Raw genomic sequence first — 72,089 nt, forward strand, 5'->3', positions numbered from 1 at the left:
AAACGTAAATATAAAGTGACTGATTGTGAAGGGAGCTTAGTGAAACTTAACAAACGAAGCTTAATTAATCATGTGAAGTTGTCATTAAAAACTCCTCAACAGAAAGAACTATATTACATGGCTTTTACAACTTTTCAAACCATGGAGAAAAGAGGAAGACATACTAAATAATTATGAGTGCTATGAAGATGCTTTCAAAGCAAATGGAAGCATTATCACCTATGTTACACAATGAGCAGCAACAAAAAGAAGAAATTCAGGCCCAACTAGATAAAGACTCTTCCGACAGTAGTCAACCTTCTGTAACAGGAAGTCAAGAGCCATTAGGACAACCACAGATAGCAAATGAGGCTGAAATTGTTCTGGCAGAAGTAGAGAACACCATGTATCAGTATCAAGAAGATACAGAAGACTTAACTGTGCAACAAGGAAAACTTAACCATGATCAGCGCACCATTTTTGAAGAGTTAATAAAACAAATTGTGCATGGCGCACAGCATGAAAATGAAGAATGTACCTGCCAAAATTACAAACTTATACTGCTGTACGTCAGTGGGGACGCTGGATCATGGAAAACATTCTTAATCAAAATTATTGGCAAGTTCCTGCAGCAATTGACAAACAACAAACTGTCAGCTGTTCTAACAGCCCCCACAGGTTTAGCGGCCTACAACAGAGGCGGTGTGACTTTTCACTGATTACTACTGCTTCCAGTAGAGCATCAAAAAAAGTTAGACTACTACAAACTTTCTGCAGAAGCTGCAATGGAATTACGGAGAGTATTGAAGCAAATGAAAATGCTACTAATAGATGAGGTGAGCATGGTCTCCAATCTCATGTTGGCTTTGAGTCATCTCAGATTGCAAGAAGTCCTTAAAAGTAATAAGGAAGAACTCTTTGCTGAGAAACACATTATCGTTTTGGAGATCTTCTACAATTGACACCAGTAAAAGGTGAACCGATTTTTAAAACCTTAGCCACAAGCTCTGCCAGAAAACTGTTGGTAGCATAGGTAATGTTAACCTTTGGTAACATTTCCAATACAGAGAATTAACTGAGAACATGCAGCAATCTGCAGATCTCACGATGCCAACATCTTAAAAAGTATTAGAGTTGGTGTATTATCGCAAGAAGCACAAGCTGTATTGAAAAAGCGGCATATACTTGAACTTTATGGCGATAATGCATGTGCAACTGATGTTATGGAACAAATAGCGCACAAAAAATGTCAATTGTATGGCCTTAATGCCAACTCTTACAAGCTGTTTCAAATTCAATTAAACAATGCTAAAGAAAGAAATTCAAGCAATAATAGAAATTAGCGCCACAGACAAACTAGACATACATGGTTTGACAGTACCCATGTGTGAGCAAGCCACAACAAGACTAAATAGTTTAGAACATTCAATCTCCAACACAGCTGGGTTGGAAAAAGTATTGAAATTATCATTAAATTGTAGAGTAATGCTTAAACATAACCTTGAGGTAGAGCAAGGGCTAGTTAATGGAGCACTGGGCACAGTTGTTGGCTTGCAATCATACCCAAGTGATAACAGCATTCAGTTGGTAAATATTCACTTTGAAAATGTTTCAGAAGTAAAAAGAATAGGGTGCTCAATGGCTTGATTCCTTCTATTCAAAGACATGTATGTACGTAGAGAGCAATTCTCTCTAACTCTTGCATATGCAGTTACCATTCATAAATCCCAAGGTCTTACCCTAGATATGTATGAGCTGCGTAGCATTATCACGCTTACGTACACTTGACGGTCTTTTGTTATTTAACTTGGATTCAAGTAAAGTCAAAGCTGATATGCATTGCATTCTAGAATACAATAGATTGCATTCACTGTACACCCCTCATCTGAAACAATACCCTGTTCCAGATAAAGTGAAACATGGTAAAAGAAAAGTAAACGAAACAGAAAAGAAACAGAATGCAACAGGAAATTCTGCAAAATAAAGAAAAGAAGCTAAAGTTTCATCAATTGCCCAAAACATAGAAGAACCTATTAGGGAATGTGGACCAGGCACGTCGGCAAAGAAGCAACAGAACAACCGAAAAATGCACTCAGGTGCAGAACTTGCTGGCCCATTCAAATTTACAAATGAAGTGGGTATGTTGCTATGCAAATGTTGCAATGAATATTCTATTTCAATTGCCACCAATTGTTAACAATATTTACCTGCACAGCACAGACCAAATGTTAGTACTGCGTAGAAATGCAACAAGCAATCCTGACAACACATACAGTGTCAATGGAGTAAGGCAACAATTGGATGACTGTGCTAGAATGGTAAGATTCACTATGAACTCACAAGAAGATCCACAAGAATTTCGAATGTACATACTATTAGTATTGGAAAACAAAACTATACCTGTAAATTAAATCTTCCAAATTTCGTACATGTGGAAACATACATGCACTCTCTGTAACAAAGTGATACAGGAAGAAATCCCAAATTAGCGATTTGTGTATATTTCCATACCAAATCCCTTTTCACCAACATGTACAAAATGAAAACCATGGCAGATTATGTAGTATTTGCAATTCAGACAATCGGTCTACCTAACTGATGTAATCACATAGTGCCTACATAATACTTATGCTTCTACGTTATAATGCAGATTGCACCAAAAACAACTGCAAACTAACTGGATTTACACACGGTCAAGTGTCACTTGGAAAGAACACCTTTACAACAGTAGGAATAATCTACCATGCAGTAGCTACAACCAATGCAGGTCACTACACTGCCTACATTAAAAAGAATTGTGGATGGTTTGAATGTAATGATAGCACCATTACTCTAAAGCAGAAGTTGCCAGCTAACCTAACAAATGCATATTTAATGTTCTTGAAGCCAAAATTTACGAAATAATGTGCACTTTAAAATTGTGAACAAAGTAAGTGAAAGACTACAAACAGTTAGAATACGCCCACAGATATCTAACTACCCAACAGGATGGAAGAATGACACAAATAAATGATTATCACAGATTGTTGGAAACCAATGTACAGGCAGAATACAGCTATACGTATCCAACTGTAGTTGAAAATGGACAGGAAGGCAACAAAGAAAACATTAATGGGAAAGATACAGGAAACAGGATATGTCAACGACACAAATGAATGAGTATCACAAATCTGTAGGAACACATGCACAGTTAGAATACGCCTACAGGTATCTAACTACTCAACAGGATGGAAGAATGGCACAAATACATGATTATCACAGATCGTTGGAAACAAATTCACAGGTGGAATATGCCTATATGTATCCAACTGTATTTGAAAAGGGGCAGGAAGGCAACAAAGAAAACATTAATGGGAAAGATACAGGAAACAGGATATGTCAACGACAAAAATGAATGAGTATCGATAATCTCTAGGAACAAATGCACAGTTTGAATATGCCTACAGGCATATTGATAAAATATGATAACTGTTGATAAAAATGGGCAGGAAGGCAACAAACATAACATTGATCATAAAAATGAAGAACGCACTGAAAGGAAAAAATGAAGTACTTAGTTACATAAGAAATGAAGGCTTTTTTTTTAAATCCCACAAGGATTTTTTGCCCCCGGCCCAAGGATTACAAAAGCAAACACAGAAACTGAGTGCAATGCACAGTACACTGGTTTGTAAAGTAAAAATGAGGGTCTAAAAAATGAAGAACGCACTGAAAGGAAAAAATGAAGTACTTAGTTACATAAGAAATGAAGGTTTTTTTTTTAATCCCACAAGGATTTTTTTCCCCAGGCCCAAGGATTACAAAAGCAAACACAGAAACTGAGTGCAATGCACAGTACACTGGTTTGTAAATTAAAAATGAGGGTCTAAAAAGAAATGACTGTCTATTGAGCAATGTGGGAAATGTGTAAAATCTGCAAACATTAACACACCTTTTTCTTTCATTACAGAAATGGAAAAAGTGATACTTCCGCCAAGTACGAAAACCAAACACAAAAAAATGTTTCTGGATTCTAAACAAAGTAAGAAGAAAGTATATTGGCAGGCATTTTCTTCACATGGGAATGTACTCGCCTAATGTGTGGTATTAATATGCTGCAGTGCCTGTAGGCTGGCCTTTCCTCTGTGGTGAGTAGCCTACTACCTACGCCTTACAAACAAGTTGCAAGGAGTACAGGTCCTATCCACAACCATCACTGCATATGTGAAACATGGTCCTTGTAAAGTAGCTGCTTGTAAATTTACTTTTCGGACCATCGTCTGCAGCCATGAATTGAAGAAACTAGGGCATCAAAACAACGACCAGAATCCACCACACCCATATTAAATTGGAACTCCACTGTTTATGACTTCAGTATTGCATGAATGGACTTTAGCCATGCACCCAAGACTGCAGGGTCTCCCCACAACCACCTCGGTGATGTGTGATAGTGGGGGTTATTCTATATGTGTGTTATCCTGCTGTACCTCTGCCCAGAGGCTTCCCTCCTAGGTGTATGTCTGTAGATCTTACATGGGATGGGTGTGCAGTGTCTTCCAAGTGTACTACTTACCACTTCCTTGTTGGGGGCATGGGCTTCGGCCATGGACCCAACACTGCACGCACTCCCACAACTTGCCAATGAAAATGCAACAAAAGGGGTGTATGCATGGTTGGCACATGCTATGGTGGTTGTGGCCAGGGCCTAGAGTCTTGGAAGTAAGGCCTTCGGCCTTCGGCCGACGGCCATGCATCCAAGACTCTAGGCCCTGGCCACAACCACCATAGCATGTGCCAACCATGTCAGCATACTAATGAAGATAATAATAGCCATTGGAAACAGTAATGCACGTGTCCCTAAATATCTAACAACTCCCCCGTGCACTGCGTGTGCTGAAATACTGACCCTATTGTACCCCTCCTTTTCTGTGCGTACAAGAAGGCCACAGAACATACGTCATAAAGTATGTATAAGTGTATTATTGGGTGCATGGCCTTCGGCCTTGCACACAAGAGTGCAGGATGTCATTTTTGTTTTTGGGTGCATGGCCTTTGGCCATGCAACCAACACTGCACGCACTCTCCACAACTTGCCATTGAAAATGCAACATAAGGGTGTATGCATGATTGGCACATGCTACGGTGGTTGTGGACAGGGCCTAGAGTCTTGGAAGTAAGGCATTCGGCCGACGGCCATGCATCAAAAACTCCTGGCCCTGGCCACAACCACCGTAGCATATGCCAACCATGGCAGCGTACTAATGAATATAATAATAGACATGGGAAACAGTAATGTATTCACAGCATGTAGGCATTTTCAATGTACCCCAACACCAGACGTGTCCGTACAAATGTAACAACTCCCCCGTGCAATACATGGCCTGAAATACTGCCCTTATTGGACCCCTCCTTTTCTGTGCGTACAAGGAGGCCGTAGAACATACATCAGTAAGTATGTATAAGTGTACTGTGCCTACAAGATGTCCATACACATTAGATCATGACGACCGACCCCCAGAACAAGTGCATTAATCACCCATATGTGAAGACTGTAGCCCCTGGCCACTACCACCGTAGCATGTGCCACCCATGGCGGCGTACTAATGATTTTAATAATTGGCATTATGAAAAATAATATGGTCACGGCATGTTGTCAATTTCCATGTTGCCTACCTATACCCGTGTGCTTTCAAGAGTTACAGATTTCCTATCCACTACATGCAGTCAAGTGTTACAAATTGCCTGCCCACTATATGGACTTAAGTGCTATCGTTATTATTCCCCACATTTACTGTACGTACAAGGTGTCCATAGAAATGACATCATGACGGCCAAGGAACAAATGCATAGATCACCCATTTCTTACTGTGTGAACCTTTCCCAATGCTCTGTACCAAGGCAAAATAGGGTAATTAAAAAAGCATGTGTACGCTGTTTGTTACTCCGCTTTCCACGGATCCAAGATGTCGGGCGTATCCAAACCATCTGACGCAGAAGACGTCTCGCAGCAGCCAATGGACAGAGACGTCACGTGTACGTGGTCATGACGGCAGCCCCTTAGCCAATCGGTTTCTTGTTCCTCGACCGAACAGGGAAGTGTGGTCACGGAGCGAACATAGATATCACTAATTTTTTAAGACCTACTTTTTCATATTTATAAATGAACTTGACAAAATTTACAAAAGCATGCTTTCTGGACCAAGCCCATACCTGCTGCAGATTTCGTCAAAATCCGTCCAGTGGTTTCACCTGTAGCCGTGCGCAAAGTTTTCCCCCCACTCAGTCTATGGGAAAAAAATATATTTTGGGACCCACCCCCCCGTAACTCCCCTCCCTGGACGATTTCTCACCAAACTTTAAAAAGAATTCAGAGTGCCTCATATCCTTTTTTTGCAAAGTTTGGTGAGGATTCGTCCAGGGGGAGCGGAGTTATAAGCCGCCCAAAAAGTGCTCTTCCTATGGAAACAGCAACTTAACCATAATTACATGGCCACTACCATGGCCATGTAATATTCAAGGAGAAACTTTTGTTGCAGGGGCATTAAGGTGAGCAAAACATTGTGATGAAACCTTTAAAATTCAAGGAAAAAACTTAAGTTGCTGGGCCATTAAGGTGAGAAGTTAATGCAACCTGACATTGAGCTAAATACACCTTAACTTTGTGCCCCCTTTTGCAGATCCTATGATCACAATGATAACATCATAGATCACATCACTAATGAAATCACTAATCACATGTTTTGTGAGAACACTGATAACATTACAAATCACATCACTGATGTCCTCACTGGTGACAACACTAATTACATTGTATATAACTGATTACATCAATAATGAAATTAGACATAACATCATTTATTAGTTAGCTCATGAACACTTTGATTATCTTAATAACAATTTAAAACATCACCTTGGATGTGACAAAGGCTGGGGTCACTGGTCAACACCAAAGGCCATATCTAGTGGTTGGTCAGTGTTAAAAAATATCAATATGCATGTTTAAAAGCCATGCTTACTAGACGCAATGGTGATGACATTATCATTAGGGTTCTGAATCCTTCGCTACCAAGGAAGAAGGCAACTGAAATGAAAACCACTGCAGACAGGTGGCGCTTCTTCCAAGTAAAATAAGCATTGTTCCCGAAAAGAGGAAAAGTAGGTACTTTGTACAATCTGCAATAAAACTCTACTTTGCGGGCCTTCCAAAGTTGCTTCTCTAAGCCTGGGAACATCTATTATGATACATCATCTAGTGTGAGTCCACTGGAATGATGTTGATGATGATTATCGAAAAGCACATGAACATCACAAAAGGAAAATGCATGGGTCCTGTTTCTTGCATCAACGGACATCAGCACCACCTGCAGCACCTTCATCCACCCGGGCAAAAACATCACCAATTGGAAATTAATCCTCATCTTCAACAGCGGTTCAACTGCACATACTCTTGTTTTACCAACTCATGATTTTTCCATGATGTATGTTATGTGTAAAAAATGACTGAAATTGGTAGTTGCAGGAGATGCCACAATTGGACAATGCAGGAAGAAAATAGCTGAACATCAAATTACCTGTCATGCTTATTTTTTCGATTAAAAAAATAGAAACAAACATGTGTTGCTTTTTATTTTATTCCCTTTGTTATATGTTTCATAAATATAGATAAAATCGAAGACAAACTGCAAAAATATATTATAATATGCATTGTAATTTATTTTATGCAGTTTTGTAATGAAAATCCCCCAATTATGTATTTATAGCTGTGATTATACTTTTAACAGGTAAAGCAGTTTAGCTGTGAATAAAAGCACTCCAGTCGTTGTTTGCCTTAACTGCGCAAGCAAAATATCACAATTCATTGTCTGATGATGTAGCCACGGCTACAAATAAAACTATTAAAACATAAATACAACTCTGTATATTTACATATATGCTTTACACATATCATATTAATCAAATGACTTACCAAATACCTTGAAACTTGTTCTTTTTTCTTCCATATTATCAACTCTGAAACAAAATAAAATGTACTTCATAACAAAATGGAAAAAAAACATTATATATGTTTTTTCATAACAGTTCTAAGGGAATACTGATTGTAATCTTAGTACAAATCCATTCACAGGTTGTATTCATTAATCATACCATAGAGGAAAAACACTTCTCATTGTAGAGAAAACAAAACTATATTCAGTTATATTAACTATTTAACAATAATTATATATACATATACAAATTATATAGTATCTCACTTTCTACAAGTACATATATATAATAACATGTAAAATATAAATGTAAACAATTTCATCAAATAAACATTGTATCAAAAATACCCTTAACAAAATAAAACTTTTAAAAACTAAAAGCTGCTTTAGTGCAGTGTAGGGGAAAAAGTATTATCACTTCAACTATACTAACAGTTTAGGAAACTACAAACTTGGTTTTGCATCAGCAAATTCTAAAATAAATTCCCACAACATCAACAGTTTTTACTCCAATAAAGACATTTCACTACAATGAAAATATGTTAAAATACTGTATACATATTATTTAATATTAAATGGTGACAAATTCACAGATTAACTTATGTTACCTTAACCAGGAAAGCAAGACATATAACCTAACTACGTCTTCACTGTTACAAATAAATAAATGAAGACATGCCCACAGTGCAACATTATTTTGAATATTAGTCTTTTTAAAGTACAGTCATACCTATATTTCAAATAATAAATAGACAATATATCAATACTTAGCGAAAACTACAATAATAACCTAACACATGTAAGTTCCATGCTGCTTATAAAATCTGTATGCGTCCTTTGTTTCGTCACCTACACCCATCAGAAATATGTAATGAAATGTTATAATATCCACATTATATTGAATTAAAAAACATTTAAAAAATATTATTTAAATTTACATTAGCACTGATAGTTGTACGCAGTGGGCACTACTTGTTTTAGTATATGAATATACATTCTATTTTTTTAATCTACATTGCCATTTGATAACTTCTTTCAAAATGTGGTGTGCATTCTTTTTATGGTGACCTACACAACTAAGAATCTAATATTCAAATAAACCTACCATACACAATGTAAAAACATGGGCCATTTAATGAGAGAATAGAATGGACAACTTTTCCGAAACCTTCAGACTGCATAGAGAAGATATTTATACATTTAAATAACTAACCCATTTACTAAGGTATACATTTTTATTTCAATTAGAATACTTTTTTAAAAACATTCTATGCATATTCATTTTCACTACGTATAAACATAGTACATACAGTATATCTAAATGTTTCCTTAAAACTCTTATTAGTTTTTACATCTTATTTATTTTTCAAACATTGCACTCTATGGTTTTTGAATCTACAACCTTTTGTTTACTTGTTTCATATGTAAACAGTCATGTCTTTCTGCACTCCCTCAAACTCAAAATAATGTACATGGAATAATTTCTGTAACCTAGCACGTATAGGGAACACCTGTACACATTAAAATATACAGTGTTTTACACAATAAAACAGAAGTAGAAGATTGCAGAATGTTCTTTTCTCTTTTAATGTACATACTCCTGAGAATATTACCTATACATTTATTTTGTACTGTTTTTAAAGTACCTCCTAGTAACAATCCAGTTTCTACTTTATATGAAGCACTTATTACCTGATTCTTCCATTTTACACTTTTATATTACATGTGTATAATCACAAAGAATATTGAACATATATTTTAAAACTTTGGATTTAACAACATTAAGTACACATTTTTTAAACCCTTTGTCATTCTAGCCTGGTGTAGACTATAGAGTCATTACAAACATGCCAATCTACTTCTGTACACACGCCTGTCATAAAATGTCCGCATCCAACAGATGCCACTTCATGAAAAATAATGGTACACATTTTAAATGATTTTTGACGAACAGAAACTTGACCACATTTAAAATTCATTATTGATGTGTTAATGTTCCTATCATATTTACAGTATCTTTGAAACATAATCAAAACATCCTATTAAAAACTAAACTTTGCAGCGTTGCTTGTAAATTACAACCACTGTCCCTGCATTACATGTCATGGAATGCTTTAGTTACAAGATCAGAACAATTTACACCTTTCTGATCTGAGAGAGGCACATACACAAATCTTTCACATCTGGAGTAGAATAACCTTCCTTACATTGTGGACGCATATGATACCACTTGTAACTAATTCCTACATACCTATCTACACAAACAGTTTCCTTCACTAATACATCAAAGACAGTCATTACAAATTCTTGACTGTTTATGTTGAGACAATTGTTGATTCCCACTCGCAACAATTACATTTCGGATTGACATTGCCTAATGTAAACAGAGTGATTTTTCACCTACAGATATTTTAATAAATGAAAGTTCCACACATATACACAAAGCTGCAATAAAATTGCTTTCAACTCTAATCTCATTACTAATTCTGCAATGGCAGTGTGTTATACAACTCTCAAACTTTGTTAAATTCTGGTGTTTTTTAGTCTTACAAGGACTGAGCTTTCACTGACTCCTTATGTTTCCTGGATGAGTGCTTCATAGGTATAGGTATAAGGTTCAGGTGAGGAGCATACAGGACACAAAAACTATTATATTCTTCAATGTAAGAAATGGCAGCTATCTCTTTACTTTCATCGAAGTTTATTCAAAATAAACCTTTATTTTTCACATGTGGCAAAGCTACATATTACATTCCATCTTTAAACACTGTATGTCAATATGTGCTGCTTCTAGAGTCAACCCTTGTGATTTATGAATACTTGGATAAGCACAGCACATTGGAAAATGTGCTCTTTTCACAAAGGTATCCTTAAAAAGCATGACATATGCAATGGTGCTAGAAATCAAAAGAGTTCTTTCTACACTGTCAGACTTAACTTAAACATGTTCAACATTTGTACTGTGAGGAAAAGTGTGAAATGCACTCACTCTTTCCATCGCTCCATTGACAATTCCTACATTCAAGTTCCTCTTTAACATTAATTGTACATTGATGCACAGCTTTAAAACTCCTTCCACACCTGCTATTTTAGAAATTGAATTTTCTAGTTGACCTAATCAAGCTTTAGCTCTCTTATCCAACTCAAAAGGACTAGCATGACATCTAAAACATCCAACAATTGTATCTCCACAATATTTCACTTCTCTGACAGTATAACTATAGAGTTAAACTTGTTACACTCTGCAGGTATGCACACCAAAGCAGCAACACCCACAAGAAATGTTTCTTTCCTTAAGAGTCAACATGACATCAGCTGGATTGATATTTGTATGAAACATATTAGAACTCAACCTTTCTTTTAAGACTGCTTTCACATTTTCCTCAAGAACACCTATACAAATCTTATTAAGCATTTCTGCATACTCTAAGTCTGCAGATTGCCTCATATGAATGCTATGTTCCTGGAATTCAAAACAATTTCAAAGGTTAAAATGACCAATACTTCCTTAAATTGCAGCATTTTGAAAACTGGTTGACCTTTCACAGGAGGTAATTGTAACAAGTCTCTAAAAACAAGTCTATGTTTAACTCCAAACAAAAAACATAGTAGTCAGTCTTCAAAACTCCATGCATTCACAAGTGAATTAAAGCTAGCATTAAGTTAGACACCATACTTACTTCATAAACAATTAAAAAATATTTTTAATTTTTTTAAGAACTTTACCTACTCGTGTGCTCCATTTCAGACACATTTTTGATACTTTAGTTTGTTGTCATGCTCCACTGGTAACATCAACAGACGATGTGAAGTAACACCTCCTACATTAAAAGCAGTTAATCATGTTGACGCAGTTACAATACATGACAAAGAGGAATTGATTGCATTTGGATCATAGCTCTTATTGCATTAATTAAAAAAAGATTTACCTGTTCCAGCTTGTCCACTAACATACAACAATACAGGCTTGTATTGCATACAAGAATATTCATGCTTGTCATGCAATAAACCATGGTAGAACCTATCTTTAATTTTATAATATACTTCTTTTTGATCTACATTAAGTGTCCTAACAGTTTCATCACAATTCACATCTGCAACTTTACTTTGTTACATTGAACTTTCTAGTTCCTCCATGGCAAGCTGAACATCAGTTTGAATAATTGTCTCACCAAGCACATTTTGACTTCCTACTGCAGAATTGTAGCTTCCATCAGGAGTCTCTTTTGCCAATTCAGCTGCCAAAAGTTCTTCTTGATGTAGTTCTTTCTCCAGTGACTCCAAGTACTGTTCAAATTGTGGTTATGTAAATTAAGTTTTTTTTCTAGCAAAAAATTATTCTTCCAAAGTTTGAAAACGTCCAAGCAAATCACTTTCTGCACGCCATGTAAAGAACAACTGCAAAAGACAAAACATTCAATTTTTCTTTTTTTCTACAGTTTGCCAAGACAGTTCCATGTGGTTAATGTGATCTGGCTTCTCATGTCTCACTAGACAACCATTACATCCATGTACATTAAACCATCCTCTGTCACTGTTTGCTTCAATATTTCACTATAAGTAGTGTTGGGCTACATCATATAAACAAAAATCTTCCAACATTTGAGATTGATTTGAATAATATGTATCAATCAAGTTTGTTTTAAAAATCTCTGCACTGTCAGGTACTGCTTCAGCTAACCGCTCAATTTCACTCAAAGGCTTCAGTACGAGATTTCTAGTACTAGCCTGTCCAAGACTTAACCAAACTACATTAATGCTGCATCCATATAGAGGCAAAGTAGTTAGCTGATCTGCAGCTTTGTAGCTACCACACTCTCTATGTGAAAGCATCTTCAGACTGACTAAGCTTTTTATCTAAAGAGATATCTGCCCATACTTCAGCTGCATTGCTCTTTTCAGACATTGTCATGTATGCTGTAACACAACAAGCAACAACTGTTGTACCATCAGAAATAAACTGCACTTCAGTATGTTCATTCCATAGCTGAGCAATGACAGGATTGTAATCATTAATAAATTGGCATTCTTTGCTTTTTTAAAAATCATATGTATTTCTTGGTGATTTACCTATAACATGTTGTTGAAGAGATTACATTAAACTGTTCACTCGACCAACTGGTGTCACAGGCTTTGAAAGCCAAATCTGCACTTAGTGTAATATTTGTCTTTACTTTCGTATTTCCTCTGACAGTACTTTACAAAGAGTGCTTTTGAAACCTTTCCACCTTGTTCCATAGAACAGCATTCACGTGTGGATCTGGAAAGGAACAAGTAGCATATTTGTCATTGAACTGCATGACACAGCTATTACTTTCCTTACCAAACTGAGGAGCATTTTTAATCCACAACAGCATATGTATATGTGGAGCCCCATGTGCCTGATACTCTTTCCTCCAAAATAAATGCTCCACAGTGCCTAATGGACCATTTTCTTTATTTTATATCAAGTGTAACATGGCTAAAATCTGTGATGAAAGAACCATGATACAGTAACAGGGTCCATGGAACACAATTCTGCTGGTGTCATGTGTCCTATATTTTCTTTCCATGGATTAGTTTCACAAATCCATGCTGCAAGATCATTCCAACCATACTCAGCACAACTTAAAGTCACAAACCAAGTTGGAGAGCCCAAGCCTCTGGTCATGCATCTAACCTCAGAGTGTCTCCTACAACAATATCCTTTAGTTCCTCTCATTGTCGAAAGAACATTTGTAAGTTTACCCTGTACACATTTTTTAATTCACTGTTGCAGCATCTCGTATGCAGAAAGATTTTGAAATCTAGTTCCAGTCAGAAGTGAATGAGCAACAGCATAACATAATGTTGAAAAATCACTTTCATACAATAAGTGAAAAATATATTCGACATTGGTGTGGAATCATGAATCTTCTGAATACATCCTTGTACAATGATATTCTGAAGCAGAGATTCACACCTTCTGATCATCCAATTTCCCTCCTGTACGGTTTGGAAAAACCATAGGGAAACAACAGGCTTCTAATGTCTTTTCCCAGATACTGATTGGTGCTCCTTTGATTGCTTTCATTTGATACAATTCTAAACTGTCGCCTATGACTTCATGTGAGTCCACAGGATGAATAGTGTGATGTTCATATAAACTATTCCCTTCTGCAACAGAGAGACGCTGAAACTGACCTTGACTGCTTGTGTTTGTTGACTCAACATCATGCATAGACAGGTCTGGTACAGTGAAACTGCCTTTGTATAAATCCTTGTGTTCCAATAGAAACACCAATGTGTTTTTCAATTTTTCAAACACGATAAGCTTTTGCAAATGCTATTATCTTTAGTGGCAACACCATTTACTAAATCAAAAAAAGAATCTCCAATGTCATGCTTCAGTCCCAGAGTATTCACATGTTCTAACAAATGCATGGGTAAATACATAACTTTGCCTCTCACACCTTGCACTCATGATTTTTTAGGCAGATTTGACATCTTTTTTGCAACCTAACAAAAACATGGAAAGGATGAACAGTTTGCAATGCAATCACCTCAAACATGTTCAATTTTTGAAGCACAGAAGGGATATCAGGCACTACCAGGGTATCTCTCCAGCTCTGAAATCTCTTCACTGGCTCCATGTGGCTGCAAGTATCAAGTTCAAGGTCCTCTGCATCGTCCACAAGGCTTTCTGGTGCCTGGGACCACTCTACCTCCAATTTTCTCTTCCAAAGCATCTTCCTTCTTGAGCTCTCCACTCATCCACCTCCAACTCTCTGAGGGTCAGACGTTTCTCCAAGAATAGAGTTGCAGGAAGATCTGTATCTTCGGATGGGGCCTCCTTCTGGAATAGCCTCCCTGCCTCTCTCAAACTTGAGCAGAACCACCTCTGGTTCTGGATGCAACTGAAGACCTTCCTTTTTACTTCCGCTTTCTCTCTTCCACTCCCCTGCGAATGCACCTGAATGTTCCACACACTGGTCACCTTGTCACCCTCTAAAATTGGGTAAGGCTCCTGCATGTCCAGTGGCCCTTAGATGGCTTCCGGGCTCCCCAGCACTAAAGGATATGTATCTGCAACCCTACAGTCCCTTTTCTCTGCTCTTATGAGCCACCTGCTGGCTGCACATGTGATTTAACTGCACTTTCCCCCCCCCTCTGGTACTTATTCCCTGCACTTGTGCGATCCGAATGACACAAGGCCTAATAAGATAGTTATTTTGTCCTCCTTTGTTTCCCCCTTCGTGTCTTGTTGCACCTTGAAACACTTGTGTACAGACACTTTATAAATGCCACATCATAACATATCATATATCATGTCATTCGAAACAATTTTTGGATGATTACTTCTTATGTTATAACCCCAGTTATACAATGAAAACCTACCTGTAGAGCCGATTACACGTACATTTTTCAAATGCGCTGAAAAACACATATGATAAAGGTTTCAAAATGAATCCACATTAGCCTTCAGATGAGAACATCCAAACAGAAACATATGTACAAATCTCTGCTAAAACAGCCAAAATATATTATGATCACGGTACCAAAATACAAACAGCTATAACAATGGGTACAACCTATGGTTTATATCCGCGGCTATCAAAGCCTGACACAAAATACGATGGACGATTGGACCGGTCATAGTGGCGGATCAACCAATAGATGCGTCTACCCGTAACATTTTTACAGATTTAAAAGATATAAGATATACTAACAGAGTGCAACCATTCAAACAACATAAAGGTACACATGAAGGCATGGAATCAGTTTCACGTGTGAAATTGTGTAGTGTACATGATCAACACAAAAATTGGAATTGCCATACCCACAGCTAATGTGATAGTCATAGACATGGCTACACCCGCCAAAAAAAATACACAATGTCCCATTGGCTTAAAGGTACCCGCAGCCATAATCGATCTTCCAGTTGGGTAGCCACAGCTATAATACATCTTGACAGGGCACAAAATTGTGTTGGCTACTGTTGTAACCACAGCACTTTAAAAAAAGGCATCAAATGTATTTTCCTTTTCCAATATATTTAAAATGTTCTTTGGTGGCTCCTAAAAGAGCCTTTGGGTTCTTTTACCAATGTATAACCAAATATATATATATATTTTGAATCAGAGAAATATTCTTCATCTCTATTACATAAAAAAATAAAACATATTGGAACATTTCCCTGTGTTCTTTCTTTAGATGACTAATTAATTTCCTTTTCCAGAACAGAAAAAAAAAACTGTACTCTGAGTTGAAAATATTTTTCCACAATTACAGCATGAACCTCTCATTTAAAACACTCCATCTAAAATAATATTATCCAACCAAAACAACTTTGCAGCCAATGCGTTGAGAACATATCACCTTTGTCCTCAGCATCACTATTAACCCCATTCTAAAAATCCTCTACTTCTCCAGAGTACTCTAAACAATCTTCTCCTTCTGAAATTGGCTGCATATTCACAATATCCATTCAAACAATATGAATACCTCAAAAAATACAACAATCTCCTAAATCTACTCCTCACTCTCAAGCAATACAAACGTAGAAAAAGTCTTAATGCAATCATACAATATAATATACAGTTTTATTGGCATATATAAAGTTCCATGAAAAAAATGCTCTCATAAGTTCACCAATTCAACAACATCGGAGGTACTTTACATCCTATTGGCAGCCATCCACCACACAAACAATGAACAACCAACCAGAAAGTTAATACAAACATTCCACCTTCTCTCCTCATGTACTTTTCCTCCATTGCTAATTCTAATATCTGGAGTAACAAACAGTATTGCTATCTACCACACTAAAATGGAAACCTACATGCAAAGGCTTTAAAGTGTATTATATCTTCAATTATTTAAACATATTTCAATTATTTTCAAACAGATGAAGAAGAGATTCAAGTCTCAAGAAGATTCTAGCAATAAGCACCACAACAAGTACCCATATAATCATGTATTCCTTAACAGAACTAAAATAACTATTACTTAATATTCAACAAGAAATACAATCAATGAAAACGGATGTTCAAAATTTGGAACAAATCATGGACAGTTCAAATTTGGATAATTGGGCAAGAGAAGAAGATGTATCATGTGTTCCACCTAAAATAAAACAAAAATCCAGAACCACATCCCCACCCAGATAAATTTGTTTTGGACAAGGTGTGTTAGCACAGTTATTTACCTTTTTCAAATATGTGCAGTTATGTGTATTTTTAATGTAGAAAAAGTGTTTCAAATGTTACAATAACTATTTCCAAACACCACACTGAATGCACCTCTAATAATGTTCCACTTTTTGTTGTTGAAACCTTTGTATTCCCAAAGTTACAAAAAAAAGACAATGCCGCCCCAAGTTTCGTAGCCGTGACTACAAAACTTGCATATGTTTCTCTTACTAAATGTAGTATACAATATTAATAACAAAAGAAAAAGTAAAAGATTCATAAAGAGTGAACTTTTTGCAAATCACAGCTACAAGCTTGAAAATGTGTGCAAAAAAAATGTTTTTCTTTTTGCACATACTAATCATTGGGTCATTACAAAAATAAATACTTGTATTAAAAAACATACAACAATATAAAACAATATAAGAAAATACCACTACAAGAAACAAAGAGGGACATACAAATTGGGTGAAAATAAACACTGGGTGGTTGCAGAATAAATGATGGGAAGGTTAAGTAAACTTGGAGAACAAGAACAACCAATCACACAGGTAGAAACACTAGTAGTGTATGTTTTAAAAAAAAGTGAAGATCCAAATGGTTTTGATTGCACAGAATGTGTTGGTTCAAAGTTTTTCCAAAATTGTTAAATGTGAGAAGTACAGGGCAACCGTATGTCATACTATTTCACTGTTCAAGCAATGATTTGGGAAATGTACAAGGTGTGTCCCCTACTTTAATTATCAAACAAGACATGGCAAAACTAATGCAACTATTTGCTCACAGAATCTATATATTTGCCAATCTGACTCAGAGGCGAAAATGGAGATGGACCACCAGATTTAATGGTAACATTGAGAAACTACAGATAACACAGATACATGTTAATAAATCAGTTTCAGCATTCATGGCACACCACAATCAATTATGAATTTCGTTACAACAACATATAGTACTACATGGCCAATGTCTATAGACCTGATGGAGTACACCCAACAAGATGAAAGAAATGTGGTGTTCCTTAAAAACATCAAAACAGTACTCCAAATGTGCTAAACTACTACACTCAGTTTACCCCAACACATTCCTTTTAATGACTACTTCTGACATATAAACACACAAATACAATAATATATAAAAAATGTTATTATACCCGGGTTACATTTCATTGACTTTTATCATATACATGGTAAAGAAATTTGGTTAAAAAGGGGGCTCACTTCAGGTTTTATACTACAATAAAATGTAAAATATCAATACAGTACAACACTACTTATATACTTATATAGTGTAGCTGTATATAGCGAAAGCAGAGAATAATACATTATTTATTTATGTGTATACTTGTAGAGCGCCAAAAGCCTGCAGGCATAGGGGCACGTGACATAAAACATGAATACTACGTAAAAGACATTAAACAGTCTGACTGACTCTACTGAATGTCCTGGTGCTGGATATGCTTCATTTAAAAATGTGAACTTTGAGTATCTTTCTAAAGGCCTGGTAACTTGGTTCTAGGCAGAGGGCTAGGGGTAGATTGTTCCAATCCTTTACTGCCAGCACACGGAATGCCCTGCCCAGGCCTGTTGCCCATCTGTGGGAAGGCACTTTGATTCTACCTTGTACCTCTGATTTAAATGATTGATTAGGAATGTTTTTCGAAATCTTTTTTATTTAGGTATTCAGGGGCAGTGCCATGCAGGCACCTCTGCACTAGAGTCAAAGATTTGAATTGGATCTTATCCTCTATGATCAGCCAGTGCAATGCTTCCCTGTCCGTAGAGATGTGTTTGCTTTTCTTCTTTACTTTAATTATTCGCACTACATTATTCTCCATGACCTGGCATTTCTCCAGGCAGTTCTTACTGACCCCGATCATGAGAGAATTTCCATAATATAATATAATTGGACTGGATAGGTAATCATTTCATAGCCACAAAACATAATACCATTACTAAGAACACACAACCTAAAATAGATTGCATGGAGCATCTACAAATAGAATACAATTGATCCTTTTCATATTAATTTTGTTAAACTATTGTCTTCTCTTTTTCTCCAAAGTCTCACATATACTAAATCCTGGAATCACATGGGCAAAATAAAAAAAGAGTCCCAAATAACAACCAGGTGACTGACCATGGACTCTGGCCATGGCCAGTCACTTTTCACCCCCAATGTCACTATTCCTATACAAAATAAACTTCAAAAAGAAATAAAACACTGACACTCCAAAATATATAGCCACAAACACAGAACTACTCCTACCCGTGAACATCTTTAGTTCTTCGTAGCCTCGGATATAGCCGCAAATATTGCAAATATGTCTTAAAGAAAATGTTCTTCTGTCCCCCCAGGCCGTCACAAGTGCCCCTTTTCATCTGTGCCAGCTCTCAGCACTCTGTTGATGGCCTCCTCACCTCCCTTGCCCTCTCCCTTTCCCCCAGAACACATGCTGCTTCTGTGATGCAGTTTGCTTTCTTGAGTCGGCTCTTCACTTTGTGATGTAAACTCAGTTCCTAGATGCCCTCCAACTCCCAACGTTCACTCTGTGTGCTCTAGGCAACTCCCCACCTCTAGCCTGATGGCATTTGCATGTTTTTGACCTGCAAATAGCTGCAAATAGCTGAGTTTTATTTGTTACTATTCTCATCTATAGTCAAGGATATCTCTCCTATCGAGAGATAAACAAGATGGTGGTTGTTTCATTTCTACAAAACCCCCATTTTGGGTAAATCCCATAAATATCTCTATCTATTTTTGGGAAGGGGCACTCACTTCTCCATTAAATATTTAAATAACTACAGCACGGAATAACCACAAACCATGCTTGGATTGCGAGTCAAGGCTTTGTGTCCAAATCTGTCTGCGGTTTGGGCTGCGTGCTTTGGCAAAAACTGACCTTGTTTGTCTGTGGGAGAATGAATGGAAACATTGCTGCACATTCGGAGAAAAAAATATTGTGACGCTTAATAATTTTTGAATAAATCTTTATGAAACTTTGCAGTCTGGGGGCGGTACGTTTTTAATCACTTTAGAAATGTTGGCCAAAACCGTTGCTCTAATTAAAAGTTATTACCAATAGAAAAATCAACATTTACAATATGATATCACACTATATATACAATTCATAGTCACAACCAACACTTCACACTTAAGATAGAAGCATTTCACCAACCCTTCATATTATACAATCAATTTCCAATTATAATAACATGCATACAAACATTCACAGAAAAAAAGATACTTTCTATTCAAAAGTACCTAAAACACATTTTTTCAAAAAACTCAGTCAATTCATAAATCAATCCATTAGTGTATACTTTAAGACAATTGATAAAACCCCAAACCACAAATAGAATCTTCGAGTTACCAAGTTCCACACGAATTTGCCATAGTATACCATTTTCAATTGCATTTGGGCAAAACTTTTTTCAAGTGCAACATTCTAAAAAACAAAAGTGCCCGACAGTACAATAGCAAGTGCTTCCAATTAAGATTGGGGTTGTGTGTTCAATTGTCATGTCAGACTATGAGGCAGGCCAAAGGAAATATCGGGTCAATTAAATAGTGTGACCTAATCATGACATAAACTTGAGAATATTTTACTATTGGATGAGTGATGAAGATGACCAGACCTTGTCCATAAGGGACCCAGAACCAACTTAAATTGATGCAGACCTACATTTTCTTTAAATAAAAAAGTGGGAATAAGAGGGGGCCTGATGACTGAGACGTTTCTGGTAAAACTTGAGCATGTCCGATGGCTCTGTGACTTTAAAGACTAATCCAAAGTGAGTATGATAATTCATACAAATGATACTTGTTCTCTAGCAGCTATTTTTAATATTCCTATTAAATGCCAAAAAGGGGAGGGGGGTCTCGTAAGGTGATACCATAATACATTAATTAAATGGGAAATGCACAGTGCATTCTTGGTGCATTGAAAATCAAATCATATGTCAATTTAGTCCAACAAAATTGCTGTTTAAACTCTGTGCACATTACTTTGTAAATTATAATATCATTACATTGTATACAAAGTGTTTCCACATAAATAGTTAACATTAACTGTGATATGAAAAAGTCCATACTGTAACCTATTGAAGATCTGCGTGATAATGAGTGTTCTGTGAAGGCCATAGCTATTAAATAACAAGGGGAATGAGAGACAGTTTAGTTGTGTCTGTTCTACTCCCTTAAAAGTGATGCAAATTTAAATCCATGTATACCTCTATTTTGAAATTTCAGAGTCCAACTCTAGTAGTAAGATAAGCAGTGAGGGACTCTTAAACCTGTTTAATACAATTATCAAACCGTTCTCCCATGTTGGTTGAGAGAGTCAAAATAGTCTGTGAATTCTAAATTGATAATACTAATAACCAAACATGGAAAATTTACATTAAAAGCATAATAGCCCAAATTAAAGTACAATAATAAACTAGAAAAACACAATCCTTGCACTTACAATACTGAAAACTAATTAACATTAAGTGATTAAGTACATACATATACATGTCAGTTTAGGATTGTGCCATACATAAAAATTTGAGCCACCAATTTTTTGTGGGGTTGCATGTGGTTGATGTAGTATGAGAGTGTTATGTGAGCAAAGGGTGTGTCTAAATGGGATATTGTTAATCCTGGATGAAAGATAAGAAGACATATCATCCTGAAAACACTTGAATACCATGGTCAATGCTTTAAATGAAATCCTTCACTCCACTGGTAGCCAGTGGTGTTTCCTCTGTGATTCAACCACAAAATCTTGCTCTTTAAGGCCACATACTGCCCATTCCGTACCATTTTGTGTGACCTGCAGCTTTCATATATTGGTCTGAATAGTCCCTACTAGCAGACTGTTGCAATAGTTCGACTTTGTGTTAATAATAGCGGCAGCAATCAATGCTCAATTAGCCTCAGAGAGATATAAGTGAATCTGCCACAATAGATGGGCCTAGTAGGCACAGGAAGACTTAAGGTATGTGACATGCTTCCTAAATGATAGATGAGAATCAAAAAAGATTAATTGGGCCTCATTATGAGTATGCCGGTCCAGTAACAACGGTGCCAGTAAGTTACCAGACAGGCATACTCAGAGTTCGGCGTGCAGGTGCCTTTCTGGCCACCAGGTCTGACCTGGCAGGTGGAAAGGCACCAGCTCGCAGACCTTGATGGATGCACCACCACTCTGTGCAACAGTGCCGGTGCATCCTTCCTCCCAATTCCCACTGAGTCCTATGGGACTCGAATGGGAATGGGGAGTAATTTTTTCCACCGCCTGGCTATGGGGAATTACCGGGACGGCCTGGGCTGTAATGCCCTGGTAATTCACAATTGTCAGGTGCCAGAAAAAAGGAGCACAAAGCGGGGGAGGAACAGAGAGAAGGAGGAGGTCAGCAGAGCGGAGTGGGCGAGGGGGGAGTAGAAAGTGAGGAGAGAGAAGAGGAGATGGAGTCAAAAGGAGTGAGGAAGCAGAGAGTGTGGATGGCAGAGTGGTAGAGGGATTTGAGGGGGCATAATGAGAGGATGGGAGACCAAATAGGAGAGCTGAGCGGTAAAAGAGACAGGAGAAGATAAGATAAAATTAAGAGTTTCGAGGCATGGAAGGTGAGAGAGGAAAGGATTTTATGGATCTTATGAAGATGGAAGTGGGATGCACGAGAGGTGAGAGAGATACGGTGGGTAAAGGAGAGGTTGGTATCAACATGGAGGCCAAGATTGCAGGCAGAGGCAGAGAAAGAGAGATTAGAGCGAGATAAGAGGATGGAAGGAGGGGGGTTGTTGGGAGGAAACGTGTTAGCAGGGAATCATACGATTTCAGTTTTGTCAGAGTTTAAAGTGAGAAAATGGGAAGACATCCATATTTTGATAGCGGAGAGACAGGAGGAGATTTTAAGGTCAATGTCAGGGGAGAAAGAGGAGAAAGAGAGGAAAAGTTGGGTGGCGTAGGGATAAAAGTGTTGAGAGAACCCGAAAAAAGAGATGATTGGCGTGAGAAGAGAGGTATAGAGTGAGAAGAGGAGGGGGCAAAGTATGGAAGCCTTGTGGAACACCAAAATTGAGAGAGTGAGTAGTGGAAGAGCAGCCGCCCCAGGAGACGGCAAATGAGCGATTGGAGAGGTAGGAGGAGAACCAATTTAGGACAGAGCCTTTGATACCAAAAGTAGAGAGTGTGTTGAGGAGAACCCTGAGAAACTACACACAACAAGGGGGTTCATGGTCCAAGAAAATATTTGAACCAGGAAGCAGCAGAGGAGGTACAGTTACCAACTTTAATTAGTCGGTCTGCTAGAAGAGAGTGATTGACAAAATCAAAAGCAGCAGACCGATCAACAATAAAAGAAGTGCATGTTGCCACCATCAATAATGTTTGCAATATCGGATTTTAAGTCGAAGAGCGCTGTGTTTGTCCCATGATTAGGGCAAAAAACAGACTGTTCTGAAGCATGAATATTCTGTTGCTCAATGAACTTGTGGTTTTAATTGTATACAATTTTGTCCAGTATTTTTAACTAAAAGGGAACATTAGTGATAGGTCTGTAGTTAGCCACATCCCTGGGATCAAGATTTTCCTTTTTTAGCAATGGTGTAATCCAGACCTCTTTGATGTTGTCTGGGACATGGACTTCCTGAAAACAGATATTGATAAATGTGGAGACCCATGGTAAAAGTGTTTTGGAGACATCTTTAAATATGGTTGCAGGGACGATGTCCCCCTTGCAAGACGTAGGTTTTAACTTACTTATAACCTCCATAACCTCCTCCTTGGATACCTCTGTAAAGGTGAATGATGGAGCTCCATGAGCAATGGTATGGGTAATAGGAGGAGTTACATCAGTGTTATGTAATATTTCTACCTGGTCAGCGATATGTTGTTGATGTTTTTGCTTTTTTGAATAAATACATATATTCTGACACCAATCATTATCTGCCATCATGGAGGATTTAATTGTAGTCCCTTTTAACTCCTGTAGAATACAAAACAACTCTTTGGGACGGAACTTTGCTAATTCTAATCCGGTATTCCTTTTGAGCTCTTTTGCTTTGTAAACCGTGAGCATAACACATTTAGCAGCAAGTTTATAGGCTGCATGATTGGCCTCTGAAGGGATCTTTCGCCAAGTACGGTCAGCCTTCTGTTTAGCTAATCTAGCACTCAGCACCTCCGCTGTGTACCATGGGTTAAGTACATTAGACTTGTTGTGTTTCCCAGATTTAATAGGTGCAAGTCTATCCAGTGCTTGATTGATGACAGTTCTAAAAATATGGATGAACCTATCTAGCAGAATATCATCCTTCAATGATGGAAGGAGTGGAGTAACTATGGACTCAAATGCTTCATGCATAACTTTCATAATGTTCCTAATCAGGATATAAGGTTGAGCGTTGGAGATGATACGGTGAGACAAATAAACCTTGAAGGATAAGAAAGAGTGATCTATATGATTGCCACCAATTTACAGAAAATGAAGAATACTTGCACAAATGAAGAATACTAGCACACGGCCCCCCTGTCTGTGTCCTCATTCACATTGCAAGGGCTGGAGCCCAACATCACTGAAGCTGTAGGAGCAGCTCTATCTCCTTGATGCCGCAATTGCTGCAGGAGTAGCGACTTCATTCCCAGACATTCTGTATGTGCCGTAATAAGGAATCAGCTGAGGAGCACATGTATACCCACATTTGAAAAGGTCTATCTGGCCCAAGACTGAGGCCTTGTTCTGCTTTTCTGTTGCATCCCACGTCTAGCTTCTGCTCCGTGGTCCCCTGCCCGATGAAAATGTCCCCCTAAAATGGTCGCCGCACCGATGCCTGCATCTTGTTTACATCAGGTTGGCTAGCAACCAATCCACTCGACGTGCAAATAGGGTATGAGGGCAGCCGGAAGGTGGAAGCCGGCCCCCCACGCCTAAGGCCCCCTAACACAAGGTTCCCCTATCTGTGCCCTCATTCATGCTGCAATGGATGGAGCCCACCATCGCTGAAGCTGCAGGAGCAGCTCTCCCTCCTCGACAACTGCTGCAGGAGCAGCTAGACTTCATTCCGAATCATTCCCTATGCGCCATAATAAAGAATCAGCTGACAACCACATGTATACCCACATTTGAAAAGGCCTAACTGGCCCGAGACCGAGGTAACATTCTGCCTTAATGTTGAATCCCACGTTGAGCTGCTGCTCTGTGGTCCCCGGCCCTATGCAAATATCCCCCTAAAATGGCCGCCGAACCAATGCCTGCATCTTGTTTACATCAGGTTGCCTAGCAACCAATCCACTTGACGTGCCTATAAGGTATAAGGGCAGCCGGAAGGTGAAAGCAGGCCCCCCACGCCTAAGGACCATAGCACAAGGCCCCCCTATCTGCCCTCATTCATGCTGCAATGGATGGAGCCCAACATCGCTGAAGCTGCAGGAGCAGATCTCCTTCCTCGACGTTGCAATTGATGCAGGAGTAGCTAGACTTCATTCTGAGTTATTCCCTATGTGCTTTACTGTTGCATCCCACATGGAGCTGCTGCTCCGTGATCCCTTGTCCGATGAAATTCGCCCCCTAAGATTGCCGTGTACCGATGCCTGCATCTTGTTTACATCAGGTTGCCAAGCAACCAATCCATTCAACATGCCTATAGGCTACGAGGGCAGCCGGAAGGCAGAAGCTGGCCCCTCACACCTCAGGCCCCTTAGCACAAGGACCCCCATCTGTGCATGCCTGAGTCATTAGGGCCGAGGGACATGTCACACAGCCTTTTTGCCTCAAACCTTTTAATTGCTATGCACTGCTCACTTGGCGCCTAACCTTCCCAAACATTACTTTGAACTGAGAGGACTCTTTCTACCATTTAGGATACTCTTGTATCGACCACTCCACAACTGGGGCTGGCAAACGCTAACCAGAGTTCTACACCTACATATCCAATGACTTATGTGGTGAGCTTACAACCAACATATACTGTTAACCATGCAATTGATACTATGATACCCCCAGTTTTAGAACCTCTCAAATGTACTATGTTAGAATCAGATCTTGCCAATGCCATTCGCCAGTTACTGTTACTGCCTAATGTACTATGTTAGAATCTGATCTTACCAATGCCAATCGCCAGTTAATGTTGCTTGTACATACATATATTTAATACTAAACTTAGCTCATTGCAAATTACCACATTAGTTACATCCTCCACTGATTTCAATCCCATGTTGCTGTTGCTTATATCTTAATGTTGTTGGTAACATTGCCATTGAGATCTCATAGCACTAGACTGTACTACTCACTGTCTGTCTCTGTACTCGATCGTACAATACTTTGATTGTCAACTACTAAATACTGGCTACATTCAATGCCTGTAGTTAGGCCTGCACTAAAGTCTGTGAATAACTCCTGTGCCAGACCATCCAACGTGACCGTGCATTCCTTGTTCCTTGTACATACGACCAATCCTGTGCACAGTCAATTGATTAATCCCACCTCTGAAGGGTTGGAGCAAAAAAGGGCCAATCGTTTGAATGAAGATAGTACCCACCTCAAATCATATGCACAGAGAATCGGCAAGTCCCACCTTCTATTGGTTCAACGAAAGTGAAGTGGTAGGTTATATGAAGTTCGCACACTCAGTCAATCTAGAGGCCGCACCTTCTGCACATTAGTTGATGAAAACAAGAAGAACAGCAAATAAAGCGATGAACTTTGCAACGGCAGAGCGAGTCGTGGCTAAAAGGGCAGGGGACTAACGTTGCCACCCCGCAGTCAGAATGACCCCTCGGTCAATATTAAAGGCTTAAGGGCTTTCAGATTATAACATATGCCGCACCTCAAGCATTATTCACTAAAACCTTCGTAGTTGGCAAATCGGATTGTGGCTCAAAGGGCATAGGCAAGATAAAAATGTTGCCTCCTTACAGTCACCACACACCACTCCTATGTCAGTAGAGAGAGTTTCCCAGTAAAAGCCAAAGAATGCTTTCACGCACTTACTGGAGGTTGCTTCACTATAATTCAAGAAGCACCACCGTCATCAGGTACATGTGCTGAACAAGCAAAAAGATCACCACGCCGCCACATTTTGGCTGATCAGGGAACACAGGAAACCCTCCAAAATAATCTGCACCACTCCATGGTTCTCCGCATCCAGAGTAGGTTTTTGTAGGTTAGCTCCTTTTCGCCCTCATGGACAGCAAGAACAGACTGGGCACTCTGAGAAATAGCCACACAGGAAACACTTCACAACACTCTGTGATGCTCCACATCCAGAGCAGATTTGTGTAGGTTAGCTCCTCGCCCTGGTGGACAGCAAGAACTGACTGGCCACTCTACGGAATAGCCACACAGGAAACACTCCACAACACTATACCAACCTGTTTTATCAAATTATCAAACTATTATCCCAGATTGGGTGGGTGAGTCAAACTAGTCTGTGCATTCTAAATTGATAACACTTCTTCCTTAACCCAACATTGCAAAACTTATATCCAATGTTTAAGAGCCTGCATTAATTTATATGCATACAATATAAACCCACAACCCCACACTTACAATAGAGCCAGGGTCTGCAACCTACGGCTCTCCAGAATTGTGGATTACATCTCTCTAGATCCCTCACCATTGACTTGGCAGTTTAGGTCTATAAGCAGTTTTAGTCCAAAACAAAGAGAGAGACAAAGGTTACAGAGCCTTGCTGCAGGAGCATTATATAAGTAAAGTGATTTAAATATATTTGAAGAAAAAACCAATTCCCAGATCCTGGAACGAACCGGGAAAAAAGTCAGCGGAAATGCACTCCCAAGAACAGTAGAGAATGCCTGAGTGGCTCTCTACAAAGAGGTAAAAACACACCAATGTTGATCCAGACTGACAATACTTTATTCTTTATGTCAACATGGTAGGGAAAAACAACCAGAAAACGACGCGTTTCACGGTACACAGACCGCTTGATCACGTTAGAAAGTGCAAACATAAACAAGGTGACTTTAAAAAGGGTACTTAGTCTCTATGATCTCTGTGTCAGTTAGAAAGTATCCCTTTGTATATAATGCCATTTTTCTTTTGCAACCGTTCTCTCATTCTGTAAATTACTGTTGTTATTAGGGAAAGCAAAGTTCCACGATTAATTTGTAAATGCAAATTCATGTGTAATATGAAGACTTTTAGAAATTAACCAAGTTTATATGTTTGGCCAACAAGGACCAGAATTAATTCTCTAATGCCTGATTGCTATTTATATTTATATGTACGGAGATTTGATTATGTACAAAGATGTTTGTGTTTGAGAAATAGTGAGATTCAAGTACACAGTTTATTTCATTTTGTTAAGGAGTCGCTGCCTGTGATTGTGTAATATTGTGGTTACTTACTCTTTGTAGAGCTTGGGGACCATCTTTAATTCATTTATTTAAATTAATTCAAGTTTTGATCAAATCCCAGCATTGTAAGGTGGGATTGCACACTAAAGTGTATTAGATCAGGGATGCTCTCTTAGTGAAGTAGCCATATGTTAAGCAACACATAGCTTGCAATACAGTGGATATGTGCAGGAGGAATTGTGTAGAGGTTGACTTCAAGGTGAAGGGGAAGACACCGTTTATGAAAGCAAAGAAACAGTGGTACATATGCGGATGAGCCTAGGATGCAGTGTTTCATTTGTAATCTATGGGGGTCTGTGGAAAGGATGGATGAAGGGAATAAAGCAGGACTCAGGATTTGAATGGAGAGGATAGATATATGGGTGACAGAAAGGTGCAGCTCCTGCATTCAGGAGCCACTCTTTGTCTGTTGTTCCAATGTTGTCATCTTTTTGAGAAATAACTAGTTTGAGAAACACAGAATTAAAAGAATGTCAGTGATTCAAAGAGCATTACATCACGAAACTTCAAGTAGGAAGCACTGTGGGGAAGCCATGCGAGACTCCTCCTGCAGGACACAACAATGCGCCCAAATCCCATGTAGGATTTTATGTAGATTTTTTTAGTCGTGTGAATCATAGTTTCAAATATTTCTGACACTGGCTCCAGAATCCCTCACAAGTTCATGGTGGTCTCCAAGACCCCTAAAAGAACCGGAAATGTTTGTGCTCACCTGAATATAGCAGATGTGGAGTTGGCCCACAAAAGGTTGCATGTAACCTTTGCAAACGTTCCTACAGGACTTTTCAATTTAAAACTTTCTATTTAATTGTGGCTGGCTTTTTGATGTTAAAAAAAGCAAATATAACGCGCAGGGGCTGTGCGAGAGAGTCAGGTTTCAATTAGGAACCCACAGAATCTTTTAATTACAATTATTTTTTCTGGTAAATGAAGCATGGGTAGGAACTTCACAGGAGTGCCGATTAAAGATGCAGTAACTTCAGTCGCATGCTGTGTTGATGAATGCACAATGCAGAGACTGCAACAAACACTTGCTCTAAAATAAAGGATACCAAAACTTGAACATAATTGCCCCATGTCACTGAAACCTCAGAGAAGGAAGTATGTGTCCTACTGACAGTTAGACATGAGTGAGAGCGTTAGAGAAAAACTACTGAAATTCTACCGGTTTGGCATATATGATATGTTTTTGGTTTGTTTCTGAAGCTCGAAATGTAAGTTGATCAGCACCTTGTGTTTAAAGACGCAGTAGTGGCACCTTTGAGTTATTGCCAGCTAGAGAATGGAATTTCTCGAGTTTATACCTAGTTAAAGATTTCTAAAAGTGTAGGTTAGAGAAAGATTTATTCACTTGTAGGCGAGATCACTCCGGTACTGCTAAAACTGTTACTGCACATACGAAAATACTGCATTTTGAAAAACACATGTATGAGACAATATAGATTTGGTGGGCTCGAGGTACTAATTAAAGTGAGGGAGTCCCCCCCGACATTTCTTTTTGCATAAATGCGTTGATAAAAATTCGGTATGTTCGCATTCCGAGTAAATCCTTGTAGACCAACCAGGAGGTAGCAATGCGAATTAGGGTAGAATTGTGTTTGGAATTAGTTGAGAGCTGATATGTCAGAGGAGGACTCTGAAATAATGAGTGACTAGCTGTGTTAAGCAGGCCCATTTGATTTTGTAGAGAAAGAACGGCTAAACTTTGAGAAACCATGTCTTTGCTGGCAGTGAAGAAAGCCAAAGCAGAGATATCCACACTTGCGATGTGTAAGCACGGAAGTGTAAGCACGGAAGTGTGTCAAATCAGTGAGGACACCTCATTAGCTTTCTAATGAGGGAGCATGCCCGAGCAGTGTTTGGCCCACATAGGCAGAGGAGAAGGCCAAAAGAGAGTTAGGCACATGCACTTTACAGGCAGAGGCAGGAAGGGCTAACCCCATGTTAGGCACACATCCGTTTTACAGTAGGGAGAACAGTAGGCAGAACACCAAAGCATGTTAGGCACACCAGTATAGTGTAAGTGGTGAAGAAGGCCAAATGAGTGTTAGGCAGGTCCATGTTTTATAGGTAGAGGAGAATGGTAAAGCAACATTAAGCACATGTGATTTGTTGGTGGAAGACAAAGCCCCACGTGAATATTTTAAGCAGAGATAATGCGAAAACAGCATTGGGCATGTAGGTCTTTCCTAGGCAGAAGCAAGAAGGCCAAGCAGTGTTAGGCAAATATGAGTTTCATTGGTGGAGGAGAAATCCAAAGCAGTATTGGGCACACGTGCATTTTGTAAAGCAGTGTTTTAGCCAATCATGATTTTGGTTGGCAAAGGCCAAAGCTGTGAAAACCTGAAATGTATTTTGAATGTGGAGGAAACGAATGCTAAAGCAATGCCAGCTACACACTGTTTTCCAGGAGGCGAAGGCCAATGTAATGTTGGGTCCAGATGCATGTTGTGGCTGTGAGAACACGAAAGCACGGTTAGTTATACATGTATTTTGAAAGTAGAAGAGAAGGCCAATGCACTGTTTCTACTAAGTGCATTTTATAGGCAGAAGAGAAGACCAATGCACTGAGAACCCAATGTGATTTTAGTGTTTGGGTGGAGGAGGCGAAGACCAAAGAAGGGATACATGCTTTCTTTCATTCGTGTCCCTTTCAAATTTAAACTGGTTTGATATGGTTGAAAATGTTATTTTTGGGGCTAGTATTATGAGTTTGAACTGAGGTCAACTTCACATCTTTATAAATGCAGGTGTTTTGGAATGGGGAAGACCGTGGTTAGTGTTTTTTTTTTAAAAAAAACGGCTGCAATAGAAGTGTAGGATAGGGAAGGATAGAATCGTACTGGGGATTTTGGGACATTATATATTTGGGAAAGGAGTGGGAATACCCTGAACCAATGAGAGAAAAGTTGTTTTACTCAGTCACATGTGTGTTTTGTAACTGGAGAAATGGTAAAAAACGGGGAACCCATAAGTGTTTAGTGAAAAAGGCAAAAACACTGTTAGCAGCACATATGGGGCCTCATTCTGAAGTTGGCGGTAAGGGGGTAACGGCGCAGGTAAGGGTGCCAGTGCCGTGAACCCCTTACCGGTGCATTACCAGGTCCTTTAGCGGGGCCCGTTAAGGACGGCTGGTTTTACCATTCGCCCTTAGTGGGAGCCGCTAAAGGACCAGGGAGCTAATAACGGGCCCGTTATTTTCCTTCCCCATTCCCATTGAGCCCTATGGGGGCTCGAATGGGAATGGGGATGGGCTCCCTGAATGGGGAAATACTGGGTCCTCCACGGTTGGAATGGCCTGGTATTACCCCATTCAGGGAACCCAGACCCGGTATGCAGTATGGGGGTAGCCATGGCGCTAATAGCACCATGGTTACCTCCATACTCATAATGTCCCACATGGTATGTTATGTTATTTGGCATTTATTTAGCACTCTATATATCATTGGCATGACCTCAAAGTGCTGGTAGGTTGAACGCCTTCGGGGACCGTAGTCCAGGTCAGTTGAGAGAGTAAGGTGTCATAGGGTGCTTGGGTGCACCAATTATGTGTGCAGCTGATGCAATTGTCTGATGGTAGCTGTAGCCTAGCATTAGGTGTGGTGGTACTGATATTAGTTGAATGTGTACAGTCTGGATTGTGGCTGTGTTAGGCCTGTGTAGGACGCTTATGTGTGCAGCTAGGCTGGTAGTCATGGGATGTAGCTGCGTTTTATTAGAATGATGAGGTGTTCATTGATTAATGTTCGTATGTGAGCAGCTAGGCCACAATTGATGGAGGGTTGTAGCTGCACTCTTATTGTGTGTCAGTGTAGAGTAGAGAGTAAGATAGGGAGGTGAGAGTTTGGGTGGAGTTATTATCTAAAGAGTTCCCTATTCCGGATTTCAAGCGCTAGTCTTGGGTGATATGATTAATAGAAGACGGAAAATGCCGAAGTAGTAAGAACTTCCACATACATATTGTAGGGAGAGGAGCAGGTCACCACAGTGTTAGGCAGACATGTGTTGTTTATGGAGGGAGATAACCAAAGCAGACTTAAGTGCACATGAATTGTGTAAGTGGGGGAGAAGGGCAGACCAGTGGTAGGCAGCTGTTTGTTATTGAGGTGAAGGAGAAGGCCAAAGCTGTGAAAAACACCATTTGGTTTTGTGGTCAGGGAGCAATAAAGCCAAAGCAATGTTTGGCAGACATTGTGGTTCAAAGTAGTTGAATCACAGATATGTTTTGTAGTGAGGGAGCAAGATTACCCAGTATATGTTAGTCACACACATGTTTTGTAGGTCAAGATGAAGGCCAGAGCAGTGTTAGGTGCAGGTGCATTTTGGAGCTCATGAGAATGCCAAAACAATATTAGGTACACATGCCTTTTGAAAGAGGAGGTGATGTAGGTTGAGGTGAAGGCCAAAGCCAAGGCAGTGTTATACACATAAGCATTTTGTGGGCAATTAGAATGCCAAAAATGTACGATGCATGCAGGCTGAGGAGAATGCCAAAGCACTGAGAACTCCACTTGTGTTTTGTACGCAGACAAGACAAAGCAGTGAAAATCTCCTTTTGCACGTATTAGGTGGGGAGGGAGAACACAAAACAGTATTAGGCACAGGTGTCTTTCATACAATAAGGAGTGCGCAAAACCATTGCTTGGCAAACATTTTCGTAGGTGAAAGAGATCACCAAATCGGTGAGATTTCCATGTGTGTTTTGAAGGATGGGGTGGCCAACACAAAATCATTGTCAGGCACACTGTATCCGTTTGGTCTGAACAAATGCCTACTGGTAGCTCATGATGCTAATCTACACAAATTCTGGCTTGGCACGTGATCGGTGTGGACTGCAGTTCTTGTTTAACTATCTGTGGAAACCCCAAGCTGCGTCCCAGTTATGGTGCAGTATAAAATGTTTTTTTAGTGTTGCAGAGGATAGTATGTCAGATCACAAGAACTACCTCAGAGGCACATATGACAGAGTTTTCTTTTTTTTTTTTTTTTTTTTTACAAATGGGACACTTGTTAGCATTACATAATTCCATTAAGCTATCCCAAACACAACACAAGTGTACAAAGAGCCCATATCCAAATTACGTTGGTGTTACAAGAATATTCTCCCACCTACAACATCGACTTGTAAACCCTAATTTGGATAGAAATGTATGAGTTGAGATAATCATATGGAAAGACCTTGCTATGGATGAAACCTTCACACCTACGTTGCAATTAAATATTGGGATGGTGAGAGGTTTCAAATTGTTTAATAAACAGTAGATCAATCCCGTATGAATATTATTTCCAGAAAGGGTGTCCACATCTTGTATCTATAGAATTTCAGAATATTCATAACATAAACCAAGCCAGGCAGGCATACCCACATTCATATTTCGAAAAATAGCCCACTCTAACCTGTACCAAAACTACACATTCCTTTTATCTAAATACTGTAATGATCCTTAAAATGCATATATCTGCAATTACACAAATTGAAAAAGAAACAAGGCACTGGGTATCTTAAAATATTGAACCTTGCAAAGGTCATCCATTCCTAAATTCCTAGTTTGGAGGAAAGATGCATTTTGCTTATTCGTTGACCAATAATTTTTTAAAGGCCCTTATTTCAACACTGTCCCAACTTTGCTCATTTGCTTTCATTTTCATATCAGGGGATGAGCCCTGATTGTCTGTACACATCTTATCTGCCACTAAGATGGTGACAATAAAAAATCCTGGTGTTAAATTTTGCTAAATGATGGGTGTCAATACACAAACACTTTTGTGATGACCAGATGTAACCTGTGGGATGCACTTTACAGGGAATTGGACTGCAAGCCTTTTCTCCCAACTGAACACTAAACATTCTCCACCCCCTGATGAGTGCCATACCCTGAAGCTCCAATACCCGTGGAAAGTTCAAGAGAAGACACAAGGGATGGCCATGAACAAGCACTGTAGATTGCAAAGTTAATGTAAGCATCAATCAGCAAGGAATAACTATAAAGGAACCATGTTAGAGGACTTACCTGTTAAATTGGTAGGGTGCACTACTGTCCCCCATAGTCCAATTGAATGGCAAGGAAACACCCTGTGGTCCAGAGAAAAAAATACTGTAGAACTTCAGAGCAGAGAATTCAAAGGAGGAATATAATCACCTTAGAGAGAATTTAAGGTGACCCAACAGTAGGTTAGCAACAAGGTTTGCTCTGCTAAATGAAAATTCTAGTTAAAAAAGATGGCTGAACACTTGGAACCCATGCAATGACTATTATTTAATGGAACCTCCATAGGTGGGATAAAGAAAGGATAACACATTTTCTATCATTTAAGACTGAACTTCGAAGTAGTGTTTACTACAATATAGGCATCTCCAAGCTCATCGAGAGTCTCGCTCAGCACACCTTGCCTTTATGATTTTTTTTGTGACAAAGTGTATGTCACATATTTTGGATGATGCCTTGAATTTGGCTTGAACAAATTATTTAAAGGATCAAGTTTTATGAAACTAGCGATGCCCGCCTCTAGACTCTTTTTTGAAGAGACAAGTTTGTCAAGTATGGCACCCTGGTAGAATTAGAAGACCATCGTAGGAGGCCAGTGGAGCAATTCAGGCACATGAAATGAGCACCATACGGGGGAAACCAGAGAGCCTGGAACACTGCAGAGTCAGAAACCAAGAAGGGAAAGAGGAGAGTGGTATGGGAGGAAGGAGCAGAGAACCTGGTAAATTCATGCATGAATCTAGAGATGACAGAAATCAAGAAAAGGACGTGTATGTTTAAGGGGGATGGAGGGGTGGTGTGGCCCTCCAGACAAGTCCAGAAGTAAGTGAAAAAGGCAAGTTGAAGTGAAATTATCTACCGCTAGCCGTAGATTTGAAGTCCAGCTCCATCCCCATTCATTTTCTATGTTTCCCCTATAAACATAACCTTTGGGCATTTTAAAATGGTGACTAAAGTACAAGAATACTCAACCCAGAACCTCATGGGACCTTTTATTTTGGGTCTTCTTGTCTTTCCATCTAATTTCCATGTGGACCCTAATGTTTAAACATCTCCATACACCCTTGCATGTCAAGGTTCACTTCTCAATGGATCCAGACACCAGAAATGCAATTTTAAATTAAAGGCAACAATCTCTTAGGGAGCTAAATAGTGAAATGCTGTTTTCAGATGAATACAGTACTCATACAAAATATCTACTAAGTATACCATATTGCATGAATCAAAAACTATTCAGTGAGCTTATAATTAAAAGGCTGGTGGGCCGAACCTTCTCGCAATAGCCTCCCACCCAAGTTAAGGACCTTGGTTAAGAGACAGCACGTGATGCATTTGGCAGTGTTGTTGCCAACACGATTTGAATGTCAGCAAGTTTATTATTAAGTATCGACTGGGCCTTCAGGTAATTAACTTGGTTAGCCCCCAATATGGGTTTGCAAAGCCTTGTTATCAACTTCAAAAATTAAAAGAAAATATATCTACAGCACATTTGCCATGACTCTTCATTGCTGTAAACAGTTTTCAGCATTGATTGCATATCGTAGATGTAAAAACATGTAAAGCAGTAGACAGCAGAGGGAAAGCAGGGTCGCAAAGGCTGAGGGTGCATTTTTTTCATTTTGTTGATTCATAGCAGCTACTTTATTTGAGCACCAGTGCCAGGGTGCTAATTTCTCAAATTATATGCATTATATATAGACTTTTCGGGGGCCTTTGATTCTATTCCCAGAAGCCGTTTGTGGTGGAAATTGAATATAATGGGCTGTCCGAGAGGTCTTATATACTACCTAAGACTTCTACATCAAAATAATACAGTAAAACTGAAATTAGATCAAGAAGGCCACACTACTGCTAATATCACACAAAATAGGGTTGTGAAGCAAGGATGTGTTACAGTGCCCCTAATCTACAATCTTTACGTGTATAATATTCCCAAAGCAATAGCTGCCGTAAACAACTGCCCTCCTAAAATTGGTAAAGCCTTCTGCCCTGTCTTAGCGTATGCCGACGACCTGGTGATTTTCGACTACACCATTAGTGGAATACGCAGATCTGCGGCGGCACTCTGGGAGTATGCTGAGGTGAATAGCCTGAGTATTAATCTAGGGAAAACAAAGGTCATGAGATGCACTAAAAAGAGAGTATCACGTGTATCACTTAAGGTAGGTTTGGTGAATATTACCTATGTTCCTCAATATCGGTACTTGGGTATTGATTTTGAAGTCACTGGCGACTTTGTGGCCTGTAAACAAGTGCGCCCAATTAGAGCAGCACAATTGACTGCCTTGTTCTACAAGTTTACTGAAAGCAGAGTGGCTTTACGCTGTGGGGCATTCAGCAGTTGTACATACAGGCCTTTTCCCCGGCCATAATATATGGCCTAGAAGCCTTACTGGGGATAGATCTAGGTTGGTTACAGGTGATTGAAGGGAAATTTTGGCGCAGTATTCTTGGCCTAGCCCCCTGCATACCAATGGCCATAATAAGACTAGAATTGGGTTTGATCTCTCTTAAGGTGCTAGTGCTGAACAAGCGTGCTTCACTATATCTAAAAATGACTTGTGACACTAGTAATGGATTACTAACAGCAGTCCATCAAGAAATGGCCAGGGAGAATTCGAGCACTACAACTATTGCTGAGATGACCAAATTGTACCTTGAAATTGGGTGGCAAAATAAGGAGGGGGGTTACTCAGAAAAAGCTCAAAGGGCACTCTGTAAACGTATAGACCTCTGGGATTGGACTGAGAATTTTGAACATCTGAGGAGTTTGAGTAGTTATAAATTTGTCCAACATAGACTCTATGACTTCAAGAAACCACAGGGATATCTGAATATCTGTCCATCAGTTAGACTTAGACGGTTTATTCTGTCACTTAGATTGGAGCAACTCCCTACGATGATGGTTACGGGAAGAAAAGTTAAGATGGCTGTTACATTGCGACTATGCCGTCTATGTAAAGTTCAAGATCAGTTGGAAACGGCAAAGCATCTCTTGACTGAATGCCCCGAGATGGCTAGTACATGTAATCCCCTGCTGGGTAGTTATGTTCATGATAATGAGTATATCAAGGATGACCTTTTCTGAAACCACTGCATTAATTCTAACAATATTCGTCTGTTGACAGCTTTGTATCTGGCTGAGGATTGAAGTTAGACTGGATATAACACTTTAAGCAACTGTATTGATCGAATAATTGTATCCTAATAGTTATTTTATAGATAATTGTGTGGTGTATATTCGTTTTATGAAGATGATCTTTCTTACCTCTATTTTATATTTTAACTTTTTTTTTCTCTTCGTTTGTTTTCTTGATATGTTTTATTTTTAATGTTATGAGATTGGATTATGTTTCATTAATATATTTATTTTATGTTTTGTGTAAAGTTTATGATTTATACTATATCACAATAAATAAGTAAATAAATAAATAAATACATTTAAAAATGACTATACATTGGAGGAAGTCTAACAACCCCTGTGTCAATAAATCCTTAGAAAGTGTTGGAACTGCCAAACTGACACTTCTCAGTGTCAATATAAGTTTGTTGTGGTTTTTATTTTTCCAATACTTCAGTATTAAATTTAGCTTGTGTCACCAATATAATTCAACTTAATCAGAGGATGACGTTATATGTTCAGAGCCACAGTATGCACATGTTTCAATTAATAAATATCGTATTCAGGTTACTATACTTGCCAAGTTATGCCCCCATCTGAACAACTGCTTTCGGCCAGGCAGAAGGTAAGGTTAGCATTCATAGTCGACCAGGAAGAGGTAACTTATATTTGGTTCCGACACATTTCACACATGGGTATTGCATATAACCCCTTAGGTCTGCAGCATGCAACGTATATTTTTCTTTTGGGGAAGTGTTGTAATTATAATGTATGCAGCGTTTTCCGCAGGGCTTTTTTATTTTTGTGATGCGAGATGCAGTTGTTCACACGGAGGCCATTACTTGGGAAGTTATTCATTTGGCTTGTTGTGTAAGTTGGGGTACACCAAAGTACATTGTCAGTTCTTGATGCTGCGGTTTTGCAGGGTCATTGCAGTGGTTGAGTCATACATAATTGATCTGATAACAGTTTAAATTTAGGGGACCTACAATAAGTAGCCTTTTTGTATTTTGGATTTCTATTTGATATGGATATTTCAATAGAGTGAGGGTATTTGATGTATTGTTTCTGTTTGGGTTATCTTTAGTTATTTATAGCCACCTGAAGATGATTTTTATTGATGGAAACATGTGCATGCTGTGGCTCTGAACATAGTCATCTTATAAAGAAGTTGTAATTTTGTGCTGACACAAGCAGAAATGAAGTATTGGAAAAATAAAAACAAGAATACATATCAAAAAGTGTAAATGTGGTCTTGCAAATAAAGGTTGTATTACCCAGCATGTAAAACTATCTCAAAGTACGGCTAGGGCAGGTGTTCCTGCTGTTTCATCACTACAATAGACGGCCTAGATCGGGACACTACGTTTAGAGATACAACTGAAATGCTCTAATATCTATAATACAAGGTCAATATAAGTTTCTTTATATAAAGATCACCTCAATGGTTGGCATACATTAGGATATCAGATTAATTAAAACTTAATTTCCAAATAGTCATTAACTTTTCTACATAAGACTGATTTTCAAAAATGACATTAGTGCAAATATTAGAGTGTAGGTGGAGGACCTATTCTTATGGTTAGAGCTAATAATGTAATGATACTTTAAAATTAGTTCAAGTATGAGGAGCACCGTAGTGCCCCAGTAGGCACAACTGGGCTTATACAGAATTATAAGCTCAGACTGAAGAGGATTGGCTCACAAAATGATGAATTATGATATTTGAGATTCTTAGTCATTTGTATAAAACACACATGTATAATCACATGTGCAATTGTACAATATATATGTAGAGGGGAGCATATATCATGGTCAATTATTTCAGACAGTAAGTGATCCTGTGTCAGGCCACATCTAGATAACATAACAGTGTAGAGAACAATCAGAAAATAATAAGAAATCAGGAGAGAGGACATACATTGTAAAATCAGTCTGAGATCCTCACAAAAAAAGCACCAAAATACTACATAACATATATCAAAGAAAGGGACTACCTGACTCTCAACTATAGTAAAATCAGCTTCTGGGGAGAAATGATACATAAATAGACAAAGTAATACTGTAATTATTTTAAAAGAATCAACCTGATTTTGTTTTTATAGAAAGATAATTTTTATTTAGTTTATGTGTTTGTAAATGCACTTGGTGTTTATTGTCTAATTAAGTTTGATGTTTTATTCTGCTTTTTATTTTCTATATGGCTATTTGCAAAGGTTTAATTTAAAGCATATACAATATAAAAATATATAGTCACTGAAAAATAGACAAAGGAAGCCACAATCTAACAAGAATATGAGGGAAATAAAAGACAAACTGAAAGGCCTGTCCCTTGGGCTCACAATGAAATAAATCCTTTATGAGGGGAAAGGAGCAATCTATGAACCATTGCAAAAGTGTCATCTATTAGATGTTATTTTCTCAAAATAGAAAAGGAAGTAAATGCTGGATAAAACAAAGGAGAAGGAAACAATTAGGCCAAACAACCATGAAGGAAACTTGAAATGGTGGATCACAGGAAGGGTGTCAGAAAAGGCTTACAAGAGTATTCTCAGGATAGCGGTTAGGAGAACCACCACATAACAACATCACCAGTATGATCGAATAAGCGGGTAACTTAAATACTTGAAAAGAGTGATTCAGAATGGTCAGTGATGTCATTGCATCATCATCATTTCTGATTGATGAAAGCTTCCTCTTCGCAGGGCTTACAGGTTGGCATTCCTATAGAATACACCCCTCCTGGACATTTTTTGGACTCATAATCACATGTTCTCCCATATGTCGAGGTCGTTTTTTCCATCAATGAAATATTGATTTTCATAATTCCATTATCAAGTTCAAATCTTAGATATTCGTTAGGACGTTTTTTTTATTTTTTATGATTTATTAAACAATAATACATATTCATATATTGTTTTCATCCTCATTTTGCAGGGACAACTCTCACATTTTGTTTGTTCTAACCCTCACCATTGGTAAGTTAGAGCAAACATCCTTTTTTATATACCAAATAATGTAATTAATATTGTGACCTATATTTCTGTGCTGCATATGACACACTGTAGAAGCCTAATTAATAATGTGGACAGTTGTGAGTGGCTCCTTTGTTTGATCTTCGATTAGCTATAGATAAACGTATAGTGTTGATGGCAGATTAATGTCCAATTTACAATTTTAATTTCATTGGCTTCTGTGGTAAATCAGAATCAGGAGACGGACAAGACTCTCAACACCTAAGCTGTTCCTAAATCTCTTGGCCCTAATCTACAGAAAACAATTATAAATATCCTTCTGAGCTATGCAAGAGTGAACCAACTTTGGCTCCTCTATGTGTTTTTCTTTTGTCTCTATCTCCACCACCACCCCTACCTGTTCTCTCTCCCCATCGTCACACTACACCCGAAGGGTTACTTTTCCCTGATTATTGCACAATCTGCTAGAATGCTTCGAGTGTACGTCCAGCTTCTGCATCCTTCCTGAATTCCTCATAATCTGCCAAAGCGCCAAGTCATCAACCCCTTCCACCATGTCTGGCATAAATGCACTCCGTCTCTTGGTATGGTGGTCCCCTCTAATTGGCCTAACTCTTTCACTCCCTTCCAGAAGCTCATTATCCTATTCCTCATTCTTCTACTCCTCAGATTACTAAATTATCCTCTGACAATGAGTAAAAATCCAGCTCTTATATGTTTCACCCACCTTGCCCCGTCCCAGCTAAAAGTAAATTTCTTGACAAACAGAAATAAATACAAGAATGTAATACAAAAAATGGATTCCCACAAGACTAAAAAAGACACATGTAAAGGGTTTTAGGTAAACACCAATTCTAACACACAGGAATGAATCTCTGTGTACTGTATTCTAAGGTTTCATAGAAAGTAAATTAGAACACATGTGTATTTGTTATCTTATTTAAGTGGCTCAAAGAAGACAAGGGCCCTCATTACGACCCTGGCAGAAAGCAACTGACCTGACCGCCATAGCGTAAATAGCGTTTCCGCCATGGCACGACAGAGTAATGTGCGGCTAATTCTGACCCATCGGGCACGAGCACTACGCCTTGGCGGAAGTGCAAAGTCCGCGATGGCGGAAATGTCCCCAAAACGCCCCTCACCGCCGTCGTACGGCGACCTAGGTGCAATTCCGCCACCGGACATAGCGGTCACCGTAGAGAGCGGAAATCGGAAAATATGGTGACCGTAAATATACGGAAACGGAAGCAAAAACATGGTCCCGGAACGGGAAACAGCACGCCGTACACCTATAAAATCAGAACATTCACACAACCATTAAAAACACTACCCTGAGAGACTTCCCAACCCGTCATCCACCCTAGTGAAACCAAAACAATGGGAAAAGTAGCAAAAAAAGCGTGCGACCGCAAGCGGCAGGTCCACTTCTCACGTGAGGAACTCACGGTGCTCACAGAGACCCTCCAGGAGAATGCTGCCGTCGTCTTCTCGACGCAAATGACCAGGACGGCACTTGCGAACAAGAAGGCCATATGGGCCCTGGTGGCACAGCGGGTAAGTGCGGTGGGGACCGCACCCCGCAACCCACAGCAATGCAGAAAGCGATGGGACGACTTGCGGATACGCGTACGGAGCATACTATCCGCCAACCGTAACATTGCCACAGCTACCGGGGGAGGATCGGAATCACCCATCAAGCTGACCCCCTGGGAAGAAATCTGTGCCTCCACCATTGGAATGGAGACCATAGAGGGAGTCGGAGGGATGGAGAAAGGAGTGCAGACATCCGAAGAATCAGGTAGGTGGCCCAAATAAAACTATGCTAAAACCACAATGTTCAATCATGTGAAGTACCATGTGTCCACATAGTGCAACAGAAACACATGTCCATTAGAACGTCCACTCACATTGGCCTGATAGCGGACATTAAAAGTCAAATTAAATAAATAAATAATTAAAATTCCTAAAAACACCCTCTACACATGCAGCAGGCACCCCCAACTGCAGGCTGCAATACAACTGCACCCTCATTCCACACAAAAATGAAACCACCTCCAAGGCCCTGACCCAAATCACCCTCAGGTACCACCCCAATGCATGTGATACATTGCCATTCCAATTTCCACAGACCCATTAATGACGCTCGCCCTCCTTTACTCCACCACAGGGTCCGATTCAAACGACGAGCTCCAGGACACCCCTACCAGCACACCTGCAAAGAGGGCCAAGACCAACGGCCAAAGACCCTCCACCTCAGCTGCACGCATCAAGACACGGCAGCAGCACAAATCAAGTGGCAGCACACAGGAGGGGACTTCAACAGGCACCCCAGCAGCCAGCATGGCCGCAACACCACCACCACCACAGGCCCCCCCAATGGATGCCACAGAAGGCACTGCTTCTGGTGGCAGCAGCACCATAGGTGACACTGCATTAATGGCAGCATGCTCCGACACAGAAAACGGTGATGTCGATGTACGATCCATCCATGACCTGTCTCAATCCCCCTGTTTGTTTCATCCCGTACAACATGAGGATACCACGCAGGGGCACTCACAAGACGACGACTGGCCATCCCCCACAAGCCCTGTGTCAAGGCAACATGAGGTGAGCAGCCCCTCTGTGACACCACCGCAAATGGCCATGGCCCAGCAGAGGCAACAGTCCCTCGACCAGGTGATCGTGCAACAGCAGCAACTGGCCACGCTCCTCAAGGACCATGCTGATGAATGTGGGGGTACCAAGGCAGCCATAGAAACATGTACAGAGACACTAAGGGCAGAAATGGAGAGAAGCACCGAGAGCCTGAGAGAACAAATGGAGAGAAGCACCGAGAGCCTGAGGGGGGAACTGCATGCGACGTCCAAAGACGTATGTGCTGAACTTGCCGCTGTGCGCCGTGTGCTCACTGAGCTCTCACAAACCCTTAGGGACATGCATGGACGTGAGCAGGCAGAGACATCATCCGTTGCAAGTTCCGTCCAGGGCAGCCCCCAACGTAGATCTGGGAGGAACCTGCGCTCCACAGGCAGGGGTGCCCCTGATAGCCGGAGAGGGGGCTTGCAATAGCGTCTGCCCACTGACAATGAGCAGCCTTGGACACTGATGTTCGGGGGGAGGTAGGAGGGTGGAGGGGGTGTGTTGGGCTTACTTGGGTGGCGGGTCGATGGGGTGTGTAACACAATTTCACATTTGCTATAAACATTTCACAATCATCCAATGAGATGTGTGGACATTGATCTTTGTGTACGAGGCCATCATAGGCGTACAGTTCATATTGTGCATGTTCCAGACACACACAGTGCCACAACTCCCGTGTCCATGTATCAACCACCAGGCGTGAGTGCTAGAAGCATGAATCTATGATAATCTGACGAATTTCACGGCCCTCCTGTGCCTCGCGGACTCCTTCAGGTTCTGCCACATCCCCACCCACATCATGACCATATTCTGGTGCTTGCAGTTCTGCGTCAGGGGGCATGGGCACATTCCTACGTATGCACATGTTGTGTAGCATGACACATGCCATGACCATCTTAGCAACCTTCTCATGGCGATACAGGAGTGCCCCGCCAGACCTGCTGAGGCAGCGGAAACGACCCTTCAGTAGGCCGAATGCCTGTTCTATGACTACACGGGTACGTGAGTGGGCATGGTTGTAGTCCTCCTCATGCTGGTCCTGTGGGTTCCGGAGTGGTGTAAGGAGCCATCTCTTCAGTGGATACCCGGCATCACCTGTATGTGGACAATAAAGGATGTTTGAGGAATGACATTGCTACGTAAGCACCCCCCCCCCTTCCTGGCAGGTCATTGCCGCATCACATACCCCACATTATCATGCATGAAATGAGACTCACCGAGTAGCCAGGATCTGTTCCCTGCATGTCGCTCCATGTAGCGTGGTATTGTAGAGTTCCGTAAGACCATGGAATCATGGGTTGATCCAGGAAATCGGGCACAACAATGTGTAATGATCCTGTTTGAGTCACACACCATTTGTACATTAAGAGAATGATATTGTTTTCGGTTGCGGTACTGGGCCTCCATGGCATGTGGGACAACCAATTCCACATGGGTGCAGTCGATGGCACCAATGCAACCCGGTATGCCGGCAAGTGCATGGAATCCCACTTTTGTGTTCGTAATTTCCTGGTCCGAGCGTGGTAGAGAGATGTAGTCGTCTGCGTGCTTCAGGAGGGCATCGAGCACTTGCAATAGTGTCCGTGACAACAGTGGCTGTGAAATGCCATGCAACTGTCCGACTGTGTGCTGGTAGGTGCCTGTGGCCAGGAAGTGGAGTACAGACACCACCTTCAGTAGGGGTGGGATGGCGGTTGGGCTATCTATCATGCTGACAAGGTCAGCGTGTGTCATGTCCACAATGGCGGTTATGGTGTCCCGGTCCAAACGGTAGAGGGTGTGGATCTGCTCATCAGTGAGGTTGAACGGATGTGCTCGGAGGCGTGGGATTGCGGGCTGCCTGCGTGGTGGTAGTGGCTGTGCTGGTGGGCCTTGCTGGCCCTGCCTTGCCCTCCTCCTCCTCCTGCGTCTCCTCTGTGCGGCCGGTTGTTGTAGTAGTTAGTGTTCGTCTTCTTCTTGAAGTTGGAGTACTTGCAGTGCTATCAGGTCCCCCAGGGCCAACATCGCAAGTCCTGCCGGTAGCATTTTGGAGTGGGTGTGGTTGTGGGAGGGGGTTGGGTGTGCAATTTATGTGTTTCCAAGCTGTATAGCCTCCACCTGTGGTGATTCATTCCACCTGTGCAAGCTGCAATCCCCTTTGGGCGAGCACGTCCCGCACACAACGCTGCAAATCGACGCATGGCATTTTGCTATTACAATCATGTATTTCATCCCGATGGCAGTGAGATCTTGATTCATATGTTAAATCTGCTATGCTCCCATTGTTTCACATACTATCTTTGCAGTCGGGAACATACTTGTGAAGGGTCCGTGGAATGTAGTACTCGATTAACGGTGGACCCTCATGCAGCGCTGTACCGCGGTTCACCAACGGGCGGGGCGTCCCATTTGTGAGTGTAGCCAGTTGCCATTTTTACACACTGCCACACTAAATGGATGGATTTGTGATTTCAAGCGGTCACAGATGCCTTTTCGACGTGATGTTGCAAATGAGGAATTCGAAGGACAGCGCTTTCGGTTTCCAGCTAGCGGCGAGGAGACGCCCACAGGTCTGACTGCAGATAGAAAGTTCTATTGTTTGATGTCCTTGGGACAGGGGCCATGCCGAGAATGCAATGATTGATATGAATAGTATGGGATGCGCAATAGCGTAGTGGAGGATAAGGCAGGACGTTCCCAAATACATGTTACTTCACAACACTAGAATTCCGGCCTGGAGCACAGTGGATTTTGCAGACTGCATTTAGCACAGATTCAATGGAAATTTCTAATGTTATGTGAGTAAATAATCAGGCGTTTTTATACCAGGATGAGGGAATGATGTATGGATGCATGGACAGATGATTTAATAGAGAGTCTGCCATGTACATGGCTTTTTGGAATCTATCAACTTCCTCTGCGCTATGTGATGCAGGGCTGCCATAGTGGGACCATCGTCTATCTGCCCTTGTTGAACCCTCCCTGTCTCGACGCGCCTTCAAACACTTGTGTCTATGCACGTTACTAATCCCATCTAATGGATTCTGTTTTAACAGACGCATGCACACAAACACTCGTTTGTAATAGTGTTTTCACCTCGATTTATATGGTTATGATTCGCAAGTGATTATTGGGTGCGAATAATCCTTTTGAGTGGGCTAGCATGCATATGGCTGTGGATTTAGTGTGATCTTTGAAGAGAGTAATTCAAATGGAGTTCAGATGCCCATACTATTCTTTTTCGTTTCATTTGGGTGACAGGTATCTCCTCCCCTTTTGCCGCTGCCATCTGTATGCCACTCCTGCAGATGGCTTTTACTCCCGACACCTGCTGCTTCGTGTTAATCAGTGGAGCACCATTACGATCTTATGGGACGATCGCCAATGGCCCACATGCCCTTACGCAGTACTAGTGGCTAGGAGCAACATTTCGAGCTTTCAGCTGGACTAGTGCCTACCTAATGGGACGGCCCTGCGGTTCTAGGCGCTTCCATGTTGCCTTTTTGAACGTGGATGTAGCCCCTGTGTACCATGGAGGAACAGGGCGTCACACAAGAAGAAGCTGGTCAATTATTGCGGATGCAGCCCACAATTATGAGATATGATTTGGAGTTCATGACCTAATAGCTGTATGGCCCGGGTGATTTTGTTGTGCATTAAATTTTGATTATGATATTGACCTTGTAGCGTTATTCTTTGCAAGTTATGTAGCATATTCCTATTTGTGGAGCGATGTATTGTGAGGAGATCTGCTTTGGGTTCGGCCTTCTGAGCATAGTTGCGTGGTACTGTACTGGGCGCGTTTGCCTACGAAGGCCAGTAAGGTCAGGGATAGGGGCTGCCATTATGACTGTTTTAATGATGTCATGCTCATGGGAGGGGGATTGGCTTTTGTGTAACAGATGCCGGTCAGCCAGGTGGATTGGTGGAATGATGTGATTTTCAGAATATGGCTGGTCACAGGTGCCTGTGTTTGCGTGCGTTTCTTTGAGGGAGACTGAGGTCATGTCCATTGGAATGGCTTCTGTATTCGTGCCATCTGTGCCCTGCTGCTCCCATTGGCCCCTCTTGAGATGTGCCTGGCTGCTCAGTCACTCTGCCAACTTGTGTGGTACATGCTTATGCTGCTGGTTGGTTTGTTTACTGGCAGGAGTACAGGGCTGGTGCAGTCTCACTCAGGATACTGCTTTGTATGTTGCCTTGCACTGGTGTCAAGCGATGGGGGGGCCTGTTTTTGTTTGTCTCAGTTTTCAGTTCATGTTGCTGTACTTGGAGCTTCACATGCCTGTGCTGCATCAGTACGGCAATGGTGCCATGGCTAATATGGATGGCCACTCACAAGGCACTTGGAGCCCCTACATTCATTTGTTCGTTGGCATGCATGGGTGACTTGTACATTTCACTGGTTGCATTGTTTGACTTCATTGCACCTACGAGGAGTTGTGCAATGTGGCCAGGGACTGGTGTACAGGCACTCAGTAAGGCCTTTTACGGTTGGTTTGCGATGCCGTACTTCTCACCATGGCGGAATGGTACTTTCCGCCATGCTTGATGGCGTTAGGTACATGTCCGCTAGGGTCAGAATTCCCGTACCGTTGCGCCATGGTGGTAATTACGGTTTTGCAGTGCGCGCGTGCGCGTACTTGGTGCAGTTAGCGTTGGCGTTCACTACGGTGTCGCTAATGGCATCGTACTTTACGGTGACGGGTCATAATCGCAACGGGCGGTATTCGATGGCGGTATTGCATTTCCGCCATCGTTTTTCGATTTCCGCCAGGGTCGTAATGAGGGCCAAGGTGTTTTGCGGGACACACGATGGAATAGGGAAAGTGCAAGAGGAATGTTTTATTTTGTTTGCATTTTTCATAGATATAATACATAATGGGAATTATGGTCGAAAGGCGGTCCTAAAACACATAAAAACAGACAAGAAATGATACAAGTAGGATTAGCAAACATCACATCAGAAATACAACACACAACTACAAAGAGAGAAATGGTACACACAAACATAACAGAAACACCACAAACAACTTGAACAACTCCTCCAGAACTCTCCAAAGAAATGTTAACACTCATATAAAAGATCATATTTGTGAGTGCATCCTGTTTCTCCTTTCTACAGCCGAACACAACTCAAAACATAAACAGGAATCTTTAAGTGTTCTTGAAATGTATTTAGAAAGTCTGTGGCCTCTAGTTGCATTTCAAATTTCTTTTGCAAGTTTCAAGCCTCCTTTTTAGCACACATACCTTCATACCTATCTTAATATTCAAACAGGGGTTTGAGCAGCCAGAAATGCTGTTATTCCCAGGAGGTGGGCCCAACTCACCCAAAACATGTTTTACCCATCGGCCGGTGTGTAGAGGCAGGATTTAAGCACCTGCACTGTCCAGGTATGGCGTTGATCGTGACAGACTGAATTTGTAGAAAGTAGGTCCATAATAGCTACTAGAAAGGTAGTACATTTGTGAGTTGTATGTAGATGAGGTGGAAAGTGCCCACATCATAAATCATTGTGTGTTAGAGGGAATTGACAAGTAGGGGATTCCATCCAAGCTTATTTTTTGATGACTGCAACTCCTCTACAAATTTTTCCTGGTAGGTAAACATGTTTGATGCTGTTTTTGAGTAGGATTAGGACATCAAATATGTGGAAGAAGGTTGATGAGAACAAGGTTTTGGTAATGAGGATAGCATCAAGTTTATTGACTGTGATCAAGTATGAAATGTCTGCCTCGTGTGGATGGCTAAGTGGGCTTTATTTAACATGAAAGAGCATACATGACATGAAAGGGAAGGGAGAGCAGTGACAGGATAGCCATGTTAGATGTGCTATGTGGATGAATGTGTTTGCCTGGGCAGTCCCTGGAGAGTGTGAGCATTAGATGGGTTTGTGAGATACACATGGATGTGTCTTAGTACTAGTGAGGTGCGGAGTGTCTAGCTACTGACCTCGACAGGCTTGCAAAGCACAAACATGCATCATTCTTGTCTTGTATGTCCTTTGTTGAGGATGGAGACTGTTGATGACCCTTAGCAGAGACTGCTGGAATAAAGCCCTGGGTTAGTGTGGTCTGTAGAGAAAGGTGGGCAGAAGATTGGAAGTATTTGGTCATGTGATTTGTCAATTTTCAATGCTGAGAAATTTTGAGAAATGATCAAGGTAACCTAAAAGGTAAAATAAAAGGTTGAGATGTCCTTTCTTCAAGCTCAATGTTAGATTTTGACATAATCATTTATGTTGTATTTCCAGTTTCTATTTCCTGTCTTAGACAAATCACTTTAGTAATTTAGGAAGCAACAACTTCACCCTCAAACTCAGAGACAAGAATCAAACTGGTTTGCAATAACAATATTTTATTAAATATAATGGCATCAAAATAATGTGACCAGTGATTCAGCACTTGAATTACAATGGAGCTGTACCCACACCTCAATTTAAATATGTTCAACTGTTCAATTTACCCTAAAGGTATGCACAGAGATTGGCATTGAGTATTGACATCATGCATCATGGAAATATGCTTAGTTTATCCCACATCCACCATTAAAGATGAAGGTGAAGCAGTGTTGAGAATAAGGCTTAACACAAATAAAATAGGTTACTCCAACTCACCGGCTGATGTAAATCTAAAATGTTTGACACTATCTGTGACAAATGTCTTGATCCTAGCTTGGGAAAGACATGTGCTTGACTGTATTTTATATGATGGTGCACTTGTTGCAAATTATTGTAAAATCTTTCTGTTGTCAGGGTTATTGATGCTTTAGGATTCATGGGGCAGTGGGGCCTAGCTCACTCCCTATTTTGAAGAAATCATGTTCATCCTCATTATGCCCCAGTACAATATGTTCACTAAGGAATGGATTTCAATTATGTATTTGTCTATGTCAACACCAGTGATATAAGTATGTTTTCCCACATTCATTATGAGATATCCGAAGCTTTCAGAAATCACAAATAATCATCTGTTGTGATTACATTTTAAATCTAAATTACAGAGGAGATCAATCATGCAATATTTTCACTTTTTCAATGATATAACTTTTAAACAATACTCCCCAAAACTTTCAAATACTATTTGAGAAATAATTATTTTTTTGTGAATGTTTTTGAATAATCTCAGGGAATAGGTACTCATTTTGAAAATATCTTTCAGAGACAGAGTTAAGCTGAACGACTGGTCTGAAGCAGCTCTGTCACATAAGAACTATCTTCTCTCTGTGCGCCTGTTTCAAAATACCTCCCAGGTAATATAGTCTTGCTTTGGGATGGGTCACTACATTCAGTCCAATCTGGATAAGTATCTTAAAGTAATGTCAACAGCTAGATACAGTTGTAATTCAAACTGCTTTCTCACATTGCTGGACAATGTTGTAAGCTTCACTTGCTTCTCTGATTCCTCAACACTCCCTCTTCTTCCTACGCACTTGACCGTACATACCAACAAAACTCTGCCCATCAGGTGAAGGTGAGTACAGCTGTTTTCTATGCTTCATCTATCTGATTGGTCTCCAGAACCAAAGGTAAATGACACATCTAACATAGAAGTATATCCTACAGGCATTTCACATATGAAGGTTGGACACACAATTCGCTGTCTTACCATTTGACTTCATTGCTGAAAAACATTCATCCCTGTGGCAGGCAGAAGAGGTTTTCTACAAAGTTGTAAATATATGTTCTTTGCATCCTACAGTGTAAAAGAAATCTAATTGTCATTGGTCTCTCAGTAAGTAAACTACATTCTTATTCAAACCATCTGTTTAGAAGGTGACATTGCAAAGTTACTATTATAAGACTTTAGTTGCAACATACTAGTTGAATACAAATATGTCCAGTAATAAAGTGGCCTGGGAAATGGCTGCCAGTTGGCGACATTTCCCAAAAAATGTACCCTCAGTATAATCAAACACTTCCCCCAAATATTCTAGATTCAGAGTTTATGATATAAAATGATACCCATCCTAGAATATTTGGGGAAAGTATTTTAGGGGTCTGGAAAAAAAATCACTTACCTGGCAACTTTTTCCAGGCGGTATTATAACATGGAACCAATTACAAATGTTTTCACATGTATGGGTGAAGCATACGGTCACAATTATGTGCATACATGTATTTTTGTTGAAGGCCATTGGGAGACAAAGCTATGGAATTTTAGGTGTTTTTACATCTTAAGGATATTTAAAAACTGACATAAAACTTTATTTTACAAAGCAATACAGCAAGTTTAATTATTTTTTTTTCTAAACCCAAACTTTCCTGCCTCTCATGCAACATAGATGACAAAGATATCTGTTCAATTAGGACTTGTCTTTGAATAGCACTGGCACAGCAGAATTTTATTAGTTCAGGCCTTACAGCACTTACTGACCTTGAGATTAAATTAATGTGATAGATTCTATTTGTCCAGCTTTGCAGCTCATACTATGTCAATTATTGCTTATTGCCAAGAAAAGAGATTCTAATCTTGTGTGTGTCAAGTCATGTAAGCTGGCATTGTTAAGAATGGATGGAAGCCCCTCTCAGCCAGGTGTGGGTGGCCTACCAGGGAGACATGCAGAGCCATGCCTACTCATGAGGTGGACTGTGGCAGTTGTGAGGGCTCCCATTCCTCTCCCAGCCTCCACATGCCATTATGTTGCTCTGCAGATGACTGATATCTCCAACCTTGCCCCCAGGAACAAAAACCTTCCAGAGCTTTTTCTGTTGCATGCAGAACATCACAATCAGAAGCACAAACAGGCCTCAACAATCACTGGAAATCAATAGAGTCCACTCCAAAAAAAGAGAGCCACACCACTAGACTGACACCATGGACTGTAGCATAATGAGAAAAGGAGAATAACACCAAGAAGCTGATGACATAAAAAAAAGAAAATGATTCACTGTGGACAGGAATAAGAAAGCTGTGCACAGAAGATGCTAACAGATGCAGCAGACCAAGAATCATAGGGCTGCTGAGCAATCACTCCAAACCTCGACAACAAGACAGAGGACTTCCTCAAATAACATAACACAGGACGAGGTAGAACTGAGTCCCATGATAAAAAACACAATGTTTGCTTTCTTGGGCTGCCATCATAGTTAGCAGGCTGGGTTTAGCACACTTTTTAAGACTCTTCCCTTTACAAACGCACACACCCCAGTGGGAAAAATCAAGGTTAGATTGGTCAGGGAAAACAGGAAGTGTGGGTGATTCATTTGAGGTCAGACACGGAGGAGGAGGACATCCAAGAGACCAGCAGGATAGAGGAAGTCAAATTGTGGAGCAGGTGAGGTATTGACTACCGTGTGGAAGTGGTGCTGCTGTGGGAGTGTGCAAGTTTGTGTGTTGGGAGTTAAGAAAGAGTAGTGTAAGGAGTGATTGAGAAACAAATAACTACGGGGTGAAAGGAGGGTGAATGAGTAGCAAGTTGTAGGAGTAGGAATCTAGACTCTGCATTTCAACATCTAGACTCTTCTTTTCAGCATTTATACTCCACATTTCAGCATTCACATTTTAGTGAGGACTTGAGTTTCAACTAGGGCCAAGGGTGTGAAACTCATTAGTGGATTCAAGGGTATGAGTGTCAGTCTGAATTAAATAGATGCCAATGCACAGAGCACATGCTAGAAAATGATAATTTTGCTCCATGATGCTATTTTCAATGAACTGAACTGCACTAAATATAATGCTAACCTAAATGTAACATACTAATTAACCCATTTAACATGTAACAGATTGTCATGTGCAGGTCTTTGGCTGCGCAGCAGCCACGGACAACATTCAAGCCACGGACAACATTTAAGATCGGTGTTCGTTCTCATGGCAAATTGCGGTCCAGAAACCCTTCTATGTGGAATAAATGGAGGTTGCCATGGAGATTAACAACAAAGGCATTTTGTCCGAGTCACGTGAGAACCTGACGTACGGGACGTCGGCTTGTTCACGTTCAAGCTCCGTCCATTCCAGGAAGTTAAATAGGTTCTCTTCCTGTCCTCCGGTGCTTCTAATTGAAGTTATTCCACAAACCTCGTTTTCTTGTGTGATTTACCAGTTTTCAACTCTGCTTTGCCCTCCGACCAGCTCCTGCCTCCCAAATTTTGTAAAGAATTGTTCTTCCTGGTAAGGATTCTTGGACTGCCTTTGACCTGCTTCCCCTTACCGTTTTCAGTCACAACGCTTACCTCTGTGGGAATCCTTCATTCTGCAACCCATTCTGAGTCCTGCCCTCTATCCCCCACCACAGACAAAAGGAGGTTCTGCTTCTTGTGGAAATATGCTTAACATTAATACGTGGCAGACGTCAGGAGAACAGCATCGCTCGATTGACATCCTCGGCGCTTCTCTATACAGAGGCTGGATCTCCAAGCTGTGGTAAGCCCTTTTGAGTTCTGCTGGAGACAAAGTTTCATTCCGTATTCACTCTCCAGTTTTTTCTCATATCAATGCTCCGAACTACGTATGCCAGAATTCAGCCTATTTTGGATTTCCTTTCCTGAAATTATCTGGTTACTTTCTCTAAGCTTTCCATAATGAACTGCTTAACCTTGAATACAAGTGCACTTAGAACGCTCTGCTGATCCAGTGCACCATCCCATCACCGGAGCGTCCCTTGTGCCGTCCGGGCTAGGCTCCCATACTAACCTTCCAGTTTGTTATTTTCTCCCGCCGTTGGTTCTTTATTTTGATCAGCCTGTTTCATCACATTAGGTGGTAAGAACTGAATCTTAACTGGGAAGGGAGTGGCATTAGGAATTCCTCTGTCTATCCAGTAATCCATTTCCTGTTCCTTAGGTCTGGGATTCCTGTCCTTAACAAGATATACACAAGGTACTTACTCTGTTCTCCAGTGGGATTGCGTTTTTCTAAACTTGTTCAGACCATTAACGGTTGTTGTTTCTTTTTCAGCATTGGTGTAAGCAGTGCGTGTGTTCCCCGCTCTTTTGTGGGATCAACTCCTCTGTCTGTCTCATTACAACAGCAGAGGGGTGTATCATAAAAAAGAGTACCCTCAAGTTGAGGAGGCGTGTATTCTGGGAGGTTGGTTCGAATCAAGCTCGTCGTTGAACTCAGCTTTGTGGCTTCGCCTACCTCCGAGACAACATCTCCCCTGCCAGCATAGGTGGGGTGAGTAAAACAGATTCCCATATTATCATTTAGTGCAAATAAGCTCATTGAATAAGCATACTGCTCTGAAGATGGGAAAGAAAAATTAACTTTAAAAGTGCTGAATCTGTGCTGTGTGGTAAGCTAAAAAATGTGAAAATATGTTCTACTAAAATCATGGCATTGGATCTCATTACAACCCTGGCAGTATCCGCCGGAGTTGAATTTTTTTCCGGCACCCGTGAATGGGCAAGAACAGGTTCATGCTGAGTTAGGCGGCTCCGGTACCTGCCCATTTTCTGGTGCCAGAATCAAATGCCTCCTCATCCCCATTCCACCCCATAGGGCTGAATGGGGATGGGGACGTCAGATGCACCGGCACATTCCGAGTTGTGCCGGTGCATCCAACGTGCTGTGATCGCGGGTACATGTCAGCCCATCAGGAAAAACCTGGCGGGCTGACAGGCACCCACGACCACAACACGTAGTATGGCGGTCAGGGAACTGTGGTACCGGCATGCTTACCGGTACCGTACTTCCCAGACCGCCAGGGTGGTAATGAGGACCATTGTTTTGGAGCAGGAAGCACAAGAGACATGTTTCATTTTTCTGTTCAGCAATGCAGCAATGCAGTTAGCACAATGTGGAAAACACACAGAGGAAATGGTGTGATGTGGTTGGATCTGGTCAAAGGAAGGATTTTTTCTAGATTGACAGTCAGTTTCACAAAAAAGGGTTTTGAGGCAGAGTAGCAATTCATTCAACTTCTGGCACTGACTGACAAAGGGGTCAGAGGGCTGATTGCAAGCTAACTAAGGCTGAAGCTGTTCACCACCAGGTTTGGCATCTTTAGAAGGGCTGCAAAGTCTCCAGTGACCTTATCTGTGAATGACTCAGAATTACTGCAAAGCTGAGTTGGGAATATCGCCGGCTTATCTAGTTAAATATATAGTATTTGAGGTGTGTGTAGTTAGTGTATGTGGGAAATGCTTGCAGGTTGTGTGATAGAAATATATGTGTTTTCTTAAAGTAATTCTCAATCTATATTTTGTGTGAATTCCCATTTTACAGCTGCCAGGAATTGTATGAGAGAAACATTCAAAGTTACATCAGATCGTGCGTGAGCCAGCCAGCAAACAAATGTGTAACTGAGGGTTATTATTAGAAAAGCTACTTAATGTGTGCAAGCTCTCTAATGAAATGCATTTTATCCATGTTTAAATATGAGTCTCTGTAAAGGAGTACAGCTGAATACAACTGTTTGGTCATTTTCTGAATTTTAAAATTTTTATAAAGCCATAAAAGAGAAAAACAAATTGGACTAGCATTTTATTATGGGTCTGAATTATTGTTAACACATAGACCAAGGTCCAACGGGTGGTAGGCCTATTTTGCCACAAGCTGTAATTCACATTTTACCACATGTGCCAAAACACAAGGTAAATTACTTGTGGGAGCTGAGCCTTACAGAGTTGCTATATGTCTGTGTGTGATTTCAGTGTGATTTCAGTGAATAGATTTACTCAGCGAGTACTTGCATGATTTACATATTTTGAAATACAGCTAAAAGGGCATAATGTGGTATTGTACATAAAATAACACAGGAGGGCATGAGCCATCTATTCAGAGTGTATTAGGTCCAGTACTTGTTGTTGTTAGTGGCCGTGGTGATATACCTATAAGGCAGTATTCTGAAATGAGTCTCACCACTATAGAAATACCACAGAAACACCATGACATACTAAATATAACCCCAAAATATATCTAACAAAGTATTGTGTTATGTTATGCTATGCTAAGCATATTTATATAGCACAGATACAGCAGATGTGTTGAAAGTACAGCAGGAGACCCAAGAGATTTAAAAAATATGGGTCTTCAACAGACTTCGGAACTGGAGATGGTTTTAAGTGACCCTAAGAGAGAATGGTAAAATATGTCGAAGTTTGGCTTTTGAAATAGAAAAGGAGCAGCCACCTCTATGAATTACTCAAAACCGGGGGACAAAAATCAAACAAGAAACCTGGGAAAGAGTGAAAGAAGAAGAATGAAAGAGCAAGAACCTGGCCCCTGACAGCCAAGAGAGAGATGAACCATGACATGACCAGCTCAGAAAGTCCAGCAGAGGACAGACACCCAAGCAGGATGGAGTGGTGGACCGTATCAAACGCTGCTGGCAGATCTAAAATAATCAGAGCACCAACTCCCCCTAGTCAACCAGCCGAGTAAGACTGTCAAGCCCCGAGACCAACACGTTCTTTGTGCCATTACCTGGCTAAAATCATTACTGAAAGGGTAAAAAATCTAAGGACAATAGATTTCAAAGTTTGTAGCAACTTCATAACAAAGGGAGTAGGCATATTAGCAGGGATAGCCGTGGTCCAAGGATGGCTTCATAAAAAGGGGAATGACAAGTTCTTGCTTTAGTACATTAGTAATAATAATAATAATAATATTTTTTGTGATATAGTTTAAATTATAAACTTTACACAAACCTTTAAAATAACAAAATAATAATACATAATCCAAATACAAATGTAGAAAAAAACACATCATAAGAAAACACATAAAGTCCATCAACATACAATCATCTATTCATCTCTCAATTATCTATATGAAATAAAATGTCTTAATCAATATCTTAAAGTGGTATGCCCAGGCTAGCTTCAACTTTCAGCCATATGGTATATAAGGCTGTCAACAGGCGCATACTATTGGAGTTAATACAATGATGCCAAAAGAGGTCACCCTTGATGTACTTGTTATCATGAGCATAACTACCAAGGAGAAGATTAAATGTACTAGCCATTTCCGGACATTCAGTCAAAAGTTGCTTTGCTGTCTCCAGCTGATCTTGTGCTTTACATAGGTGGCATGTTCGCAATTCAACAGAAATCTTATCTTTTCTCCCAGTGATCATAATAGTGGGTAGTTGCTCCAATCTGAGCAATAAAATAAACCGTTTATGTCTTGCTGATGGGCAGATGTTCAGATATCTCTGCAGTTTCTTAAACTCGTACAATCTATACTGCACAAATTGATAGCTTTTTAAACGCCTTAGATGTTCGTAGTTCTCCAACCAATCCCAGAGATCTATTTGTTTGCTCAGAGCCCTTTGTGCTTCTTCTGAATAGCAACCGTCCCTAGATTGCCAGCCTATTTCATAAATCAGTTTGGACATCTGACCAATGGCTGTACATACAGAGTTCTCCCTATCCATTTCCTGATGGACAGCTGTTAGCAGTCCATTGCTTGTGTCTCGAGTCATTTTTAAATATAATAGGGCCTGCTTCTTCAACACTAAAGCTTTTAGAGAGATCAAGCCAAGCTCTAATCTGATTATGGCAATTGGAATACTGGGGGGTAGGCCACAGATACAGTGCCAGAATCTACCTTCAAACACCTATAGCCACTTTAGGTCAATCTCAAGAAGGGCTTCCAGCCTATATATTATGGGCGGAGAGAAAGCTTGTATGTAAATTTGGCGAGTGCCCCATAGAGTAAAACCGTCCTGTTTAACAGTAAACCTATAAAACAGGGCAGTCAGTTGTGCCGCTCTAATGCTACGCATTTGTTTGCAAGACACATAATCACCAATGACTTCGAAGTCACTGCCCAGATATCGATATTTGGGAACGAAGGAGATACTCACAAAGCCCACCGTAAACTGCACACAAGATACTTTCTTATTTGTATATCTCATGACCTTCGTTTTTCACAAATTAAAGCTAAGGCCATTCACATCTGCATACTCCCACAGGGCAGCCACTGATCTACGTATCCCACTAATGGTGTAATCAAATATCACCAGATCATCCGCGTTTACCAATTTTAGGGGGCAGTTGCTTATAGCAGATATTGCTTCTGGGATGTCGTAAACATATAAATTGTAAATTAAAGGCGCTGTGACACAGCCTTGTTTTACTCCCCTATTTTGGGGAACTTTCACTGTAGTGTGGCCTTCTTGGTCTAACTTCAGTTTTAATGAATTATCTTGATGTAAAAGTCTAAGATAATATAGAAAACCTTCAGGGCAGCCTATTTGTTTCAATTTCCGCCACAAGCGGCTTCTAGGCATGAATCAAAAGACGCTGTGAAATCTTTATATAAGGCATAAAGTGGGGCAGCCCCCCCTCTCTTCGTTCTATATCGTAATAGGTCCATAACCATGATATAATGGGAGGTGTCGTATCCCTGTTTAAACCCACTTTGAAATTTAGACAATACACTCGAACCCTCCACCCATAGTTGTAACTCTTTTAGCAAATGTAAGGCAAATATCTTCCCTGTGACATCTAACATTGAAAGTAGCCTATGTTGCTTGGGTCAAGTCTATTTCCCTTTTTAAACACAGGGATTAATGTCGCTGTTTGGCATGAATGGGGTATTTTACCTGATTTTAAGATCTTCTCAAATAATATACCCAGCAGGCTGGCCCAGAACTCGGGGTAAAATTTAATAACAATATTGCCCAATCTTTTAGGGCTCGGTGCTTGTGAAGAGTTTATCTCTTTGATCTTATTCAATATGAGTTCATGTGATATGACAATCGGTGCCACTGGGGGGGAACTACCCAATACTGTTGGTTTATCATCCTCTGACTCGGCATTCCAATTTTCCAGGAATTTTACCCACACCCTAGCTTCAATGGGGTTGGCTAGTGCCCCATTCTGAACACCGCGGGCCTCACCCGAAAGGGACCAGATGTTACATGTCTTTCCTTCACATATGGTCTTCACCAATCTTTGCCATGAAAGAACCTTATACACCCTTCTTTTTGCCTTAATGGCTGCTCTATATCTGTTTTTAATCGCCCTCACCTTTGCATAATATCCCTCCCCAGGTGCCATTGATTTCTTGGCCTTTCGAAGCTCAGCTCTGAGATTCCTTTTCCCGTCCCTGATAGTCTTATCATAAGGCAATTTTTTCCCCTCAGGATCTATCAAAGCCTCCATAGGTGCCACTGCATGCTTTCCTGAAAAAACATGGATCCAGTCCTCTATAGAGTCGATTGACATTGTGTTAAAGTTAGGGAACTGATTGGATCCTACCACCCCCAGGGCTTCGATGGTGAGTGTTATGCTTTTATCCGACCAGGAAATCCTAGTACCCGCTTTATTAGTTTTCACTATACCCATGTTACTGGGCAAAGACTGCTCTCTAGGAACATTGCTCCCACATTTCAGGGCAGCATGGTCACTCCATTCATTGGGGATAACTATCATGTCCTCCACCTGTTGTTGGATCCTGGAACACACAAATATATAGTCCAACGCACTATGAGAGCTACCATTTGACCATGTATGTTGCCCAGGATGATCTCTAATTGTTCTACCATTGAGCATTTCCATATCCCAGGACTCAAACAGATATTCCCATGCTCCACCCTCAAGGTCTTTTTTATTGTGATCCATGACTCCCATATCTTTTAATTTAGGGCTCTCCAATTTACACCCATGCCCTGTCATATGACAGTTAAAGTCACCAACAACTGTTATTCTTGTGTCACTAGATAGGGACAGCCAATTCGCCAATAGGTCCTGGAGAGAGTCTTGCAATTGCTCACTTAGCACCGCCCCAGGTGGATTATATAGGCTCACCAATAGAAATGAACCCTTAGGGCCCTTATTGTCAAAAGTTACTTCGACTGCAATCATGTTACTTTAAAAGTTACAATCAATCTGTCTCGAGCCCAAAGTATTAGCTACCCCTATAGCCAATCCACCAGATGACCTGCCTTTTTCTCCTCTTTTGGCTGCCGAATGGTGTGTCACAGCAGAAGCAACTGTGTTTGTCGAGAAGTTTCGTAGAACCCTCCGATGATAAGAGGTGTGCAAAACTCTGACAATTCCAAGATAGTATGGAAAGATCTCATTGTTTAGATAGAATCTCTGGAAGTGCATCCACCAACCATTTTAATACTAGCTGGACATCTGATGCCTCAACCTTCTTTCCCTTTGGTGAGGTTGAACAATCTACTACTACCAGAGGAATATCTGCCTCTCCAATCGGGCAGCTCAGGTCTACTTCATTTAGATCGGCGTCAACTTCAACATCCACTGCTTTCAGTTCCTCTTTATAGCTTCTTAATAATTCGGCTCTGGATAGAAACTTACAATGTAGCGCCATTACTTTATGGTTCGGGCCTTTCAGTGGTTCCACAAATTGAAAGTCATCAGATTTAAGGACCCGCAATTGTCGAACAGAGTATAGTCTCTTCAGAAATTCAGAGCGTGATAGCCATTTGTTGTCTCTGCTCTGATACAAATTCTTGATCAGACATATACGATTTCTTATCGCCTCCCCTTTATTTTCCATGATGACAGTTAATGTAGTTCCTGGTTTTTCCAGCACAGTACATTGGCTTAATGTCTTGTCCATATTGGTGGCATCCCTGCCACACACCACCTCCGCCTCTAATATATCTATCTCCTCTTCCAACTCGTTTTCAACGGCTTGTTCCGGTAGCAGCCAGCTAGTGAGGTAGCCCTCACTGGCTGCCTTCCTTTTCTTGGCTCTTGCTATTCTTTTCCTGATCTTCTTGGTGGGCAACCCAGTCGGGCCCTGCTCCAACGTCGTGGAAATCGTGGTACTTTTTTCCAGCCCTTCTTGCTAATCTTTGCTGTTTTCTTGAAAAGAATGGATCAGGGCTGCCACATTCTGGTCAATCTCCAAGTTATGCTGCTCTTCAATTTCATTAGCAATGTGGATGGCTTTTGAGAGATTTGTTTCTGCTTCTTCCGCAGTTATCGCCCTCCCCTTATTTTCCATAGTTAATGCATTAGTATTGGCCAGCATTCGCCCCGACATCTTAAGCAAAATCTTGAGCGCAGATTGTAGAGATGCTACTGATGACTGGATCTCAGCTATCGCTACAGCCCCTCGGTAGGGCTTGTCCAGGCAATCTATTTCAACATCTGGAACATCCTCCATTGAGACTATTGCTAGATTTGGTGAGATTGATAATCAACCTAATCCTACTCCAGCGGTAGATATCCCTGGAGGTGTGGTCATCAGACTATCTACCTGTATTCCACTGTTGTTGCTTGGCCTTACTTCGGGGTGTGGTGTCATACTTTTTTGGATGTTTAGGCATAGTTCTAATAACAAGTTGTTATCAATGTCTTCAAAATGTGATGAGCACAATGGGCCATTTTCGCAATTATCTGATTCGGTTTCCTCGATAGTGGTGGAATTTATGTCAAGGGGTGGATTTTGTGGGAACAATTCAGTAATCACACCTTGGTTTACGGGAATGGTATTCTTAGCTTTCTTTTTGGACTTTGTTTTTTCCATATCGCCCTCCTTGTTAGCAAGAATCTGGGTTTTTGCCGTCTCCCTGGTTCTTCTTAAATTGTATATGTCAGATTCCTCTCTTTTCCTAATTGAATTTGGACCAACCAGTTAGTAATCCCCTTATGGTAGGCCAATACAATATCCTGGCCGGTTCACCTTCTGCAGGCTGTCAGTCTCTACATACTGAGTTCTGTCCACAGTGCTCAATTTACCAAGACCCGCTTCAGTTCTACAACAGGATCAAAGGCACTAAGCCTGCAGTCTCCTGATGTTACTATACCACATACTAACTCTGCAGGTGTGCAGGCTTAGTCTTTCTGTGTGTCGAATATCCCCAGATTAATTCAATTTAGGTTCACCGTTCTCTGTCCAGTCCTGCCTAAGGGATTCTCAGAATCCCCCCGTATTTTCAGCAGGGTCACCAACAGTCCGCCATTGCTGGCCCAGTAGCCACAGGGGGGTGGGGGGGCAGAGTGAGGTGAGCAGTCCTGGTTGTCTCTTTAAAGCATTCACTTGCACCCCCCAGATAGTAGTACTCACATCCATCTCTAGTCATTGGGTATCGCTAGGTACCAATAGTGGCTATATTAAGAGGGGAGGCAGCGGGGGAAGAGGGTGGAAAGGGGGAAAACAGGAGAAGGGGTGGGGGGAGGAAGGGGAAGGGGGGGAGAAAAAGGGCCTCTGTGGTAATACAGTGCCCAAGGTGCTACTAAGGTCGAAGCCTGCTTCCCAGTTTCCAGGCTGCCTCCAAGCTGCTTCCAGGCTGCTCCGGTTCTATACACAATCCTAAGCCAGCAGAGCCCGGAAGCAAGCCCTTACCTCACTCTACGAGGTCCGCACTGTTCCTGGTCGTACCTTCCCCCTTTCTCCAGCAACCCGACGCTGCTTTCTGCGCCCTCGGAGCTTCGGGTTTCCAGGTATTTTCTGCCCCTCAGCCGACGCACAACCACCGGAGCTCAGCTCTCGCGTCCCAAGGCTGAGGAAAGGACCCTACGCGAGTCACGAGTCAGGGATCGTCAAGCAGCACTGTGCATGCCACGCCATGCCACGCTGTGTTCAAAAAAGCCGCTTCCGACAATCCACCTGAATCTTTAGTGCATTAGGGATAGTGCAATCTCAACATAAATATTTCACTGCTTGGGTCACCCAATGAGCGATAGATGGCATAATTTCCTTGAGGACACCTGCAGGAAAGTAATCTAAAGTAAAGGATTACTTAAACTGGTCCGATAGCTTGCGTTGACATCTATGCAGAGCCTGCTGACGCAGCTTTGAATTACGGCAGGGCCAAACTCAGCCTTTCATCCTTCTGAGATCAGAAAATGACCACCACACATCGTGGGAAATAATAAGCAGCGCTCAGATACCTGAGGGTTCATAGCACTATATAAATGCTATATTATTATTATTAAGATGCCCAATAGCCAGTAGAATGTCATCAGGAGAAAATACCGGAAAGGAAGACCAAGCGTAGGAAGTGTCGGGCAGTTGCGCAGTGTCTCCGAGATTGTAAGAAATAAATTCCAGCAATGAGATGTTCTTCCTGATCGCCTCAATCTTCTTAATGAATAAACTAGAATAAACCAGAAAGGGAGTCACACAATAATTGAGATGGGATGACCCCAGCCAAAGAAGTAGCATCAGAAGAGAGTAACTTGTTGGGTTGATTCACAGAACTGGCCATTTTATCAGCATAAATAGAGCATTTGGCTTCCCAAATGGCCAGATGGTATTGCCTGTTGATAAACTGAAACTTCTTATCATCGTTAGAATAGGCAGAATGCCACTTGCGCTCAGCTTGTCTTTGCTTAAGCCGGGGAGATTTAAGATTTTCATTAAAATAGGGTTCGGAAGGATGACAACAGGCGTTCCAAACCTTCAAAGGAGAAAAGTATCTGCTGAAGAAGTGAACATCTGGGACAAGAAAGAGAGGTCCTCATCTGGACCTCTCCAGATGTGGACCTCCAGATGTGGAGAGGTCCAAGATCAGCGTTACTGCATTTGTCACAAATGAAGAAGATAATGTCATCCTTGGCCACAGAATACCAGCAACAATTAAAAACAGCTTTAGCTGCTGCAACCAAGCAAGTGGCTGGAGTATGAATTATAAAAGTAACTATGAGGTGATCAGACCAAGTGACTGGCAAGGGGCGAAAAGTCGTGGTAAGTAACTCAACTGAAAAAATAATATCGAATGTATTATCTCATTTATGAGTTGGTTCCATGACATGTTGTTTCAAGCCAAAGCCATTCATAGCATCAACAAACGGAGAGGCAGAACAGTAATTGAGGACATTGAATTTAAAATGAAAATCACTTACAATTAGCAGGTGAGGAGAATGAATATAAAGACTGGCTGAAAATTCTAAGTACTGTTCACAAAAAAAGTGAGTCAGTACGGGGACGACTATACACTATTTATTAAAATATGAATCAACAAGGAGGCCAAAATTGTGACGCACAACAGTAGAGCCTAAAATGTAATATTATGTGACAAGGGGTAATGCAGTAACAGTAAACTGAGAATTATACATTACAGCCACACCACCCCCAGGACGGACAGAAGTGTGATCAAGACAGATAATATTGTAATTGTTCATTTATAACGCGCTTAATAACAACAAGTGGTCTTAGCAGGGTATTGGGATTCAAACCTGTGTTGCACTGCGTTAACTTAATTCCAAGACAAGCGTGTTGCCCCTGAGCTATCCTTCCCCCATACATATCACAATTGTATGGGAGAACCTGGACAATCGCCGGGCTGGAGGAATCTCTCAGCCAAGTCTTTGTCACACAGAGGAAGTCGGGTGAGTTTACAAAATCAAATCATGACAAAACTCTGAGTACGCAGCCAAGGAACGTGCATTAAGCAAAAAGCATCTATAAGAGTCAACTGCCACTGTCCTAATATGATGGGGGTTAGTGGAGCAGGATTTAAACAAGGGAGGCAAAACTGTAACTGAGAGAGCAAAACAAAGTATTTCCACTCATGAGAGTGGAAACAGAGAGCCAGGGAGATGAAAGGAAAGTTGGTCCAACCTAACTCATGGCCCGATCTGAGCACGGATGAGCAAAGAACTTAGGCACAACTTTGGCGCAAAGAGTCTGTGCCCACTGAGCATGTCCACTCTGCATCCATCCTTGAGGCTTTTTACTTATGTAGGTACATGGTATTGTTAAGACCATTCCCATGATTCTGCCAGCTAGACAGGGAAGAAAGACCGCCTATGTTTGATGCGTGCAAATATGAAATTAAAATTAACCAGCACTGCTGGGCGCAAGCCCCAGTATGATGATGGATGCAAGTTACCCTCCAGGCTGCACGGCTACAAGGAACACAACAACCAATCTAATGTAAATAATTAAAAGTAAGATGGAGTGTGTTAAGGCGTCCATCCAACCCCCACGGCCCAAGTAAACCCGGCACCTAAATGGAAAGGGAATATCTGTAAAAAGAACCAATTAAAATAGCAAATAACACAATTAAACAAAAGCAAGGAGGCTAACAAGCTGTACCTGAGGTATCCATTGATTGAATGGCAGAGCGGGGATAAAAAGCCCCATCATGACCAATCCTGTCATTCTGCCAGCTAGACGAGGAAGAAAGACTGCTAGTGCTTGATGCGTGCAAATCTGAAATTAAAATAAACCAGCACTTCTAGGCGCAAGCCTTGGTATGCTGTTAGAGGTCAGGCATCCTCCAGCCTGCACAGTTACAAGGAACAAAACAAACTAAAATAAATAATTTAAATAAACAAAAGTTATATTAAGTATGTAAAGGCACACAGTCAACTACCACGGTCTGGGAAAAAAAGGAGTGGCTGGGTGGAGTGTTAGTTTGGAGTAGGCAGTGGTAATGGGAGGAGGGAGTATTAGTGGGGAGGAATAAGCAGTAGTACTATAAGGAGGAAAAAAATCAGGGTGGAGGCGTGATGTAGGAGCAGTGAAACATTAGGGGTGTAGAAGACTGGGAAGAGTGAGGTGGAGGTACTAAAAGTGTAGAAAGGAAAAGGTGAGAGTGTGCATGGGAGAAAGGAGTGAATCTAGCAGCATAATTGCACAACACCATTTCAACTCTCATGAAAACACATTAACACTGCATAGCATAGAGAGAGTTTGGAAATTCATGAGGGAGTCTAGTGCAATAAGGTGTTCGACCTTTAGATCCAAATCACTAGAAGACCTTGTTAGGCAAGAGGGGTCAATTGTTTGTACTTACTACCCTGGGATCAGGGATACCTGGCTTAAGGTGTCGGATTGACACTATATGAGAGAGAGGGGTGGTCATAGGCCCTATAAAAGTTTTAATACAAATCAATGAACCACCTCTGAGCCTGTGACACTAGGCCGCATCCATGCATTTAAATGGAATCATTGTCATTTTAAACCATGGGACCTCAATGCATGATATTTATTAGGCATCTGTTTTCCCGATGACTCTGAAAACATATTCTTTCTCACAGTTGACCTTAGAAAATGGCCTTTCACAGAACACTCCTTTTCAATTTAAACACATGCATGACTTTGTTATTCAAATTGTAATACATGTAGTTGAAGTTACATTATTGGAACTTGCAGCATCCATAAATATATATAAACTTAATATAAAATTAGATTATTTCTATTTTTGAAGCACTATGTTTACATGTTTATATTTCATATCCTTTAATGCATTTTATATTCTGAGGGAGATACATACTCTAGGTTATGGTATGATTGAGCACATTTTTCTTCCTCTAATGTCCAGACAATCTGTGAATCGCAGCATTCTCAGCGCTAATCCACTGAGCATGCATCTATATTTAAGCACTATTACTTATATTATTGGCGGCCTTTTTGGGGTGGGTACTTCGGTTGCTAATATTATGATTCGCAAATAAAGAAAAGGCCACACACCACCAATTTCGAAATGTGGGAACATTTTGGTGAGGGTCATAGTCGCTGTGCTAGGTTCTAGTAGCTGAATTACATGCACATAATCAAGTCCTCAGGATGTATTGTGTAAAAGACATAAGGGATGTACCGAAGGCTGGTGAAAATAAACTTTGGAATCTCCATGATCTATTCATTCACGGGCATTGGGTATACCTAACTAGTCTGTAGGAATAAATACATGCGAGGATATGACCAATATGCAGTTAACACACACCTTTACCTAAAGGTCAATTGTGTCAACCATATCCATCATCTCAAGAACTATCTGTCCCTCATTGAAGCGGGAAGGTCAAATGCCTATCTGAAGCTCAATCCTAAAAAGACCAAATTCAAATTCATTGCCTTGGGAAACCCTAGAAAGAGTGCCGACTTCTAGAGTTGGCTAGCTGAAGTGAATCTCGATGATTGTACCTCTCCAATCTTGCCTTGTGCCAAATCCATAAAATTGGCAAAAATACTAAAGGAGTTTGGTACCAGCGTTTGCTCCTCTGCAAAGTCAAGACTTTCGTACCTGCCCTGAGGTTCAGGAAAGTTGTCATCCCCAGTATATTTCACACCTGGGTGGTGGCATCGCTCTGTTCATGATACCACTGTTGCCCTTCTGAAAGCCATCAAACATGCTCTAACATGTCTAATAACCTTACTGAACAGAGAACATTCTGCTACATCACCCCCAACCTTCGAGGAGCTGCACTGGCTTCCACTTGAAGCATGCATCCTGTTCATGACTGCATGCTTATCTTACCAAGGAGACATAGCCAACACGCCATTCTACTTTGCTGAAAGGACCTGAAGTTGATGCATTTCAAAGAACACCTCACCAATTGATGAGCACCCAACTATGTTTAATTCATCTCCATCCGGAGTTCTGCCTTCTCCTCCACTCCCTACCCATCCACCACCTTCTGAAACACGTGCACCCTACTTGTAACCCCTTAGGTGCATACCCTGTCTAAAGCACTCTGTTACTTCCAGAAAAGATGTGTGCTTTATGATTCCCATACATAAATATATACGGCTGGATTGTAAATTGATTACTATGGCTTATCATTATCCATTGTTAACACTTGTATTGTATTCCTCTGAGTGCACCACTTAGATTACTTTGTTCTTCAGAACAATGCTGCACATGTTTTGTTAGTAACTGTTCAGTGGGGCAAAGCACACCTCTGCTGACTCCAAGCTGCTTTCTGGGTGGTGCTGTGCGGTTAAACACGGGTACTTGAGGATGTTCGCGGACAGTTCACCCGAAAATCGGTTTGCAGGCCGACATTCCTATAGTCATAAAGGATGACTGTAACCACCCACAGCTTAAACCCTATGATGATCCACAAAGAAACACTGATGGAGCACCTGAAAAATGGCAAAACTGCACTTCTGTAGCAAAAATACACCCGAGTAACCTCCAAAAAGAAAATAAGGTGCAACTCCTTGAAAAGTGAATATTTTACCTGAAAGCAGTGTAAACGAATATGAACCACTTTCAGGAAGACATGTGAGATGTTTTCCTGCATATTTGCCCATATGCCATTTTGGAATGGGTGCAAGTTGCTAGAAAATCAATCAATTGTTTGGTTGTCTGTGAATGAGGGAATGGCATGCATGTACATGTGTGTGTCCATTAAATAGCAAGGACTTTGGCACACTTCCAGAGACATCCATTTTGTCTAAAGAGTATCTAGTGGTGCGTCCCTCGTGCCCAATAAGTCTCAGGTATGTTTCTTGCACTTCACCTGATTAAAAAATAATTTTTAATCATTTTTGCAAACCACAATTTGCGCATTTTCGCTTCCACAATCGTCCTTTCGTCAATCAAAATTATTCTTAAACAGACCCCTATATGAACATGACCCCATACAGTCTCACTTAAATGTCACGGCAAAAAGGACTACAGCATGCACTGCTCATCATCTTCACTTATTGACCGATGTATAATTGAAATTGTATTTGGGCATCTAATAGTAACTTTTTATCTCATGCTCGGTAAAATGGAACAGATTAGGACGGAAAGTCATATAGAGGATGCAGTGCAGTTTGACATCGGGGAAATACAGTGGTACCGTGATTCGGGGATATGGATTTAGAGATGGATTTGGAATTTGGAATGTTTCTTTCAATACAAAAATATTTTATGTATGTCAGCCACTTCCTTAATTGTGATAGTAAATACATTTGAAATGACTATATTTGTCATGGAAAATGCCAAGCTCTGATTATTCAATATCCACATGCTAAGGTGGAATGTGGATTTCTGCTGGAGGGTAAAATGATAGGATTTCAGAGAAGGTCTGTCAATGGGCTGATTAGGTAATTGGTCACTTGAGAGCAGAAATATTACTAAGGTAATGAGTGCAGACATCAGATCGTAGAAATATCTCCAATAACCTATGTAAGGCAATTCCTTAAGATTGGAATAGATTACATCTATGCAGAACTCTGGAAAATGGGGTGGGGCCTTAGATATTTTGAAGAGAGTTTAGAAACAACTGATTCAGGAGTGAAGACTTGAAGATAGATATATATGTCAAGAACTTACGATGAATAGAAAGAGCAGGGTAGCGTTGGAGACCTAAGATAACAATGCAGTGTTTCTCTTTCTGTGGAACATTTGGGTGGTGGGAAATATGGAGCGAGATGTCGCTTCAATAGATGTGAGATTTGGTTTAGATGTAGGATTGCTTCTCATTCCAAAAAAGAAGACACATCCACTGACTTAAGTTGGGTAACTTTGCTGATAATGTTGGGGGAACCTGAAATCTAAATGAAAGGGGCCCCTGACAAATGAGTGGGCTACAATGGGGTGGCACAAAAGTTGGGGGGTGGGACAAACACCCTTTGCCCCCCTTAGAATTACCCAGTGACTGACTTGGGTAGGAATGAAAACCTTTTGCGCTGCAAACATATTTTTCTCAAAGCATGTACAAGCAGAGGCAATTCAACACATATTAATTCTTTTTAGCATTGCAGATTCTAACACGAAAATGGTTATACTTTTGGGAGACAGTAGCAATGGCTCTTTTGGTGTTTCCTATCTAGGACACTTGAAAATCTTAGAAAAGGTTCAGCAATAAAGGTACAGAAGAAGACCACAGAACTTGGGACAGACATGCTGTTGGCTGTAGCTTTAATACTAAAGGAGGTTCATAAAATCTCAAAGCAAACTAGTCGTGCGATTCAAAGTGCTAAACGCGTTTCACAATGCAAATGGCACTGTTGCAGAAGGCTACAATTTCAAATAACAACAGTCTGTGCTATCTATGTGATCTAAACCGATGGCAAACATGTCCTATATGTCTACACTATGCCAAGCTAGTCACACATGTTGGGAGATGTCGCACCCATTCGGAACAACCACTGTGGCTATTTTATTCAGAATGCAAGAGTAACCCATATTGATTTTTTGTGTGCTGATAGCAGGGATTGGATATTTAGATTCGCTCTAAAGGTGAAAGCCTGGTTGAGTGACCGGCTAAGTTGTTATTAAACGAGGAAAAATGCATCTCAAGTGTGTTGTATATCAAAAATCATATTAATCTAAGACGAACCTCAGCATTACAATGCTTTTTGCGTAATATGGTAATATGGTATTTTATTGGGATTTATGTCACACATCGCTGCCATTTGCATGATCACCAGGCTATCATTAGTGTACTACTGTGACCCTTTTTTCGTGACTTTTTCCACTTCCTCCTTTTCTTCCACTTGAATACTGAACATAATCAATGACTTCAAAAGCATTGCACTTTTCTTTCTCTTCATCCCTGTGGAATAAAACAAATATTAAAGGCAAGCCGAAAAAGAAGAAAAGAAACACGAAATGCTTCACAATTTGACTACCTATGCTTCACTGTTATTGTTCTTTTCATGAACATATGTCGGGAACCGGGGGGCGCGGATTGGACAAGCTGTGAAAAGCACAAAGCACGACCACTTTCACCTGAGGCTATTTCAGCTTTTCATGTCTCTCCTAAAGTGGCATTTAAAAGGCCTAATGGAGTTTCTTGCATGATAGAGAATTCAAAAGAGTCACTTTTAATTGCGCACTTTTTACAATGGCTCGCCTGCAGTCTTCCTGCCTCTGCAGTCTTGCTGTTGCGCTGTTAAATCTACTCAAATACGTCCGACCCCTGCAATCAAAAAATAACAAGCGTGCCGGCCTTGATGACAACAGGTTTATTGTTCATTAAAAAATGAGCAGATCGCATGGAAATTAACATAGCGTCCTCGAGACAATGAAGCACGGTTCGACACATTCAAATTTAACTCCGTGTGCCCTTGACCCCTGTTAAATGGACAGATGCTGACGGCCCTTCGTTTTTCTCACGGAGGCCGTGGGTTGTTCCATGGCGGAGAAAGCAATGATATACAAGCACACGTTCATCACCAGGTGAGGCGATCAAGTTTTTGGCATTGCTTCCGGTTCATTTCAGGACACCGCCGACATTTGCCAAGCTGATCTGTTTTATGCAGCGCGTGCGCCTTCAAGGTAGTTTCGTTGTAATTCTATTTTATTCTCTAACAACATCTTTGCTGGATTTGTGATGTCCTTTTCCGAATTGGCGGGAACCAGGTGTATTTTAGTGAGAGCACAGTTGGCAGCATTATAGTTTGAGAGGACATCAGCTGCAAATCCAGCCGAGTCGCCAAAGGCAAGTACAGACTGACTCCAATGAAAGAGTTAACATTTCTATTGACTTTCTGGTAAGGCAGCCAGTTAGCTCAGGGGGCTGAGCGTTCACTGATGCACGCCATGCATGATCTGCAGGTTGGGACCTCCGCAAAACCAACTCAGACTTACATTCTGCTGAGGTCGATACATGAGTACCAAATTCGGTTGGCATAGTTCATGCACGTAAATTTGTTCCATGTACAGTGCTTAGGCGTAAGTGCTATATGAATAACACATTGACATCGATACAAATTACTGAAAACAAAACACGCAGGAATGAGTTTGATTTGCAAGTACCACATTAAAAGGCTGAACGTTGTCACTGCTATATGACTGCAATTTGAACTGGATAGATATAGTCAGCACTGTTTACCATTCATGTACCCTGGCTCATACCTCTGACTTTTACATGTGCAGAAGACCTCCTGATGACATGCAAAGGAGAAATAAACATACACTGGTTTCAAACTCAGGCAAGAGTGCAAATTTGATATGCTTTAAGTAAAACACTCTTAGAAAATAGGATGCACTTAAAAAATAAAATTGTAACATTTATCCTTGTAGAAAAGAGATTTGGAATAATGCCTGTCGATCTTCCATTAAAGTAACAAGCACAGATTTGTGGATCACTGATTCAAAAGTTTGCTGAACCAGACATGTTCCGTGTCACTTTTGAGGATGCAAGCCAGCCCATCTGTTTCCCACTTGCACTAAATATCATCAGTTCTTTTATCCAGAGCAAGAGAGCTGCAGGTAGAAAAACGTGTAAAGACGCCCGATGCATTCCAGTGACCTGCTATGGAGCAGCAGCCCAGCGGGGAACAGTAAAGTGTTCTGTGGGGTTGGCAGCTTCCTCCTCTCCCTCGTTTTCCCCTAGATTGTATCACCGGGGTAACTCAGACTTTTCCAGACAGTTCACAATAAAAGTTTCAACACTTG

Source organism: Ambystoma mexicanum, chromosome 3q (assembly GCF_040938575.1).
Source record: "Ambystoma mexicanum isolate Mex_15411 chromosome 3q, UKY_AmexF1_1, whole genome shotgun sequence".
NCBI lineage: Eukaryota > Metazoa > Chordata > Amphibia > Caudata > Ambystomatidae > Ambystoma > Ambystoma mexicanum.